Source organism: Lactuca sativa, chromosome 2 (genome assembly GCF_002870075.4).
Source record: "Lactuca sativa cultivar Salinas chromosome 2, Lsat_Salinas_v11, whole genome shotgun sequence".
NCBI classification, from domain to species: Eukaryota; Viridiplantae; Streptophyta; class Magnoliopsida; order Asterales; family Asteraceae; genus Lactuca; species Lactuca sativa.
Window position 1 is genome coordinate 35026659 of NC_056624.2, and position 72089 is coordinate 35098747.

At 38.0% G+C, this 72089-nt stretch overlaps 3 protein-coding genes across 3 annotated transcripts; 1 reads left to right on the forward strand and 2 right to left on the reverse strand.

The window, feature by feature from the left end:
* Positions 1-25421: 25421 nt before the first annotated feature.
* LOC111893794 (uncharacterized) lies at positions 25422-26862 on the reverse strand. The gene is made up of 3 exons (XM_023889877.2): positions 26768-26862; positions 26162-26365; positions 25422-26082 (listed from the first exon to the last, which is right to left on the reverse strand). The coding sequence occupies exons 1-3, from the start codon at positions 26860-26862 to the stop codon at positions 25422-25424; spliced, it is 960 nt and encodes a 319-aa protein (XP_023745645.2).
* LOC111893796 (uncharacterized) lies at positions 26785-36664 on the forward strand. Its single transcript, XM_023889880.3, has 32 exons — positions 26785-26943; positions 27141-27226; positions 27595-27682; positions 28693-28801; positions 29068-29166; positions 29365-29407; positions 29516-29587; positions 29666-29761; positions 30299-30523; positions 31098-31281; positions 31370-31481; positions 31573-31659; positions 31767-31905; positions 32015-32111; positions 32192-32242; positions 32330-32439; positions 32881-32985; positions 33058-33131; positions 33259-33334; positions 33417-33647; positions 33846-33917; positions 34118-34189; positions 34325-34389; positions 34469-34571; positions 34647-34778; positions 34864-35007; positions 35098-35205; positions 35288-35416; positions 35483-35596; positions 35668-35864; positions 35939-36008; positions 36205-36664. Exons 2-32 carry the CDS (start codon positions 27143-27145, stop codon positions 36391-36393), a joined length of 3477 nt encoding a protein of 1158 aa, XP_023745648.1. The 5' UTR covers positions 26785-26943; positions 27141-27142; the 3' UTR covers positions 36394-36664.
* Positions 36665-40526: 3862 nt separating this feature from the next.
* On the reverse strand, positions 40527-42803 carry LOC111893800 (uncharacterized). Its single transcript, XM_023889885.3, has 6 exons — positions 42368-42803; positions 41825-42002; positions 41656-41753; positions 41064-41160; positions 40863-40948; positions 40527-40772 (listed from the first exon to the last, which is right to left on the reverse strand). Exons 1-6 carry the CDS (start codon positions 42635-42637, stop codon positions 40719-40721), a joined length of 783 nt encoding a protein of 260 aa, XP_023745653.1. The 5' UTR covers positions 42638-42803; the 3' UTR covers positions 40527-40718.
* Positions 42804-72089: the final 29286 nt, after the last annotated feature.

Below are 72089 nucleotides of genomic sequence, written 5' to 3' on the forward strand. Positions count from 1 at the left end.
AAGCCCTGCCCGCGAGGAGCCGGTTTTTGTGAAGATCTTCCAGATCTACGGAGAGACGCTACTTCTATAAGCCGTAGTACTGTCGGATCATCTTCTGATCAAGTGAGTGTGTAGTTATTTTCTCTCCAACGCAATATTATGAAGTATTTAATATAAAATACGTGCTACGTGTATATATTTTGTGGTTATATGTGTGAATGTATATTCACTCTCTTCTATCTCATAGATCTGATATATTCTCTATGAAATACGTGTTATGTGTGTATGCCTCATCTGTTATGTGGAATATGTATTGATTAAAGCATGCTATACAGGTTTTTAAACAATGTATAAAAATGTATATTTTTATCTACTAATATGTTGGGTAGAACATGGGTAGATAATTGGTGTGAAATAAACAGATGAGAGGCCTCGGTGTTATTGGTGTTATTCTAGTCATTCAGCAGAGTATGGATGAAGACCACGGACTATTCTAGACTGTCCTGTGGAACACTAGCAGGCTCATTACCTGTAGGTGTTGTGAACGACGTGTTCACCGGTGTACTCTATCCCCCACATGGTTGCCTTTAGGACACTTATTGTTGAGGAAGCCCCTCTGCAGTAATGTCCGTCCCGATGAAAATCCTGAATATAAGTTCCTTATAATAGACGTTATTTTTAGGAACGTAAGGTGAGGATAACGGGAATGGGTAATCGGGTTTATTGTTGATTGACGAAATTAAATATAATTATTGTGGGTTTGAAAACCCTATATGCTCACCAGGCTCCCAAGCCTGACCCACTCAGTTGATTTGTATTACAGGAAGTGGCGCAAGAGCTTAAGATGGGCGAATCATCAAGTTGTTTTTGTTTACAAGTCTGTATATGTATATATTTGTTGAACGACTTGTAATGTTATCGTTTATGCTTTGTGATCTGTATCGGAACATGACATCCCGACTTTTGATTATGAAATGAAATCATATGAAATGTTTTGATAAATATCTATTTTATCATGTTTTGTTTTTGGGAACAAATTCCGCATATCTTTTAAAAAAAATCAAATGGATTTACTCTGAAAATGTTTTAAAAAGCATAAATGAAATCGGCCTTCTCTGGCCGAGATTTTGGGGATGTCACAGTTGGTATCAGAGCATTAGTTTAAGCGAACTAGGAATTTGTAGGATTTCTAGACTTAAACTTAGTATGCTAAGTGGAGATTGTGAGATGTGTGTCTGATAAATTTTAGACACGAGCACTAGTTTATTTTAGGAGAGTTGCCTAAAAGGCTTTGATGTGCTAAATGTTATATGTTGCCATATACGATATTATTTGTTCGGATCTACGGTTTGTTGCCAACCGGATCTGAAGGTTTATGTGTTTAGGATTCTAAGCGTATGTATACGATATTAGAACTAGCATGTAATCGTTTGGAGTAATAAGGTGAAATAATTCGGTGTGTAGATCAAAAAATGGTGAGAACAAGAAGCGGAGTTGGAAATGCTGATGAAAACAGGAATCAACCGCCTGTAATTCAACAAGTACCTGTCGTAGCTGATGCACCTGAGCCGATAACAATGGCTGGTGTACAAATGATGATTCAAATGATGTTGGATCGTCAGATGGAAGAAACAAGACGCCTGCTTAGGCAGAATCGTGAAGAACCGTCAATTCAAGCGGAAGAGCCCGAAGAGAATGGAGGGCAGTCTGAAGGAGAAAACTTTAGTGGAATCATTGGTCAAGACGAACAACCAGTGGTTAGACGCAATAACCAGTATGGAGGAAATGATGGTCGTGGGTGCAAGTATAAGGATTTCATGGCATCCAAACCACCATGTCTATCCGGAAGCCCGACGCCGGTGCAAGTTATGGACTGGGTCTCCGAAATGGAGACTATGTTTGAAAGTTGCGAATGCAGCAACAGGCAGAAGACCGCTCTTGCGATCCCTCTGCTAAAATCTGGCGTGTTGAGTTGGTGGAAGCTGTTAGCTGACTCTATGCCCAAGGGAGAAGCAAGCAAAATGTCTTGGGAAGACTTTGTGGAACAACTAAAAATGCAATACTGCTCCGAGCAGGACCTGCTGGAAATCAGTAATGAATTTCAGAATTTGAAGAAAGGGAAATTGAGCGTTACTGAATACGCTGCAAGTTTCACGGAAAAGATGAAGTTTATCCCATATTTGGTGCCTACAGAACTCTCTAAGGTCAACAAGTTTGCCCTTGGACTACCAGCGGACTATGGTCCAATGGTTAAGCAAGCAACCACATTGAAAGCCGCCATCTGGGCTGCTAGAAATGTTGAGACCCAGATCAGGGAAAAAGGTCTGGAAAGGTCAGAGGTTGGCGAGAAAAGGAAAATTGATGGATTTTCAGGGTCCAGCAAGAAAAGTAAATTCTCGAAGTCTAGTTCGAGGGGAAGTGGAGGAAAGGTAGAAGCGAAATGGTGTGACAAGTGCAAGAAGAAGCATTATGGGAAGTGTGGCGGGGAAACCACATGCTTCAAATGTGGAAAGCTAGGGCATTATGCCAACGACTGCACCTTCACCAAAAATGTTTGTTATGGTTGTGGTGAAGAGGGGCACATCTCAAGGGATTGTCCGAAAAAGAAGGAAGCAGCAAGACCCAACATTCCGCCAAAGCCAAAGGCGAGAGCATTCCAGATGACACTGGAAGCTGCTAAAGATGAAGCTGATGTCGCTTCAGGTACCTTTCTCGTTAACAAATTGCCTGCCCAAATTTTATTTGATTCTGGAGCCAACTACTCCTTTATATCGCATGAATTTGGTAGAAAACTAGCTTTGCCTGTTGATAGACTAGATAATGCTTTATTAGTCGAAGTTGCTAGTGGCAAGTTTGTACCTGTTAGCCATCGTATGAAAAACATCTTAATTGATCTGAATGGAAATAAGTTCCACGAGGAATTATTGCCTATCGAACTTAACGGTTTCGACATCGTTTTGGGAATGGATTGGCTTAGCGCCAATGATGCTGAAATTTTATGCAAGAAGAAAATAGTGAAAGTGAATCCACCTGGGAAGGAATCGTTTATGGTGTACGGAGATAAACGCAGAGTAAACTCTGGAATCATTTCTCTAATGAAAGCCAGAAAATGTTTGACCAAGGGGTGTACATCATACTTAGCATTTGTGATCGATGCTAAGAAGGAAAAGAAGGTGATGCAAAATATTCCTGTTGTGTGTGATTATCCGGAAGTATTTCCCGAAGATCTTCCTGGATTACCGCCCGATCGACAAGTAGAATTTCGTATCGACTTGTTGCCCGAAACAATGCCAATTGCAAAAGCACCTTATCGATTAGCACCGACGGAGATGAAGGAGCTAATGATGCAACTTCAGGAGTTATTGGACAAAGGTTTCATTAGACCTAGTTCATCACCCTGGGGAGCTCCGGTGTTATTCGTAAAGAAGAAAGATGGAAGCATGAGGATGTGCATTGATTACCGAGAGCTGAATAAGGCAACAATAAAGAATAGATATCCGTTGCCAAGGATTGATGACCTATTCGATCAGCTACAAGGTTCCAGTTATTTTTCAAAGATCGACCTGAAGTCAGGATATCATCAGCTGAAAGTAAGGGAGCAAGATATAGAGAAGACCGCATTCAGAACGCGATATGGACACTATGAGTTCTTGGTTATGTCGTTTGGACTAACCAATGCTCCAGCAGCATTCATGGATTTAATGAATAGGGTTTGTAATCCATTCCTTGATAAATCTGTGATAGTGTTCATAGATGACATTCTGATTTATTCGAAAAGCCAGGAGGAGCATGGCAGACACTTGCGAGAAGTGTTGGAAGTTTTGAAGAAGGAGAAGCTGTATGCAAAGTTCTCCAAATGTGATTTCTGGATTCGTGAAGTCCAATTTTTGGGTCACGTGGTCAACCAAGAAGGGATAATGGTTGATCCAGCGAAGATCGAAGCTGTGATGAAGTGGGAACAACCGAAAAGTCCCACGGAGATCCGAAGCTTTTTGGGATTAGCCGGATATTACCGAAGGTTTATCCAAGGCTTTTCTTCGATCGCTAGTCCATTAACAGCTTTGACCCACAAAGGAGCTACTTATGCTTGGAATGATAAGCATAAAGAAGCATTCGAGAAGCTAAAGAAGAAACTATGCGAGGCACCGATACTTTCTCTACCCGATGGGGTTGAAGACTTCGCTGTTTATAGCGATGCGTCTGGGGTTGGATTGGGTTGCGTTTTGACCCAAAGGGATAAGGTGATCGCATATGCGTCTCGACAGCTGAAAGAGCACGAAAAGAACTACCCGACTCATGATTTGGAGTTGGCAGCGGTAGTTTTCGCGCTGAAAATATGGAGGCATTACCTCTATGGCACGAAGTGCAAACTTTTCACTGATCATAAGAGTCTCCAATATCTTTTTGGTCAGAAAGAATTGAATATGAGGCAACGACGTTGGCTGGAATTACTTAAGGACTACGACTGTGAGATACTTTACCACCCCGGTAAAGCCAATATTGTTGCTGATGCTCTCAGTCGGAAGGTCAGTCTTGAAAAGAAAAGGCCAAGAGCGTTGAGAATTGAAGTTGTCTCGACTATTTTGGAAAGTATAAAGAAAGCTCAAAGCGAAGCTTCTGAGAAAAATGACCGAAAGGAGGAACGTTTGGGCAAAACGTTGGTGTTCGGTGTAAACAGTCACGGACTGAAGGTGTTCCAAGATCGGATTTGGATACCTAAGACAGGAGGAGTCAGAGATCTTCTGATGGAAGAAGCTCACAAAACCATGTACTCGATTCATCCCGGTAGCACAAAAATGTATAGGGACCTGAAACCCTATTATTGGTGGCCGACGATGAAGCTTGACATCGCGAAGTATGTGGCCGAGTGTGTGACTTGTGCAAGAGTCAAGGCTCAACATCAGAAACCATACGGGAGTTTAGAACCATTACCTGTGCCTATGGGTAAGTGGGAAGACATTGCTATGGATTTTGTCACTAAACTACCCAGAACAAAAAGTGGTCACGACATGATTTGGGTGGTCGTTGATCGATTCACTAAGAGTGCGCATTTCATAGCAGCCAATGAAAAATGGTCTATGGAAAAGCTTGCAAATTCTTACGTAAAGGAAATTGTGAGGCTTCACGGTGTTCCGTTAACGATTGTGTCGGATCGTGATAGTCGTTTCACCTCACGATTTTGGAAAAGTCTACAAGAGGAATTGGGTACCAAGTTGTGTCTAAGTACAGCTTACCATCCGCAGACTGATGGTCAGAGCGAACGGACGATACAAACACTTGAAGATATGCTGAGAGCGTGTACCTTGGAATTCCTAGGTAATTGGGATGAACATTTACCTTTGATAGAATTTTCCTATAATAATAGTTTTCACTCGAGCATAAAGATGGCACCTTATCAAGCATTGTATGGACAGAAGTGTCGTACGCCGTCTTGTTGGCTTGAGGCTGGGGAAAAGCAGTTTATGGGACCGGAGTTGGTTCATCAAACTGCTGAAAAGTTGAAAATAATTAGGGAAAGAATGTTAGCAGCTCAGGATCGTCAAAAGAGTTATGCTGACAAAAAGCGAAGACCGATGACTTTTGAAGTTGGAGATTCGGTTTTGCTTAAAGTCTCGCCGTGGAAGGGACTTATAAGATTTGGTAAAAGGGGAAAGTTAAGTCCAAGGTTTATTGGACCGTTTAAAGTTCTTCAGAGAATTGGGAACCAAGCTTACAAACTCGAACTACCAGAAGAACTGAATGGAATTCATAACACTTTTCATGTATGTTACTTGAGGAAGTTCATGGGAGAAGTTCCCGACATAATTCCACTTTCGGAGTTGAGGATCGACGAGAACAAAAGGTTGATTGAGGAACCGGAGGCAATCGTTGACCGAAAGACTAAGAAATTGCGACGTAAGATGGTTGAGTTAGTGCTTGTCCGGTGGAAACACACGAATGGGCCGAATCTCACCTGGGAGACGGAGAGTGACATGATGAGTCGCTATCCACATTTGTTTGCTGGTGTGTGATTCCGGGGACGGAATCATTCTAAGGTGGAGAGAATTGTAACGCCCGTGTTTCTGGGATTGCCATTTTTAGCAATGTAATAGTCTAGGTTAACCTTTGTAACCCCAATTTGAAATAATAAAAATGAATTATTTGTGAATTATGTGAATTATGTGATTTATGTGTTTATTTTCTTAATTATTATAATTTAATGAATTAAGAATAAAATAAGCGTCAAAATTAAAGTGCGAGATAAGCCCGATATCTTTGCATAAAGTTGTAGTGGTTGAAACAAGGATTCCGGAGATATAAGGAATGCCAAAATCCGAGTTATAACGAAGAAGTTATGACCTGTCGAAGTTTCGCGACAGAACCGGCACGACGTCGAGTGACGTAAAATATGAATTTAAGATAGAGCGATATTTAGCCTTAGCGATCTAAACGAAAGTCGTAGATTTCGTTAAACCGAGAGCGTGCATAAAAGGAACGCCCAAATCTGACTTCGTATGAGGAAGTTATGATTTTTCTAAGTTTCGACTTAGCAGTATGCAGCCCAAATACTCGATTTGAGATCGAGCAGTTTTTTAGCCGAAACAATCTAAATGAGAATCGAAGATCTCATTGTTAGTAGCGAAACGATGAAAAGTTAGGCGAGAACGGACGTCAGACGAAGAAGTTATGAATTTATAACGAAGTTTTTCTGTCCCGGCCTTCTAAAAATAAATAATAAAAATAAAAGTCAAAATTAGCCGACGGAGTCTAAATGAAAGTTGTAGAGTATGGTCTGACCTTCGCGTGGATATAAAGAACGTCGAAAACGGAGCTCGTATGCGAAAATTACGCAATTTAGAAGTTCGACGAGTCAATTACGCCCCGCGTAATTGAGTACGCCTCGCGTACTCAGTCGGATGCAACTTGTCTGACCAATACTCGAGTGCCACCAGTCGACGCACACAGTGACGTCAAAGTACGCCCCGCGTAACCGAGTACGCCCCGCGTACTGAGTACGCCCTGCGTAATTTAAGATTACGCCCCGCGTAATCCCAGACCCAGCAGCCTATAAATAGAACTCGAGATCAGCCATTTCCTTGCGATTTTTCTTACTTTCTCTCTAAGTTTTGCCTCAAATTGCGTGCCAATCATATCCCGAAGCCCCGGTATTATTCCCGAGCCCCGAAGCGAGATCCGAAGCCCCGAGAATCCCGAAGAGCGTTATTCCCGAGCCGAAGCCCTGCCCGCGAGGAGCCGGTTTTTGTGAAGATCTTCCAGATCTACGGAGAGACGCTACTTCTATAAGCCGTAGTACTGTCGGATCATCTTCTGATCAAGTGAGTGTGTAGTTATTTTCTCTCCAACGCAATATTATGAAGTATTTAATATAAAATACGTGCTACGTGTATATATTTTGTGGTTATATGTGTGAATGTATATTCACTCTCTTCTATCTCATAGATCTGATATATTCTCTATGAAATACGTGTTATGTGTGTATGCCTCATCTGTTATGTGGAATATGTATTGATTAAAGCATGCTATACAGGTTTTTAAACAATGTATAAAAATGTATATTTTTATCTACTAATATGTTGGGTAGAACATGGGTAGATAATTGGTGTGAAATAAACAGATGAGAGGCCTCGGTGTTATTGGTGTTATTCTAGTCATTCAGCAGAGTATGGATGACGACCACGGACTATTCTAGACTGTCCTGTGGAACACTAGCAGGCTCATTACCTGTAGGTGTTGTGAACGACGTGTTCACCGGTGTACTCTATCCCCCACATGGTTGCCTTTAGGACACTTATTGTTGAGGAAGCCCCTCTGCAGTAATGTCCGTCCCGATGAAAATCCTGAATATAAGTTCCTTATAATAGACGTTATTTTTAGGAACGTAAGGTGAGGATAACGGGAATGGGTAATCGGGTTTATTGTTGATTGACGAAATTAAATATAATTATTGTGGGTTTGAAAACCCTATATGCTCACCAGGCTCCCAAGCCTGACCCACTCAGTTGATTTGTATTACAGGAAGTGGCGCAAGAGCTTAAGATGGGCGAATCATCAAGTTGTTTTTGTTTACAAGTCTGTATATGTATATATTTGTTGAACGACTTGTAATGTTATCGTTTATGCTTTGTGATCTGTATCGGAACATGACATCCCGACTTTTGATTATGAAATGAAATCATATGAAATGTTTTGATAAATATCTATTTTATCATGTTTTGTTTTTGGGAACAAATTCCGCATATCTTTTAAAAAAAATCAAATGGATTTACTCTGAAAATGTTTTAAAAAGCATAAATGAAATCGGCCTTCTCTGGCCGAGATTTTGGGGATGTCACAGTTGGTATCAGAGCATTAGTTTAAGCGAACTAGGAATTTGTAGGATTTCTAGACTTAAACTTAGTATGCTAAGTGGAGATTGTGAGATGTGTGTCTGATAAATTTTAGACACGAGCACTAGTTTATTTTAGGAGAGTTGCCTAAAAGGCTTTGATGTGCTAAATGTTATATGTTGCCATATACGATATTATTTGTTCGGATCTACGGTTTGTTGCCAACCGGATCTGAAGGTTTATGTGTTTAGGATTCTAAGCGTATGTATACGATATTAGAACTAGCATGTAATCGTTTGGAGTAATAAGGTGAAATAATTCGGTGTGTAGATCAAAAAATGGTGAGAACAAGAAGCGGAGTTGGAAATGCTGATGAAAACAGGAATCAACCGCCTGTAATTCAACAAGTACCTGTCGTAGCTGATGCACCTGAGCCGATAACAATGGCTGGTGTACAAATGATGATTCAAATGATGTTGGATCGTCAGATGGAAGAAACAAGACGCCTGCTTAGGCAGAATCGTGAAGAACCGTCAATTCAAGCGGAAGAGCCCGAAGAGAATGGAGGGCAGTCTGAAGGAGAAAACTTTAGTGGAATCATTGGTCAAGACGAACAACCAGTGGTTAGACGCAATAACCAGTATGGAGGAAATGATGGTCGTGGGTGCAAGTATAAGGATTTCATGGCATCCAAACCACCATGTCTATCCGGAAGCCCGACGCCGGTGCAAGTTATGGACTGGGTCTCCGAAATGGAGACTATGTTTGAAAGTTGCGAATGCAGCAACAGGCAGAAGACCGCTCTTGCGATCCCTCTGCTAAAATCTGGCGTGTTGAGTTGGTGGAAGCTGTTAGCTGACTCTATGCCCAAGGGAGAAGCAAGCAAAATGTCTTGGGAAGACTTTGTGGAACAACTAAAAATGCAATACTGCTCCGAGCAGGACCTGCTGGAAATCAGTAATGAATTTCAGAATTTGAAGAAAGGGAAATTGAGCGTTACTGAATACGCTGCAAGTTTCACGGAAAAGATGAAGTTTATCCCATATTTGGTGCCTACAGAACTCTCTAAGGTCAACAAGTTTGCCCTTGGACTACCAGCGGACTATGGTCCAATGGTTAAGCAAGCAACCACATTGAAAGCCGCCATCTGGGCTGCTAGAAATGTTGAGACCCAGATCAGGGAAAAAGGTCTGGAAAGGTCAGAGGTTGGCGAGAAAAGGAAAATTGATGGATTTTCAGGGTCCAGCAAGAAAAGTAAATTCTCGAAGTCTAGTTCGAGGGGAAGTGGAGGAAAGGTAGAAGCGAAATGGTGTGACAAGTGCAAGAAGAAGCATTATGGGAAGTGTGGCGGGGAAACCACATGCTTCAAATGTGGAAAGCTAGGGCATTATGCCAACGACTGCACCTTCACCAAAAATGTTTGTTATGGTTGTGGTGAAGAGGGGCACATCTCAAGGGATTGTCCGAAAAAGAAGGAAGCAGCAAGACCCAACATTCCGCCAAAGCCAAAGGCGAGAGCATTCCAGATGACACTGGAAGCTGCTAAAGATGAAGCTGATGTCGCTTCAGGTACCTTTCTCGTTAACAAATTGCCTGCCCAAATTTTATTTGATTCTGGAGCCAACTACTCCTTTATATCGCATGAATTTGGTAGAAAACTAGCTTTGCCTGTTGATAGACTAGATAATGCTTTATTAGTCGAAGTTGCTAGTGGCAAGTTTGTACCTGTTAGCCATCGTATGAAAAACATCTTAATTGATCTGAATGGAAATAAGTTCCACGAGGAATTATTGCCTATCGAACTTAACGGTTTCGACATCGTTTTGGGAATGGATTGGCTTAGCGCCAATGATGCTGAAATTTTATGCAAGAAGAAAATAGTGAAAGTGAATCCACCTGGGAAGGAATCGTTTATGGTGTACGGAGATAAACGCAGAGTAAACTCTGGAATCATTTCTCTAATGAAAGCCAGAAAATGTTTGACCAAGGGGTGTACATCATACTTAGCATTTGTGATCGATGCTAAGAAGGAAAAGAAGGTGATGCAAAATATTCCTGTTGTGTGTGATTATCCGGAAGTATTTCCCGAAGATCTTCCTGGATTACCGCCCGATCGACAAGTAGAATTTCGTATCGACTTGTTGCCCGAAACAATGCCAATTGCAAAAGCACCTTATCGATTAGCACCGACGGAGATGAAGGAGCTAATGATGCAACTTCAGGAGTTATTGGACAAAGGTTTCATTAGACCTAGTTCATCACCCTGGGGAGCTCCGGTGTTATTCGTAAAGAAGAAAGATGGAAGCATGAGGATGTGCATTGATTACCGAGAGCTGAATAAGGCAACAATAAAGAATAGATATCCGTTGCCAAGGATTGATGACCTATTCGATCAGCTACAAGGTTCCAGTTATTTTTCAAAGATCGACCTGAAGTCAGGATATCATCAGCTGAAAGTAAGGGAGCAAGATATAGAGAAGACCGCATTCAGAACGCGATATGGACACTATGAGTTCTTGGTTATGTCGTTTGGACTAACCAATGCTCCAGCAGCATTCATGGATTTAATGAATAGGGTTTGTAATCCATTCCTTGATAAATCTGTGATAGTGTTCATAGATGACATTCTGATTTATTCGAAAAGCCAGGAGGAGCATGGCAGACACTTGCGAGAAGTGTTGGAAGTTTTGAAGAAGGAGAAGCTGTATGCAAAGTTCTCCAAATGTGATTTCTGGATTCGTGAAGTCCAATTTTTGGGTCACGTGGTCAACCAAGAAGGGATAATGGTTGATCCAGCGAAGATCGAAGCTGTGATGAAGTGGGAACAACCGAAAAGTCCCACGGAGATCCGAAGCTTTTTGGGATTAGCCGGATATTACCGAAGGTTTATCCAAGGCTTTTCTTCGATCGCTAGTCCATTAACAGCTTTGACCCACAAAGGAGCTACTTATGCTTGGAATGATAAGCATAAAGAAGCATTCGAGAAGCTAAAGAAGAAACTATGCGAGGCACCGATACTTTCTCTACCCGATGGGGTTGAAGACTTCGCTGTTTATAGCGATGCGTCTGGGGTTGGATTGGGTTGCGTTTTGACCCAAAGGGATAAGGTGATCGCATATGCGTCTCGACAGCTGAAAGAGCACGAAAAGAACTACCCGACTCATGATTTGGAGTTGGCAGCGGTAGTTTTCGCGCTGAAAATATGGAGGCATTACCTCTATGGCACGAAGTGCAAACTTTTCACTGATCATAAGAGTCTCCAATATCTTTTTGGTCAGAAAGAATTGAATATGAGGCAACGACGTTGGCTGGAATTACTTAAGGACTACGACTGTGAGATACTTTACCACCCCGGTAAAGCCAATATTGTTGCTGATGCTCTCAGTCGGAAGGTCAGTCTTGAAAAGAAAAGGCCAAGAGCGTTGAGAATTGAAGTTGTCTCGACTATTTTGGAAAGTATAAAGAAAGCTCAAAGCGAAGCTTCTGAGAAAAATGACCGAAAGGAGGAACGTTTGGGCAAAACGTTGGTGTTCGGTGTAAACAGTCACGGACTGAAGGTGTTCCAAGATCGGATTTGGATACCTAAGACAGGAGGAGTCAGAGATCTTCTGATGGAAGAAGCTCACAAAACCATGTACTCGATTCATCCCGGTAGCACAAAAATGTATAGGGACCTGAAACCCTATTATTGGTGGCCGACGATGAAGCTTGACATCGCGAAGTATGTGGCCGAGTGTGTGACTTGTGCAAGAGTCAAGGCTCAACATCAGAAACCATACGGGAGTTTAGAACCATTACCTGTGCCTATGGGTAAGTGGGAAGACATTGCTATGGATTTTGTCACTAAACTACCCAGAACAAAAAGTGGTCACGACATGATTTGGGTGGTCGTTGATCGATTCACTAAGAGTGCGCATTTCATAGCAGCCAATGAAAAATGGTCTATGGAAAAGCTTGCAAATTCTTACGTAAAGGAAATTGTGAGGCTTCACGGTGTTCCGTTAACGATTGTGTCGGATCGTGATAGTCGTTTCACCTCACGATTTTGGAAAAGTCTACAAGAGGAATTAGGTACCAAGTTGTGTCTAAGTACAGCTTACCATCCGCAGACTGATGGTCAGAGCGAACGGACGATACAAACACTTGAAGATATGCTGAGAGCGTGTACCTTGGAATTCCTAGGTAATTGGGATGAACATTTACCTTTGATAGAATTTTCCTATAATAATAGTTTTCACTCGAGCATAAAGATGGCACCTTATCAAGCATTGTATGGACAGAAGTGTCGTACGCCGTCTTGTTGGCTTGAGGCTGGGGAAAAGCAGTTTATGGGACCGGAGTTGGTTCATCAAACTGCTGAAAAGTTGAAAATAATTAGGGAAAGAATGTTAGCAGCTCAGGATCGTCAAAAGAGCTATGCTGACAAAAAGCGAAGACCGATGACTTTTGAAGTTGGAGATTCGGTTTTGCTTAAAGTCTCGCCGTGGAAGGGACTTATAAGATTTGGTAAAAGGGGAAAGTTAAGTCCAAGGTTTATTGGACCGTTTAAAGTTCTTCAGAGAATTGGGAACCAAGCTTACAAACTCGAACTACCAGAAGAACTGAATGGAATTCATAACACTTTTCATGTATGTTACTTGAGGAAGTTCATGGGAGAAGTTCCCGACATAATTCCACTTTCGGAGTTGAGGATCGACGAGAACAAAAGGTTGATTGAGGAACCGGAGGCAATCGTTGACCGAAAGACTAAGAAATTGCGACGTAAGATGGTTGAGTTAGTGCTTGTCCGGTGGAAACACACGAATGGGCCGAATCTCACCTGGGAGACGGAGAGTGACATGATGAGTCGCTATCCACATTTGTTTGCTGGTGTGTGATTCCGGGGACGGAATCATTCTAAGGTGGAGAGAATTGTAACGCCCGTGTTTCTGGGATTGCCATTTTTAGCAATGTAATAGTCTAGGTTAACCTTTGTAACCCCAATTTGAAATAATAAAAATGAATTATTTGTGAATTATGTGAATTATGTGATTTATGTGTTTATTTTCTTAATTATTATAATTTAATGAATTAAGAATAAAATAAGCGTCAAAATTAAAGTGCGAGATAAGCCCGATATCTTTGCATAAAGTTGTAGTGGTTGAAACAAGGATTCCGGAGATATAAGGAATGCCAAAATCCGAGTTATAACGAAGAAGTTATGACCTGTCGAAGTTTCGCGACAGAACCGGCACGACGTCGAGTGACGTAAAATATGAATTTAAGATAGAGCGATATTTAGCCTTAGCGATCTAAACGAAAGTCGTAGATTTCGTTAAACCGAGAGCGTGCATAAAAGGAACGCCCAAATCTGACTTCGTATGAGGAAGTTATGATTTTTCTAAGTTTCGACTTAGCAGTATGCAGCCCAAATACTCGATTTGAGATCGAGCAGTTTTTTAGCCGAAACAATCTAAATGAGAATCGAAGATCTCATTGTTAGTAGCGAAACGATGAAAAGTTAGGCGAGAACGGACGTCAGACGAAGAAGTTATGAATTTATAACGAAGTTTTTCTGTCCCGGCCTTCTAAAAATAAATAATAAAAATAAAAGTCAAAATTAGCCGACGGAGTCTAAATGAAAGTTGTAGAGTATGGTCTGACCTTCGCGTGGATATAAAGAACGTCGAAAACGGAGCTCGTATGCGAAAATTACGCAATTTAGAAGTTCGACGAGTCAATTACGCCCCGCGTAATTGAGTACGCCTCGCGTACTCAGTCGGATGCAACTTGTCTGACCAATACTCGAGTGCCACCAGTCGACGCACGCAGTGACGTCAAAGTACGCCCCGCGTAACCGAGTACGCCCCGCGTACTGAGTACGCCCTGCGTAATTTAAGATTACGCCCCGCGTAATCCCAGACCCAGCAGCCTATAAATAGAACTCGAGATCAGCCATTTCCTTGCGATTTTTCTTACTTTCTCTCTAAGTTTTGCCTCAAATTGCGTGCCAATCATATCCCGAAGCCCCGGTATTATTCCCGAGCCCCGAAGCGAGATCCGAAGCCCCGAGAATCCCGAAGAGCGTTATTCCCGAGCCGAAGCCCTGCCCGCGAGGAGCCGGTTTTTGTGAAGATCTTCCAGATCTACGGAGAGACGCTACTTCTATAAGCTGTAGTACTGTCGGATCATCTTCTGATCAAGTGAGTGTGTAGTTATTTTCTCTCCAACGCAATATTATGAAGTATTTAATATAAAATACGTGCTACGTGTATATATTTTGTGGTTATATGTGTGAATGTATATTCACTCTCTTCTATCTCATAGATCTGATATATTCTCTATGAAATACGTGTTATGTGTGTATGCCTCATCTGTTATGTGGAATATGTATTGATTAAAGCATGCTATACAGGTTTTTAAACAATGTATAAAAATGTATATTTTTATCTACTAATATGTTGGGTAGAACATGGGTAGATAATTGGTGTGAAATAAACAGATGAGAGGCCTCGGTGTTATTGGTGTTATTCTAGTCATTCAGCAGAGTATGGATGACGACCACGGACTATTCTAGACTGTCCTGTGGAACACTAGCAGGCTCATTACCTGTAGGTGTTGTGAACGACGTGTTCACCGGTGTACTCTATCCCCCACATGGTTGCCTTTAGGACACTTATTGTTGAGGAAGCCCCTCTGCAGTAATGTCCGTCCCGATGAAAATCCTGAATATAAGTTCCTTATAATAGACGTTATTTTTAGGAACGTAAGGTGAGGATAACGGGAATGGGTAATCGGGTTTATTGTTGATTGACGAAATTAAATATAATTATTGTGGGTTTGAAAACCCTATATGCTCACCAGGCTCCCAAGCCTGACCCACTCAGTTGATTTGTATTACAGGAAGTGGCGCAAGAGCTTAAGATGGGCGAATCATCAAGTTGTTTTTGTTTACAAGTCTGTATATGTATATATTTGTTGAACGACTTGTAATGTTATCGTTTATGCTTTGTGATCTGTATCGGAACATGACATCCCGACTTTTGATTATGAAATGAAATCATATGAAATGTTTTGATAAATATCTATTTTATCATGTTTTGTTTTTGGGAACAAATTCCGCATATCTTTTAAAAAAAATCAAATGGATTTACTCTGAAAATGTTTTAAAAAGCATAAATGAAATCGGCCTTCTCTGGCCGAGATTTTGGGGATGTCACACAACACATGTTGGAACCAATGAAAACATGACAACACATCACTTTGGAATAACTACATAAATAACTTCCATAGTATATTGCTTATGAATAAAGAAATGGACACGTGTCACTTGATCATTGGTTCCAGCATATGTTGTCCTAATTGTTCATTTTCCATTGAACCTACTTCTTTCTCTCTCTCTCTCTCTCTCTCTCTCTCTATATATATATATATATATATATATATATATATATATATATATATATATATATATATAGGTTATATGGAAAACAAAAAAACCCTAAAAATCAAAAAAATGCATAAAAAAATACTTAGAGATCACAAAACTTTTTTTTGAATTTTTTAATGAAAAAATCGCAGCTTTTATTATAAAACCGCTGAAAATTAAAAAAAAACCAATTTAAAAAAAATGAAAATAAAAATAAAATTAATTTTTTTAGCGATTTTATTAAAAAAGCTGCGATTTTTCTATAAAAAGTTTTTAAAAAAGTTTTGTGATCTCTAAGTATTTTTTTTATATATTTTTATGATTTTTAGGGTTTTTTTGTTTTCCAAATAACCTTTCCATATATATATATATATATATATATATATATATATATATATATATATATATATATATATATATATATATATACGGGTGAGATCAGTTGAGAGCTCATATTTTCCCGAGAACCCGAGAACTAAAAGTAGAGTGTTAGATCAAAACGAATTCATTAAGTGCATGATCGTAATCTTACTGATCTCATTTAATGTTTATTTTTTGTGTTATTTGACACAATTAACATAATAAATCAAATTTTGGATTTTTTTAAAACAATTTTTATTTTTTTTAATTGGAGATTTTTTAATATTTTTCAGAAAACATGAATTAAAAAAAAAAATTTAAATTTTTTTAAAAAAAAAAACTGCTTTCTTTAAAAAAAAACTGCAATTTTTTTTTTTTATAAAAAACTACATTTTTTTTTCAAAAAAAACGCAACTTTAAAAAAAAAAAGAAAGAAACTGCATTTTTTGAAAAAGTAAATTTTAAAAAATCAATAAACTTTTAAAAAAAACCTAGATAAAAAAAAACTTATTTCTTTTAACCAAAAAAATCAACGTTTTAGGTGCGGTGCATATATGCATCTTTTTTCAAATGCATATACGCATATTTCTTATACTATGTTGTTTTTGTTTATGCTTTTGATCTGTATTGACAATGACATCCAGAAGTTCTTAACATAATGAAAATACATTTTTTTGGAAATGCTTTGATAAATTCTTTATCATATTTTTGGGAACAAATTCCGCAATATATTTCTTCAAAAGTATACTCTAATTTTCAAATAAAGCATAAACAAATCGGTTTCTTCTGACCGTGAAATTAGGGATGTCACAGTTTTGGCCCGAACGAGCAGGGTTGCTTATCGCTTTGATCCACCTAAGGAGCTTAGTCAGATCCATAGCATGTTTCACGTCTCTCAGTTGCAAAAATGTTTGATTGATGATTTCGTGGTTGTTCCATTGAAGGATATACAAATGGATGATCACCTGAATTACATTGAGAGACCGATGGTGATCCTTGACCAGAAGACAAAAACCTTAAGGAACAAGGTTATAGGGTTGGTGAAGGTGCAATGGCAGCACCGCAAGCGTTCAGAATGGACATGGGAGCCTGAGGCCGAGATGAAAGAGCATTATCCAGAGTTTTTTTTGCAGCGAAGGACTTCGGGGATGAAGTCTGATTCAAGTGGGGGAGAAATGAGAATTACAACATTTTCATTTCAGGTATTTTCCATTTTTGCCCTTAACTTAAAAATTCTTGCATTTTGGTCCTTAGCCAGTACGTTGGCCATACACTAGGAGTACGTTGGGTGTATTAGGTCGAAAGCTTGGTCGTAGAGGCAACCCGCGTATGTTGGCCATACGGTTACCTGGGGCAAACCCTAATTTTAGGGTTTGTACCCTATTTAAACACCTTAAGTGGCTCTTGGACCTTCTTATGAACAACTTCACCTCTTTAAACCCTGATAAAGAAAACCTAATTTTCATTTGAGTGTTTGGGCTTGGTAGTGATCTTTGAGAGTGTTTTTGGTAAAGAGCTCTTGGAAGTTGCATTGGTGTGGTTGGAGCTTGTGGGTCCAGAATCATCACCAACTTGGAAAGCTTTTGGAGGTATAAAGTTCTTAACTTGATGGTTCATTATGATAGATCTAGTTAGGGCTTGTTTTTTGCATTTTATGGTATCTTAAGTCATGCTTGAGAGTATGAGCTACTCCATAAGCTAAGGATGATAAATCTTAGCATTTTTGAGGTTCCTTGTGCATAAAAATGCAATATTGATGTGTTATATTGGACCATGCATGAGTTAGGGTTCTTATTATAGGGTTTTATTTGATTTATTAGCACAGGGATTTCCCGGATCAGCAGTCCGAGCATTTATCCGATTTCTCAGTAGTTTGAGGTGAGTTTCCTCCCAGTTTTTGGCGGGTCGAAGACACCAATGCCGACCCTTAGATTATGTGTATATGTATGCTAGTTGTCTGTGTGACCTTGCATGTGTGTATGTATTGAATGTATGTCGGGCGGGGCCTGATGGGTGTGTTGGGTGGGGTCCATCACAAGATACATACATATTTGTTCCGAGCAGGGCTCGATGTCGGGCGGGCCCCAATGGTTGTCGGGCATGGCCTATTGTATGTTGATATGCATGGTATGAGGTGTTTGGGGGAAATCATTAAACTTCGTGCTTACAGTTTTCAGTTTTATGTTTTAGGTACTTGCGGATCAAAAGGGAAGAGCTCGGGATTATCACATCGCACACACCACGATTTCCATTTTATTTGACTATGATGTATTGGGATGATTGATTAACATACTCTGATTTTCTTTTATGGTTTTATGAACATGTTTTTATTGATGGTTTTATTATTACGAAAATAAAATTTTTTGTTTTAAATTTTTGGACGTTACACAACATTTTACTCTTTCCTTGTTTGCCTCATTTACATGTGTTCACTTTTACATGTCAAATGTTTGTTTTGTGTGAAATAGTTACCTTATTCCATGTGGAGTCATGACCATCGATATCTACCTTCCCTATCTGATTCATTTCCAACGAGATTCTCGGGGTCTAACGTTGTTGTTGTTGCTTTTTGTTGTATCCAATTTTGCTCATATTTTTAGCAGGAATGAAATAGAGAAAGAAAGAGATTGTAATGATCTGTATTCATTGATTGTCAAAGAAAGATACATATACAAGAATAAATAAGAACTTCAACTACTTAACTGATATAGACTAACCAACTAACAAACTAACTAACAATGAACAGTTAAATTACTAAATTGCCCTTGATTAGTTCTAACACCCCCTCAATCTGGAGGGTGCAAAGGAAAACTCAGATTGTGAATAGCTTCTTGATGTTTTGTCCCTGATAAAGGTTTAGTAAAAACATCAGCAAGTTGATTGTTAGTTGATACATGAGATAGCTGAATGAGTCCTTATAGTTTTTCACGAACATAGTGACAATCAATATCGACATGTTTGGTTCTCTCATGGTAAACCAGATTCTTTGCAATATGAATAACTGCTAGACTATCACATTTCAAAGGAATAGGTTGAAGATTCGAAACTTGAAGATCATGAAATATCCTTGTTATCCATGCTAACTCAACACAAATGCGTCTCATTGATCTATATTCGGCCTCTGCTGAAGATAAAGAAATGGTAATTTGTTTCTTTGATTTCCAAGAGATGGGAGTGCCACCAAATAGAATGAAATAGCCACTAACAGATCTACGAGTAACTGGACAAGATGCCCAATCTGAGTCACAATATGCTTCTAGATTGAAAGTGGATTTTTTATTGAAGTGTAAGCCTTGATTGATTATACCTTTAAGGTATTTCAAAACATGTCAAGCAGCTACAAAATGACTTTTGGTAGGCCTTTGATTAAATTGGCTTAGATATTAAACAGTGAAGGACAAATCTAACCTTGTATGAAGAAGATAGTTGAGTTTGCCAACTAGTTGTCTATATTGAGTAACATCTTCTAACAATCCTTCTTCAGTAGAATAACCATTAAACTTTGATGGAAGTGGTGTAATTAGGGGTGTCGAATGGGTAAATTTTTCAGGTTTTGGGTAGAACGGGTCGGGTAGAACGGGTATTTCCTTAAGAAAATAATACCCGATACCCGACCTATATTGTAATTCGGGTTTTCGGGTTTTGGGTATTCGGGTTTGAGGTTGGGTCGGATAATTATCGGGTATACCCAAAAATTTCTTAAATGACACTTATTGATATTTTTTTTCTTTATTTTTTTATTTTTACATGTTGGTTGGTTTAATAAAGAATCGGGTAGGAAAATACTCCATACAATTAACAAGTATATATATAATAACAATACAATCATTATAATATGTTATGTACTTTTTTAATTCCATTCCGTGTGATAGTGAGAAACTGAGAATTATGATGACGGTTCAGGACTTCAGCTTCAACTTCGTATTCCCTTTACAAGTTTGCGTCGACTGTAGGGTTGTCGTTCATAAGAAGGAAAATGAAGGGTTTTGTTTTATTTGAAGTGTGCGTACGTGACTGCATTATATATTTGGTATTATTTAAAAAATGAATTCGGGTATTCGGGTATACCCGAAAATAAATATTCATACCTAAAACCCGACCTATATTATTATCGGGTTAACCTATTACCCGAATGTTCATACCTGTTACCCGTTCTACCAGACCCATTCTACCCGAATTCGGAACGGGTTGGGTGGGTAGAACGGGTTTCAGGTTTTTTCGACAGGCCTAGGTGTAATGGTTGGATCACAATCACTCATGGAGTATAAATTGAGAAGTTCCTTGATAAACTTTTGTTGATGAACAACCATACCAGAAGGAACATGAGCAAATTCTAAGCCAAGAAAGTAACAAATCTCACCAAGATCCTTGATCTTAAAAGAATCATCTAAAAACTTCTTGAGAGCTGCAATGCCTTCTAAATCATTTCTAGTAACCAAAAGATCATCCACACAAACAGCAACAATGATTATAAGGTCATTGTATTCTTGATAAAAAAAAAAAAGAATGATCATTTTGAGAATGTTTATACCCTTTTGTGTACAAAGTTGAGGAATCTTCATATAAACTTCCTCATGAAGCTCTCCATGAAGGAAAGCATTATTAACATCAAATTATTGTATTAACCACCCCTTTTAACAATAACAGAAATAAGACATCTGATGGTAGCAAGCTTCACAACAGAAGAAAAAGTCTCATGATAGTCTATACCCTATTTCTGAGTGAAACCCTTTGCCACCAGCCTTGCTTTATATCGTTCAATAGTACCATCAGCTTTGCGTTTGATCTTGTACAACCACCTACATGATATGGGTTTTTTACCCTTTGGAAGTTTGACAATATTCCAAGTATTGTTGGCATATAATGCTGTTAACTCCTTTTGTATAGCATCTTCCCAGTTTGGATTTCCCTTTGCTTGATTATAGAAAATAGGTTCAAGCTCACGAGTGATAGCATTGAAAGAAAGGGTAAAATTGTCATTTGATGAAATTGAAAGATTTGAAGTGCCCAAAGTACAAAGATTAGTGAGAGTATGAAAACAATCACTATTAGTTGAGGATGCTAAATTGCAAACATAATCTCTAAGGTGAATAGGTGGTTGTCTTGTTCTAGTAGGTCTGATCCTTTGGGATAAGTTTTGTGGTTGTTCTTCACGATGGGATCCTTCTGGAGGTTCATGTGTTTCAGTATCATGTTGTTCTTCAAAACAAGTATTGGGCATATATGGAGGTGGTGATGTTTGGGGGAGTTAAGAATGGAGTGAATGCAAAGGGAAAATATGCTCAAAGAATTTAATGTCCCTTGTAACAAAAATTCTTTTTGTTTCAATATTCATCACCTTATATGCCTTCTGATTATAAGGATACCCAATAAAGACACAAGCTTGTGATCTAGACATAAACTTATCCCTTCCCACTACAGAAGTAGCAACAAAACACAAACAACCAAAAGATCTTAAATGACTAAGATTTGGTTTCATTTCATGTAACATTTCAAATAGAGATTTCAATTTAAGCACTTTAGTTGGCATTCTGTGTTATAAAATAAACAACTATTTTGACACATTCTCCCCAATAAACTGTGCTTAATCCTGCTTGAAAATATAAAGCTCTTGCAACCTCAAGAATATGCTTATGCTTTCGTTCTACTATTCCATTATGTTATGGGGTATAAGTTGTTGATTTTTGATGAATTATGCCTTGAGAAGAATAATATTCCATATCCTCATTGCTACTTCTGTGACATCCCCATTTTCACGGCCAGAAAAGACCGATTTTGTTTATGCTTTATAAAAATCAGAGTACTTCTTTTAATAAAAATGTTGCGAAATTTGTTCCCAGAAAAACATGATAAATACTTTATTAAATTTTTTTTGAAGAAACGTATTTATTTCATTTTAAAACGTTTGGGATGTCATCGTTAATACATAAACATAAGCATAAACAGAACTTACATTTATTTACACTACTGATCTACATCTCTTTTAATCTCTTAGTGTAATGTGACTTCGTATCAACACCTGTGACATAAATAAACTGAGTGGGTCATGTTGGGAAACCTGGTGAGTACATAGGGTTTTCAACCCACAATAATATAATTATTATGTTTAAACAATCAAATAATCAACCCAATTACCCATCCCCATTATCTTCTTTATCCTTAGGGTCTACCCTAAGAATCAGCTATTTCTTGTTCATTTATTCCTAAGGAGTATCTTAAGGAATAGGTACGAATTCCATCGTTGTAAATGACCCATATGTCAAACACAACTACTAATTCTATCACTAGGGCGCAGTTGCCAAAATTGTGACATTCTCTATGGGGCGCATCTGCCGGAATAGTCCTTAAGGCGCATCTGCCGGGATTATGAGGTTCTCTATTAGGCGCTTCTGCCGGTAGAGTCCTTTAGGCGCTTCTGCCGGGTTTTATTGACAGTATCGTTTTCGAGAGTCCACTCGCAATACATATCAATGGGTTTTTAGAGTACACCAGTGAACACGTCGTTCACAACACCTACAGGTTGCGAGCCTGCTAGTGTTCCACTGGACTATCTAGAATAGTCCGTGGTTGTCATCCATACTCTGTTGAATGACGGGGCCATCATTTGGGAAAAAGGCTTCTCACATCGTCCACCTCTCACCCTCACCTTATGGTCTATTTCACCTCTCAACTCATCATCCAACTCATATTTCATCTATTACATCTACCCATGTCTTACCCCAACATTTACGTAGATATAAAATACATATACAGTTTAAATCATTTAAAACATGTATAGAATCATTCACCGAGCATATACAGCAAGTAAACAAACAATACGCACACATAGCATGTAGTAAATACTTCATATCTATGTGTAAGTTGAAGGGGACCATGCACTCACCTAAAAGGTGATGACTCGGCACTCAGACAACGCTTCGATACTCTCAAAACGATTTTCCTTCGATAAAACCTAGTACCAATACCACTAGGGTTTAGTTTAACGATAACCGCGACAAATTAATTAGTCTGACTATTATTAAGCGTTAATAACACTCAATATAACTCATAATAATAGCCCAAATAATTATTTTAAGGACCTAATAACATTCCTATAATTATTTGAAAGCTATATTAAAAATTGCGTAAGCGTAGCACACTTACAGCGAATTTTATCGAAAACCGGAACTTAATTGGAGCAACGTTTCGAAACTGAAAGACTCTTTTCTCGGGACTCCGGGAGCCTCGAGGCTTCCCTTGGGTGCTAGGGGATTTACCTAGGGTTTTGGGTGGTTTGGGGTCTTAGAGAGAGAAAGAAACTAGAGATAGAAAGAGTATTGGTGTGAAAATGTGTGAAAAATCCGGAGACCCTCGCCCCCTTTTTATAGCTGCGAGGCCTCGGACTACGCTGGGCGTAATCCTTGGCTACGCGGCGTACTCCTCGGATAAGGATGCCAGATGGCGAGCTTCGGATAGGGCGACGTGGCTACTCTTCGGACCAAGTAGATCGACTACGCGGGGCGTTCCTTCTTCGCACGCAGGGCGTACCTCGTACGCGAGGCATTCCTCGGTTACGCTGGGCGTAACCCTCGCACCAGGTGTCATCATCCGAAGCGAGGCCTTAGGCAGCAAGCAACGGTTGAGATCGTGCCACGTCAGCAATCTCGCAACAGGTCTAGCAAATTCACCTTCCGACTTCTAAAAATCATAACTTTGGCATACGAGCTCCGTTTTCGACGTTCTTTATATCCACGCGAAGGTGGGAATGTACTCTATAACTTTCGTTTAGACTTCGTCGGCTAATTTTGACTCGATTTTAAATTTTATATTATTAACAGGCCGGGATAGGATTGGTCCGTTAAATTCTCATAACTTCTTCATCCGACGTCCGTTTTCGCCCATCTTTTTCTCGTTACGCTACTCTTAACGAGATCTTCGATTTCTGTTTAGGTCGTGTTGGCCAAAAACCGCTCGATTTGATATTCGAATTTCGGGCTGTACAATGCTAGTCCGAAACTTCGAAAAATCATAACTTCTTCATACGCAGTCAGATTTGGGCGTTCTTTTTATCGATGTTCTTAGTTTAACATATTCTACGACTTTCATTTAGATTGATAAGGATAAATCTCGCTCTATCGTAAATTCACTATTTACGCTTCCCGGTGCCGTGCCGGTTCCGTTGCGAAACTTCGACGGGTCATAACTTCTTCGTTTTAACTCGGATTTCGGCGTTCTTTATATGTAAAGAAACCTTGTGACATATCCTACAACTTGGTTAAGATTATTTATTCTAAATAATCTTTTGTCGAAAAGTCTTTTTCGACCCCTATTGCCTCTAAATTGACTAGCCCGGATCTACGGGCGTTACAACTTCCCAATTCATAAGCATTATCAGACCTTATGACTTTGATTTTCTTTGAAAATTGAGTTTGGACAAACTTAACAAAATCTTTAATAAGAGTTAAAGCATAACTCTTATTATTCAGAAGACGTATCCATGTGTTTCTGCTGTAATCATCCACAATTGTTAAAAACAATTTGTGGCCATCATGGGAAGTACGTTTATAGGGACCCCATATGTCAATATGAATTAAGTCAAAAATGCCCTTAGACTGAGATTGACTTGAAGGAAAAGGCAAACGACATTGTTTAGACTTAGAACAAATCAAACAAAGAGAATCATTATGATAATCAGAAGGAAAAAGTGAAATGTTCTTTATAGTTTCAATTGATGTATGTCCAAAACGATTATGCCAAACCATTACATCAGAAATGGATTTACATTTATTCGAAGAATCAAATTGTTTCAATACAGAAAAACCGAAAGCCAAACTAGACTTGATGGAATGATGATGAAAAACGTATATATCATTGATGTGATTCCCTAAGATTCCAAGTGCAATTTTACTCTTCATCAAAGGGTCCTGCATTAAACAATGTCTATCAGTGAAGGGAAAAAATGTCTGAAGTTGAGATGCGATCTTAGAAACAGATACAAGATTGTATTTGAATCTTGGAACATACAACACTTGGTGAAGAACAATAGAATCATGTATTTGGAAATCTCCATAGAATTCAACTGAAGTATCATGTCCATCAGGCAGTCCAATCATGTGAGGCTGATGTAATTTGTGAAATGTAGAAAAGAGTTCTTTATTAGAACACATATGATCAGTTGCACCAGTATCAACAATCCATGACAAATGAGATTGTAACATACTGGATGATTTGTAAACATTTGATGCAAAATGTTTTAAAGGAAAACTTCTTACCTTCTTTCTCCATAACATCAATTTTCACTGAATTATTCACTTGACTTGTAGAAGAGGAAACGATTTTGCTAGCATTAAGCAAATGAAGAAGATGATTTATTGATCTTCAATGATTCCAATATCAGGCTTGACAGTAACATTTTGAGCCATGGATTTAGATTCTTCCTTCTTTGCCTTTGTGAACTTCAAATTAGAAGGAAATCCAATTAATCTGTAACACTGAGACTTCGTATGACCATTCTTCTTACAGTGATTACAAACTAGTTGTTTCTTGTTATGTTGAACATCTAATGAAACATGCATAACTATGGATTCAAGATGAATCTGAGAATTATTGGTGATACCTCTTTGCTGTTCTTTTTGAATGATTAAAGAATATGCAGTTGAAACATTAGGGAGAGGTTTCATCATTAAAATCTGTCCACGATGAATCTTGTAGCTATCATTTAAACCCATCAAAAGTTGAATTAGGCATTGTTCTTCAAGGAATTTATGAATAGCAACAGCAGATTCACATGAGCATGGAGGAAAATTTTGAACAAGTCGCAGTTCATCCCAGACTTTTGTCAATTTAGTAAAATACGATGAAATTTTTTCAGATCCTTGAGATATAGAGAAGATTTGTTGTTGAATTTGATAAAGAAGAGCTCCATTGGACTGCTCATATCGTTGATTTAGCTCATTCCAAATTTCAGAGGCAATTTGTAAGAACAAAACACTTTCAGTGATGTTCTTCGACAACGAATTAAGAAGCCAACTAATCACCATAGAATCTGTACCAATTTGGATAATTGGTTGAAGTAGTGAGAGGCTTCGAAATGGTTCCATCAACGAACCCCAACTTGTTCTTCGCTGATAGAGAGATGATTACAGATCGCTTCCATGAATTGAATCCATTTCCATCAAATGGAGTGTTAATAAGCAAAAAATTCGGATGATCAGTTGAACCTATGAATTCATAGGGACTTGAATGATCAATAGCTGAATTGAATCCTGGTTCAACCATTGAAGATGAAAAATACGAAAAACAGAGAGCAAATCTGAACAAAAAAAATCAAGAACAAAAGAATGAATCACTCATGCTCTGATACCATGTTATCATGAATGAAATAGAGAAAGAAAGAGATTGTAATGATCTGTATTCATTGATTGTCAAAGAAAGATACAAATACAATATATATATATATATATATATATATATATAAATATATATATATATATATATATATATATATATATATATATATATATATATATATATATATATATAAAAGAAGAAATAAGAACTTCAACTACTTAACTGATATAGACTAACCAACTAACAAACTAACTAACAATGAACAATTAAATTACTAAATTGTCCTTGATTAGTTCTAAAACATATAGAGGACTTAATTGGTCACTTATTAAAATGTAGGGGGTGTTTATGAGAGAATATATACACTCTCATAGTTTCTGTCAAGTGCCAAAACTGAACCATCTTTTTCCCCTCTTCTCGGTAAATTGCAAAACCCCGGCGCTCTCTTAATCCCTTCATACGGTTTCTGGTTGGAGTCTAATCTCCATTCGTTCGTAGCTGTCGAACTTCTGCCATTTGATCCAATCATAATCGCGATCGGTATGTTCTGTTGTACTCTTTGTTTTTGCTCAGTTATAATACGATTTTCTTCTACTCAATCAGTGAACTGCATTTCCGCTACAATTCTTGTATTCACTTGGACAATTCTGCCAAATAACTTTCATCTGTGTGCTTATAGATGTCTGTTTGTTTGTATGTGTATATACTTATGTGAGTTTAATTTTAATCTTGAACAGAGATGAATGGAGGGTATGTTAACGGCGAATTAGGTCAGCTTCGAGCCACTATGCAAACAATCGAAATTGCGTGCAGCTCTATTCAGGTCTTCTTCTTTTACTGTTGATTGAAACTTGATTTGTTACCCCAATCGGTTGCGAATTATCAGAGCATTTGGTAAGAGGTGAATCATTAAGTGTGGGTTTTATGATCATGATTGATAAACTACTAAGCATCAATGTAAATTTGTCAATCTATAACTACATTCCTGCAAGTAGAAAACAAGTAAGATGTAATTCACATTTTCTCTCCTAATAATTGCATCATCTCCCCTGAAAAAAAAGGAAAAGATGCATTGTTGGTGGTAGCATTGCTAGATGTAAACTTTTTCTCTCTCAGTTTCCCCTCTCTGCAATTTGTAAACATCCCTGTACTGAGAATATTAATGCCCTTTCATTTGTTTAAAATATGCAGATAAATGTAAATCCAACGGCTGCTGAGGCCACTATATTGTCTCTATGCCAGTCTGCTCGACCATACCAGGCATGCCAGTTTATTATTGGTAAGTCAAGACTCAAGAGAGTCACCTCATACTATGCTTAGATATAAGGTTTATAATGTGGTATTTATTTTTAAAACTTTACATCTTACTATGAGTAGAGCAAAGGCAAATGGGCATTCATATCAAACAACATATCTTTGCAGAGTACTATATATCATACCTATGCATCATAAACGGATATATACTTAACCTAAATCATATATATGTCATGAAGAGTATAACTCTTATTGCTATCTTTATGTTGGTCTATTAGATCATGTCAAATTACTCACAGTTTGGAATATTTCTTTCTTTTGGTGATTCTTTACTTTCTAAAAATTCTTACGTGTAAATAAAGTTCATGAAATTCAAGCCTTGTATCTAATCAGCTTCCTACATCTACATCTATGTCTGCGACCGTGTGATACCACATAGGACAATCATTCATATAAATATAACCATGATGCCACTTAGGCAGCAAATCGTATACTTTTTTCATCTTCTTCATCATGCATTCATCAAAGATAGAGTGGATCATGCAACAACTTTCTTATGTGCCTTTCATTTTGTATTGCTAATCTTTCTTAAGTTGCTCCAAATGGCATGTTGATTTTCAGACATTTTCTTTCATTTTGGAGTTATCCTTTTGACTGTTTATTAGACCACATCAGCTATAATGGGTAGATTTTTAAAAGTACAATGCCTTATTAAGAAAAAATAATACTGTACAATAAATGAAAGTAAGATGCTACAATAAGAAAAAATGGATGTAGATTGCTATTTTTTGCATTCAACCCTTTAACCAATTGATTGACTCTTGATGATCTAGGTAGATCCTTAATTGTTTCAACAGCCCACCTTCAAGAAATGATGTCTGTACTTAAACACACTTAGATCTAAGCATCTCATTTTTGTGATCAATGTTTTTTTGTTTGTAAAAAATATGTCAAATGTTACAGGTTGGAAAAGAAATATTATTTTTGTTGTGATATCAACATTTGAAATGTTAGTGATCTCTTTACTATGACCAGAAAATTCTCAAATGGCAAATGCAAGATTCCAAGCAGCCACAGCAATTCGAGATGCAGCTATACGAGAATGGTCATTTCTTTCATCCGAAGAAAAAAAAAGCTTAATTAGGTATTTTTACAACTTGATAGTGATTATCTGTATTCAATATCAGTGAGACTTATCTTTAGAATGTCACCATTAGTGTTAATAGTTACATGTTACTTTATTAGTTCTTTGCACTTTGATCTTTATTTCTTTTCTAACAAAGTCATGTGTTACCGTGGTAGTACTTAGAATGATAAGAAAGACTTACTGTATGTAGGCATAATGATATAGTGAATATGTGAACTATTTAGCCATGTGTTACTTGGTAATTGATGTTATACTTTTTGCAGTTTTTGTTTGTCCTATGTAATGAAACATGCAAGCTCACCAGAGGGCTATGTTCTAACAAAAATTTCATCCGTTGCAGCTCAACTGATGAAAAGGGGCTGGTAAGTTTCATATAAAAATTCAATCACTTGGTATAATCTTTTTGTGTCTTCTTGCTTCACATATTTTTATATTATGAGTTTTTTTTTTTTTTTTTTTTTTTTTTTTTTTTTTTTTTTTTTTCTGTAACTTAACTTTTAATCCATTAAAATAAATAAAAAATCTTGCTAACTGCTTCAGATTGTCTGGCCCTAGTGTAGGCTGGAACTTACTGCTGCAGAAAAGGATGGATTTTTCTATGAGGTAAGTTTCTCAAGTAACTTGTTAAAACTAATTATTATAATTTGTAATTCATAGATGGAAACTTCATTTTTTTAGTGGCTGAAACTAATTATAATTTGTTGGCTTCAGATAAATATGGCTATTGCTGGAAACCATGGACTAGAAGTGCAGTTCATTGGACTCAATTTCCTTGAGTCACTGGTATATGTTGCATAATGTTATTGAGTACACCAATTTTCTTTTATACAAAATTCTCATGCTAAAAAAATAATTTTGCAGGTGTCTGAATTTTCTCCATCTACTTCTACTGCTATGAGCCTTCCTAGGGAGTTCCATGAGCAATGCCGAAAATCTCTAGACCATGATTATCTTAAGGTTTGTCATTTTGTTTCTCATCATCATTAAACCATTTCCTATAACGACTTATTCTTAAGGTCTGTATCTTTTCTAGAATGAATGAACCATCTGAATGAGACTAAATGACCATTTTACCCTTACATTTCGAAAAACAAATGTCACTATATTCTTCAATTTTAAGGCGAGAGGAAAAAAGAAAAAGGGCAAATAGGTAATGGATTTTGTGTTAATACATTAAGCCAAATTTTTTTGCTTGACCCATTAAATCATTCTGTCCAGATTAAGTGCTTAACCCATTAAGCCCATTAAGTAAAAAAGAAACACCCCTTAGATTTTTTTTTTTGAATGAGGTTTTCTGCTTATATAAAGCAGTGGACTGCATGGCATTTCACTAAAATGATTATATATCCCACCTACTTCATACAAGTGTATAAATAACAGAAGAAACTTAAATTCAAATTGTACATGATTGAACTCAAGAAAATTTATCTTTGTGATACTCACTTTCTCATTTCTTCTTCTTCTTCTTCTTCTTTTTCTCTGTTTATTCCGCAGAATTTTTATTGTTGGGCATTGGGGGCTGCACAAAGTGTTACTACTGAAATTACAAATTCTGATGCTTCTGTCTCAGAAGCAAGAGTTTGTACAACTGCACTTCGTTTCATGCTTCAAGTCCTTAATTGGGACTTTAGTAGCAGTGGTAGAGTTGCAAAAAACAGCATAGATGTTTATTCCTTTGTTGCTAAAGAAGATAGTAACTCCACTTATACGCTAGTCCAGGTAATACTTTATTTATTTATTTTGGTTGTCTTACATTTGAAAGCAACATGTGCATTTTAGACAAGACTTAATTGCATAACAAATCACCTTATGTTTGTTCTATCACCAGTTTAGTTGCTGAAGTTTCAAATGACAGTTCTTCATGATCATATGTTTTTATGAAATTATATTTCAACAATATCATTAACAAAGTTAAATGTTTATATTAATTGAAATCCATTTTGAAAAGGGCTCATTTTAAAACATTTTCTTAATATAGTTGTGTGTGTATAGCTGTACTTTCCATAGTCATTAAGTATGGAAATAGTAGTAAGTGACAAAAAGGAATAAGAAGCACATACTATACTCTCATTTCACATATTCTGAAAAAGCAAACAGTCCTATTTATCAATGAATTAGTCGAACCAAAACATAGGTGTACTTTTGTGTAACACCTATTTCAGTCGATGAGCTTTCAAGATCCACATAAAAAGCATTGAACTTTCAAAAACCATAGTCATATTTAGCATGTTTGTTGCATCATTCAGCTGACATATTACCATGAGTATAACTAATTTTTATACATTTCTTGAAGCCTGGCATTTCATGGCGTGATATATTGGTGACAAGTGGTCACACAGGGTGGCTTTTGGGGTTGTATAGTGTCCTCAGAGAGAAATTCTCAAGTAAAGCTTACTGGATTGATTGTCCTCTTGCTGTTTCTGCTCGAAAGCTCATAGTACAGCTTTGCTCTCTTACAGGAACTGTATTTCCATCTGGTAATCATTTCTTCTTTCAAACCATGTCAAATCTTTCTCCCTGTTGCCTTTTATCTATATATCTTTTTCGTATTTTCTTCGATCATAGATGCTGGTGTTACACAAGGGAAGCATCTTCTGCAACTGGTATCTGGAATCATTCTATGGATTCATCCTCCTGATGTTATTGCAAAAGCAATCGAATGTGGAAGAAGTGAAAGGTAGTAAGTCTATCTTAGAGACTTAAACATGTCGAATATACTTAATTACTTATATACCCTCATTGATGTTTTGTTTTTACTTTTTATTCAGTGAATTGCTTGATGGTTGTCGTGGACTGTTATCCATAGCTGCTGTTACCAATCCTGTTAGTTTTGACAACCTCTTGAAACAAATAAGGTAGATAAATCATTGACTTCATGTTTTAAATGTGTATATATATATATATATATATATATATCATATATGTATTCATTTATTTTGTTTTTGATCTGTTTGATGTTCAGGCCTTTTGGCACACTCAGTCTGTTGTCTGGCTTAATGTGTGAAGTTGTTAAAGACCTTATGACCAAAGATTTAGAAGATGAGCCATGGAGTTGGGTTGCACGTGATATCTTACTAGACACATGGACAACACTTCTAACAGTAATTATTTAAATAGTTTTATAAGAGTATTCATGTATAAGTTACATGTTTCCTTTAATATAGTAATGTATGGATTGCTTTGTTTAAATCTTTTTCCAATGTTTTACAGGATACAAACAATTCTGGAGTGAAATCATTGCTTCCACCTGAAGGAATAAATGCTGCTGCCAATCTTTTTGCCCTAATTGTAGAATCAGAACTAAAGGGTATGTTTGGATTCTGCAAGTCTGCATTACTTTCTTTTAAAAAATCTTCTAATTTTGTTTTTTTTGTGAATTATACACAGCTGCATCAGCCAGTGAAGAGAAAGAAGACTACTTTCAACCCTCTGTAGTTGGTAACCTATATCTCAACTTGTCTTATATTTTGACTTATTTTATGGTTCTCTTTGAGGCATTATCTGTATCATGTCTTCTTTTTGTAGCCATGGATGAGAGATTGAGCTCTTATGCCCTTATTGCACGAGCTGCTATTGATGTTACAATCCCTTTTCTTACTCAACTTTTTTCTGAGCGATTTGCAAGGCTTCATCAGGTATACATAACTTAATAGGTTTCCTGTTATTCAATCATGTATATCCAGAAATAATGAGCATAATAGCACCATGAATTTTCTTTTTTGCAATTTTGTCACCTACAAATGATCGAATTTCGTTTCACAGACACCAATTGGAAGTTAAGATATGTGATAGAGTCATCAATAGAGAGTTTAAAGCCTCAGTTTATATACACACTATTACCTAAATAGGAAACAAGAAGAACTAAAGTAACCCTATACTACAAAAATATTATCTAACAAGATATTATGTCAACTATTAGAAAGAAGAATAGGTGGTGTATAGCATGTCAACTATTGGAAATTTTGAAAAAAGGTTTCATCTCTTATTTTGTCTGTTCATCTGTCTTATTTCTTTTAATAACCATAAATCCTATCTGGTTATACTGTTTTTCCATGACAATCTTTGCACCTTCACAGGGAAGTGGAATAAATGATCCAACTACAACAATGGAGGAGCTGTATTCACTTTTGTTGATAACTGGTCATGTATTGGCAGATGAAGGAGAAGGAGAAACACCCTTGGTATGATTCTGTTAGTAGTTCATTTTATCTTCTAAAAGACATTTCTTTAATTATATAATTTACTTCTTTCAGATACCAATGGCTATAGAAACACGTTTTCCAGAGTACGTAGAAACAGACAAACATCCAGTAGTTGTACTTTCATGGTAACTAAGCATCACACTTTCCTTTCCTTTTTGTATCACATGCAGTATGTGATTGTAAATTTGTAATAGAAGTATTTATAACAACTTCCTTCTCATTTCTCTTGCATAAATTTGTTATGTTTTTCAGGTCTATCATAAAGTTTGCTGAGCAGAGTTTAGATCCAAACATAAGAGCAGCTTTCTTTAGCCCTAGGCTTATGGAGGTACTACTTGAAAAAAAAACTACTAATCTTTCTTATTATTATTATTTTTTGCTACAATCTTTATTTTGACTTGATTGTATAGGCAATTATATGGTTCCTTTCACGATGGTCTTCTACATATTTGATGACAACTGGAGAAATGCAAAGTTATAGAAACTCCATTGATGAAGTTACACTGCTTCTGATGCAACGTTCCAGAGAAGCATTGCTTAGTTTTTCTGCTGAACATACTCAGGGAAAACCCTTACTCAACATTATTGTGCGAATATCACTTACAACACTCATTTCATATCCTGGAGAAACTGATTTACAGGTATCCTATACCTATACATATTCTTCAGTATGCTCTTACTCTTTAATGCAAGTTTCCCTTATATTCAACCACATGATATCAATTTCTATACTATACATCCACACATACACATAATTACATAAATATCTACATTATGCAATTTTTATCTATATATGTATAAATGTATTCATATATTTATTTCATATGTGTGTGTTACAGGCTCTCACATGTAATCAGTTGCTTGGTGGACTTGTTCGCCGGAAAAATATCTGTGCACACCTTGTCACATTGGTTAGTGTTTTCTCTTTGGTAACATCTCTAGTCTAATTTTTCATCAGTAGTCTGTGTCATCATAATAACTCTTTAACCTTATAATAATTTGAATATCCGAATTCTTGGCATAGTAGATAACACCCTATGTAAACTAATATACATAACATATTGACTTGTGAAAATGGTTAATGAATATTAATATTTTGCTTTTAATGCAGGAAGCATGGCGTGATTTATCTCATTGCTTTGCCAATGATAGAGTCATATTCTCACTAAATGCCACTCACCAGGTACAGTTTCATAATCCTTTTCCATTTTTTTTTTAAAATTTCTCACAACAATCTATGTATATGGAAAAGTTAAGAGGTGTTATAATTCTTACTCAACTCCTTGACCCTTGTATCATTTTACCTATATAATTGCAGCGTTCCCTGGCTCAGACCCTTGTTCTTTCAGCTTCTGGAATAAAAAGCTCAGTGGAAGCAAATCAGTAAGATATTTTCATTTTGTTGTTATTATTATTTTTTTAAAAATATTATCTTCTAATATTTGGTTGTAATTTATGAAAGGTACATAAGGGATCTCACAAATCATATGACAGCTTATCTTAGTGATATATCTGGCAAGAAAGATATCAAGACTATTTCTCAGCAGCCAGATGTTATTCTCGCTGTAAGAGAAAAAAAAAATCAATCTTTAATAAAAATTCAAAAACTATTTAAAACAAAATCATGAATTTTTTCATAGGTGACTTGCTTATTGGAGCGACTTCGAGGAGCTTCAAGTGCTTCAGAACCACGTACACAAAAGGCACTTTATGAGATGGGATTTTCAGTGATGCAATCAATTCTTAAATTTATTGAGGTTTACAAGGATGAGGTATTACTATTACCCATATTATCAAATTCATTATTGAGTCTATCTTATTTCCATATGCTGATTTTATGATTTTTTTTTTTTCTAGTCTGCAGTTGTGTATCTGTTGCTTAAGCTTGTTGTTGATTGGGTGGAGGGGCAAATCATCTACTTGGAACCTCATGAGACTGCAGTGGTTATTGACTTTTGTATGCATCTTCTTCAGCTTTACTCTTCTCACAACATTGGCAAGGTATCAAATTTGTTATCTTGTAGGAATATGAATGAATCTCATGATTTTTTTTTCTTCTCTTTAACTTTGAATTGCTTCTAATCTTTCCAGATATCCGTAAGCGTTTCAAGCAGTTTATTAAATGAAGCAAATGCTGAAAAATACAGGGATTTACGTGCTTTACTACAACTGCTTCAAAAACTATGCACAAAGGATATGGTATGTTATTAGAATTAGACATTGCCTTTTTGTCAATCCTAACTTCTGGTTGATAAGATTAAAATAATATTCAAAATTTCAGGTTGATTTTTCATCTGCTGCCAATGAGGAACAACAGACAAGCATTTCTCAAGTTATATATGTTGGTGTTCACATTGTTAGCCCTTTGATTACAACAGAATTGCTCAAGTATCCTAAGCTTTGTTATGATGTAAGCTTTCAATTTTTTCTTTTTAATTTTTTATTTCAAAATCTAATGTCTTCTTTTGGAGTATAGCATTTTGCCCTGCTGTCACATATGTTGGAAGTTTATCCCGAAATGATTCCCAAATTGAACCATGAAGCCTTCAGTCATATTTCAGGAACCCTTATTTATGGCCTCCATCAACAGGTAAGTAAATAATTTCTCATGGAAACTCTGGCAAAAAGAATAAAAAAAAATCAAAATTGATTTTGTTATAGGATGAAGAAGTTGTTGGGATGTGCTTGAGATCTCTGAGAGCCCTTGCAGTCTACCACTACAAAGAGAGAGGTGTTGGTAGAGATGGTTTAGGTCCACATGCCACAACCTATAAGGACAATGATGGAAATTTTCAGGATGGCATTCTTAGTAAATTTTTACGTTCTCTACTTCAACTAATCCTCTTTGAGGATTACAGGTAACAAGAAAAAACTTTTCCTACTTAAAAAATTATAAATATAATCTTAATTTCCTCCTGTGGTTTGGTTGTAGCACGGATCTTGTAGGAGCAGCAGCTGATGCTCTTTTTCCATTAATTCTCTGTGACCATGATCTTTACCAGGTATATATATTTCTGTAAATTACACTTTTCATCCCTGTGCTATATCAAAACTTTTCTATATGGTCCAAAATAGAATCTCTTTTCATTTGACTGTTTCTTAAGGTTACTCCCTGAGTAGTCCAAGTCAACAACAGTCCAGGTGTTAAATTCATGGAAATGACGATTTTGCCCTTTTGTTTTTTTCTGATTACTTCAGAGATTATGTAACGAATTGATTGAAAGGCAACCGAATCCAATATTCAAAACAAGGATGGCGAGTGCATTGCACTCGCTAACAACCTCGGACGATCTGTCTCCATCGGCCGACCGCTCAAACATGAGAAAGTTCCGGAAGAATCTAAACCGTTTCCTTATTGATGTTCGTGGGTTTTTGCGGGTAATTTGATTATATAATATAAACAACCTTAAACTTTTCAACGGCGGCTGACAAGTTCTTCCGGAACAATGTATTCTGTTGGGATACTCGTGATGATTAGACGAACGTGTAGCCGATCCGATTAGTCATATTCATACACAAGATTGTTTGTTGTTTTTTTTATTTGTTTTGTTTGTACAGTGTTTTTTCTAGTCTCTACTAGAAAATAGTGGATTTATTTGTTTGATATTTGGGTGTATTTTCATTGAAATGTCAAAAAAGGAAGAGTATTGGACTCTAACTTTAGGTTCATGACAAATTCAGGTAGATCTTGAAGCATTTAAGTATTAGACAAAAGAAATTAAAAGATTTAATCGGAGAACATAGACAAATTTGGTATGCAATAATGGAATTAATCATTTTAATCTAATGGCATTAATATGTTTGTTTATGTTTTTTTTGAGTTCGGGGGTTATCATTTGCATATTATTTAACTTTTGATCTTCATATATAGAGCAAGACATGTATATATATCAATGTTATGATTTTTGAATTATTAATCTAACGTGCTTCATGTGTGCCTACGTCTAGAGTCTATTAAGATGATTTGATTGTAAAATATGTTTATATGAATTAGCTAATTATACGGATGGTTAAAAATACCAGTAAATTACATGAATGGTACCTATGGTTTGGGGTAACATTTTTTTTTGTTTTTGTTACGTGTTTGGTCCTACTGTTTGTTTTTGTTATGCATTTGGTCTCTATCTTACCTAAAAAGACTATTATTTAAATATAGAAAAAATGGTGGGGTAGGTAAGGTAAGGTGAGGGGGTTTGTTTATTTAAATAAATTAAAAAATAAGGACAAAATAGTTTTTTTACGTAAGATGGGGACTAAACGCATTACAAAAACAAATAATAGGGACCTTTTGAGTTAAAAAAAAATAAATTAGGAACCAAACATGTAAATTACACTAAACCATAGGGACCATTTGTGTAATTTACTCTAAAAATAACAATAAAAAGCACGTACAATGAGAACATAGTTGTTGAAAGTAAGAAATTCCATATAGGAGTTTTGGTGTTCAAACTCTAATACATTTAAAATATTTTATAATATTCCATAATTAACCTCTCATATGGGTTATGAGACGGGTTGATTAATTTTAAAAAATTATAATAAATAAAAATTATATGTAACTATTTTTCATACACAACCGCAGTAGCAAAACTATGAATTTTGATATGAGATAAAATATAGTAAAAATTCAAAATATTATTTTCATAAAGTTGCTTTTACGAGTGAATCGACATACTCTTCACTTGTTGAAAAAACGAGCAAAGCTATAATATCATCGCCAAGATTTTTTAAAACATATTCATCTCAATGAAAATGACCAAACAATCCATCATAAGACTGTTTCCCATTGGCTTTTTGATATAGGTATATTACTCATTATTTGAAACAATGTCATATAAAATTATGAAAAATTCATACTCAGTAATACATAATGAATATACAAAATTATCAAACAAATCAAAGACCAACATTATAGTTAAAAGTTTCAGACCATTTATGTTAGGTCAAAAAAAATTATTAAATTTTTTAAAAAGATATCAATGCAGCGGCGAGACTACATTGTTATTAAGGGTGTCCATTGACATCTTTGGTTTTGGAATTTTTTATATGGGTTTTTGATTTATACATATTTGGTCACTGAGTTTTTTATTTTTTATTTTTTTTCGTTCATATTTACCCTTTCAACTTATTAAACTGTACACATTTGGTCCTTATGACCGATTACTCTAGTTTAGACGAGAAAAATGACTTAATAAGGTAATATATTTCTCATTTTGTACACATTTAGTCCTTAATATTTTTGTGCACATTTAGTTCTTAATATTTTTATACACATTTAGTTCTTAATATTTTTTTGTTTCAAAAGAAGTCATTTTTGTTTTTATACTCATTCAGTACTTATGAATGATTTATTTAGTTTTTCTTACGATATCTTATGTAGGACAATCACTGATGGGGTGTTTTGGGCTATTGATGCTTATGTCCATCGCGGTCTTGACTGCTTGGTTGCGTAGGTCTTGTGATTTGGCTTAAGTTTTGTGTTCTGAATGTCGTAACTTCTTCATATGATATCAGATTTTAATGATATTTATATCCATGTGTTTGTTTTTAAGTCTACTACGACTTTCGTTAAGATTACTCTCGTTACAATTTAATATATTTTTGCTTACGGTCTTTATATGCATATGTTTGCATTCATGAAACATATGCATATAAAGACCGTAAGTAAAAATATATTACATTGTAACGAGAGTAATCTAAACTAAATTCGTAGTAGACTAAAATACGAACACATGAATATAAATATCATTAAAATTCGAGATCGTATGAAGAAATTATGATCAGAACACATGACCTAAGCAACCAAGTAGTGGAGATCGCGATGTACATAAGCATCAAAAGCCCAAAACACCTCATTAATGATTGTCTCAAGTAAGATATCATGAGAAAAACCTAAAGAAATAATTCATAAGTACTGAATTAGTACAAAAACAAAAACGACTTATTTTGAAACAAAAAAAGATTTAGGACTAAATCTATACAAATTAAGGACTAAATGAGTATAAAGTGAAAAATATATTACCTATTAAGTCATTTTTACCGGCTAACCTGGAGTAGCCGGTCATAAGGACTGAATGTGTATAATTTAACAAGTTGAAGGGGTAAATATGAACGAAAAAACTTAGTGACCAAATGTATACAAATCAAAAAATATATTACCCTTTTAAGTCATTATCCTTTTTTATATAGATTATATAAGAAGTTTTATGTGGACATTCATGGAGAAAAAAGGCGGACACATGTGGTTAACCAAAAATAGAAATAAATTCTTTGTCAACGGTTTCTATTTTTTTTTTTATTTTTTATGCTGTAATATTACCGATGTTTTAGAAGGTAGGGTTATCAAATAAAATACTTTCTAATGATTTAAATTATCAAATTAATAAAACACAACATGAATAACAAATCAGATGGTAAATGAATAAAAGAAGATTGAGAAGAAAAAGAAACCCTAAAATAACAACTTTCAAGAAATGCTTATCGACTATAATGCTCTTTGTTGAATGACTACACACGTTGATTTTTTGAATTCCAGCCCATCTAGAAGGTCATCATTTTTTATGAAACAAAATTTCTTTCTACCCTCTGATGAACACATTAAATGGAGAAGATGAAATGGTCGGTGTATTTAATATAAAAATAACTTCTTGTATTAGTTGTAAGACATCATAAACACAAAGAGTTAGAAAAAGCCAAACAAATCAAGCATGGAAAGTCAATATTCTATGAGAAATTTGTTAATCCATGAAGATAATTCTGCTAAAGAAGAAGATTGCTTTTCTTTTCCTAACCATTTGCTTCCACTTGAGTTCAGGTAGTAATGACATAAATTCTTACAAAGAACATTAATCTTAATTTTTGTTTTTCTTTTGTTCTTTACTTTTAGTTAATCGGTAAAATATATGAAGTAGGTTTCCGAAGGCAGGATACAATGTAACTTACGATTTGATCCCAATGCCGCTAGAGCAACATCAGAATGGATTTGATGTGTGGCCATGGATGGACATCATCTAAGGGATTTATTGTATTCATCTTTAGATATCGTACCCAATGACAACTAATGTCTTCTCCCAGGTTGTATCATTGATAAGCTTGCATACATAACACATTATACTATATTTGACATGCCTATGACTAAGACTAATCAAATTGATACCAATAAAACAAAAACTACAACTTTTATCCCTTCACCACTCCATCATCAAGAATAGTTCTAGAAAGATTTATTCAATCCCATAAACCGAAATCCAAAATTACAAGTTCTAACATAACAAGATACTAAACATCCACAATTTTGCCTTCAAAGTTTGAAAGAAGTTAATTTTTCATTCATAATGAAAGGCTTTAAATATTTGGAGACGCTATTAATTTCTTTTTGCTTTTTCAAATTTTTATTCTCATAATTGTTTTAACATGTATAATATAGAAAGCTAGAAATGTTATAACTAGATACAAAAAGTTTTTTTCCCCTAATTTATATAAAATAAAAAAACAAACATGCTTGCAAAAAGACGAGAATCTAGCATCAATAAATATACAATATGCATTAATATCAATTTAATCTCAAATATACCGATCTATTAAAAATATATAAATAACTAAAATTAGTGGGACCCATAAATATCTTGCCATGTTTTTATTACATCACTGATATGATAATATTTTAGATTGTAATAATCTTTCAAAGCTTTCACACATACGCAAATCCGGTGTTACTTATGAAGGACACTCTTCTTTGGGAGCTTCGATTTCTTTTGTGCCCGTTGCTGTGTAAAAAAAAATAAAAATAAAAATAAAATGAAAATGGCTGAATTGTTAAGACATGTTATTTAATTGTTAAATGAATGAAAATTTACCTTTTGCTTTTCTAAGGCCTCGAAATCTGTTCTCTCTTTCCATTTGCTCTTACGCAGTTTTATTGGACGATTTCCAACATACTTCCCTAAAATTAAAACCCTTTTAATAATTAAATGCTAAAAAAAATGTGGTGCAAAATACAGAAAATAATAAGTATGCAAAAAAAAAGGAATTAAAATAAAAGAGATTAAAGAGCATACCATTCATTTCTTTAAGAGCAGCTGCAAGATCAGTGGGATTAGCAAAACTCACAAATCCATATCCCTTTGTCTTTCCTGTGCGTTTATCTCTCACAACCTAAAACCATTTCATAAAAAATTATGTTCAAAAAGACAAGATTGCCCTCCTCCTCATTTCATCATCAAAAATACCCCTAGGATGCATGTGTCTGTGTGTTTTACGTGTATATATATATAAAAAACAAGTAAAGTATGTTCTTTATGATTCAATCAGCATAAAAACTGGATCATAAAATCCAAATAAAGATATGATGCTACTTTTCAGAACATACATAAACATAAATTCAATTTTTTGTCACACCCACATGGTAAAAAGACATGAATGCCCTCTCCATGAAATACAACACCTGAAGAATAGTGGAATGTGATAACCTGTTGACAAACCATGTAAGAAAAACCCTACCTTACTTAAAGGTGATATGGCAGTGCTCCATGACTTCAAAGTTCAAACGAACATCTGAAGATGAGGACATGCAAATGGCTCATACACATGTACACCAAATAACAATTTTTGAGCATTATAAAGAGTTTAAAGTTGAATAAAGAGACTTACCCTAGCCATGTTAAAGGAAGGAAACCTTGAAAATGTTTTTGAAAGAACATCATCATTCACCTCATTCCCAAGATCACCACAAAATAAACGAAAATCATCTGTAAAAAAACCATAAGCTTCATAAGAATTATGGTTTTTGATTAATGATAAAAGGGTAAAGTGGTCATACTTTCAGGCCACTCAGCCAAAGTAGGATCCTCCCAAGCTTGACCTGCTGCTTTTCGAGGTATGGCTTTCTTCTTTGTTTCTGCTTTGTGTTCTATTTCACTGTTTGCAAGTGCAGCTTTGACACTTTTTAAAGCTTCAGGGGTAATTGTCTGGGCATCTCTTTGAAACAGTTGTTGTGCCTGATAAGAAAACACCACATCCTCACTCATTACAATCACACAAGAAGAAGAATATATAACAAAAACAAATAAGATTGGCTTCTCTTTGGTTTTCTCAACAATTAGTTGCACACCCCATGTTTTGCTATTGAGAATTAGGTAAAATTTTGCTAGTTTCAATTAGCATCACCACTACAATAAGAGCAGAAATTCTATGTGGAAACGTATACATATCCTTTTGAAATGAGCATTTGAGATCTAACATCAAGAACACTCACGGATGAGATTATGAGAGGTTACAGAAACGTTCTAATTTAACGCTGAAAGGAAATAACAAAACAGAATCGACATTAATGCGAATTAGAGAGTGATCGATGATGGTTTACCTGTTGGTATTGAGGCAGGTACACGCCTGTAACGGAAGAAGAGGTAGTATAAACGGAAGGAACAACTGGCACATTGACAGGAGGAGGAGGAGCATGGAATTGAACATGCGGCGCTACAGGCGGTGGTGGTAGTGGGGTTGCAGAGGGAAATGTCATAGGGATCGGTTGTTGAAGGTGAAAGGGCAAAGGAAAATATGAAGGAGCGTTAGAGTAGGTGATTTGCGATGAAGATACCATCGATGAAGATTGTTTTGTGTTCGTCGCCGACATAGACTTCTGTTTTCTACGGAATTCCGGTCACCGGAGAATTTCCACCCGAGAATTTCTAGGACCTCCTGTTTGTTTCTCGAGAAGAATCGAGAGAATGGAAAGATGATCAATGCCAGAAGCGGATACCATGTCAAATCATGCTCAAAGTTCCATCCTTACTGATGCGTCGTCGTATTGAGTTTAACTACCATGTCGCCGTTTCGTTAAAATGTGAAATTAAATATCAAAGAAAATGACACCAACGAAATTTTAAAAGAAAATGATAATTTTAAAATCATTTAAAATATATCAATAATGTTTTGCCTATTCAAAAAACTCAATGAACTTAACATTTTATCTCATTAGAACCCAATAAACTTATGTTTTTATTCAATTCTCATTAGAAACAACTAAATTCATTAGGTATAAAATTAATTGGCAAATGACATGACGTTATATTTAATGATATGAAATAAACAGATTAGAATTGTCCTTTATATATCGATTTTGGGCTTGAAGAAGAAAAAAAATGTAACAACTAAAAAATCACAACAAATTAAAACTTTTAAAAACAACACACAGTCTTAAAATATTTACAAAATCATTGTTTCCAAATTGTTTATCCATACGAGAGTATCCTAAAATCATAAAGTCATAAACAGAGGATGTGTACGGTCATGCCTTCGCATTCCCGTGATCATCAAAAGTACTTGAAACAACAACTAAAAATCGTAAGTCAAAGCTTAGTGAGTTCCCTCAAAATACCAACACACAAACAAATAACACAGACACACACATTGATCACTCTCTAATTCACATTAATCGACATATAATATATATATATATATATATATATATATATATATATATATATATATATATATATATATATATATATATGTGTGTGTGTGTCGATTAATGCGAATTAGAGAGTGACCAATGTGTGTGTGTGTGTGTGTATATATATATATATATATATATATATATATATATATAACAACATGTCGGGTCGAATTAACCATCAGGTTGGAATACCCCATGCCTAATCAACCTCCGAGTCCAATCATCCTCGGGATGGAATACCCTAGGTTGGAATTCCAATGTATAACGGGTCCACTCAGTCATCAAACTTTAATACCCTCAGGTCCTTAGTACAAGTCTGGCACGCCAATCGACCCTCAGCTCGTATCTGGAATGCCCCCGAGCCCTTAGTATGAGTTTGGTGTCACAACTAGCAAATTAGGGTTAAGATGTTGATCATTGTACAAGACAATTTCCTCTATGTAACCTTGAAACATTGCATTTAGTGAAATTCAAACTACAATGCTATTTAAGTTCATACGTTCCTATATTGTGATTCAAGCCAAAACAACCTCATGCAAGTCCAAAACTCGATCCAATAAGCCAAGTCCAATCAATTTTGGGCCTTAGCCCAAGAATTCTCGGCCCAAAACCTTTATTGGACCAAGACCTCTTCATTGGCCCTATTGGGCCGATAACTTCTTCACTTAGTCTTATTGGGCCAAAAACCTCTCTTTGGGCCTTAATAGGCCGAAAACTTCTATTGGACTTTATATTGGGCCGAAAATCCATAATTGGGCCTTAATGGGCCGAAAACTTCTATTGGACTCTATATTAAGCCGAAAACACCTATTGGATCAAACACTTTTCTTTTGGGCCTCCTACTGGACCGAAAACCCTTTTAGGACCCCAAACTAAGCCCAAAAGCCATTCACATTCTCTAAAAACCGCAACCCTTAATGGAGCTAGGGTGTTCTCGGTCACCTTTAGAAACCGAAGCCCTTTTGTTCAGTTGGGGTTTGAACAAAAAAAAAAGACAAGCAAAGAAATGTTGTTACCTCACTTTTGTACATCAAATAACTAGGTAATTAGCCAACATATATCTAAGCACTTGTACAATTATCCAACATATCTCAAGGCCACCAAAAAGTCAATATCTTCCCTCTCTCCTTTATGATCGGCCGATCATCACACCAACACACACACTAGACACATTTCTTCCAACTTCACTCATAATATCCTCTCACCTCTCTCTCATTCGTGAAGTGCCTCAACCAAGGGATTCCTTCCAAACAACTCAAGAACTTGGTAAGCTTCTTGTAACACTTAAGAGATTTTTCACATGGTTATACTAGAATCATCCTATTTACACACTTTTGTTGTGTGTTAGACTCTTAGAGGCAACACCATTTCAAGAACCTCACCAAGAACACAAGCTAGGCTCGAAGTTTCTTCTTTTTCTTCTACATCTCGAAAATCCTCAAGGTGAGCTTCATACCCCACCATTTTCATGTTTTTCATCCTTTTGGGGAGAATACAAGTCAGTTTTGTTTAAATCTTTGGATGTTTGCATGATCTTGTGTGTTTATGTATTACTTGTGTTTAAAATGTTAAATACTTCATGCTAATACTCCATAACTCGAGATTTTTAAGCCTCATGAGGCTAGGGTAAATCTAACCCTTGGAAAGTTTCATCTATCATGGTTATGTGTTGAAGATGAAACAAGTTCACCACTAAAAAGGTTCTTATTATATGTTCAAAATCATAAAATAAATGTTAATAACATTTCGTGCTAGAAAGTTTTGTAGTTACGCTTGTACATTCAAAATGGTGAAAATATGGGTCACACTAAAAAATGGTTAATTTTTGGTCATATGAAAATTTAACATTTATACTTACACAAATAATGGAAGATGATAAATTTCAAGATTTTATAATTAATTTGTAAAAATAATGACATGCTAGGGTCCCACCAAGATAGTATATTTTGTGTTACAAAACTCTTAAATTAAATTTGATGCGTTAAACAAACTACAAAACTTTGGTATTTTACTAAAAACCATTTTTAAAATGGTCGTAATATGTTTCCATATTTTACTAGTTGGAATACTTAAAGGAGTATACTATTTACACAACGTATATTACAACTAGATAAATTCATTAATGATTATTTATAAAAAGCGTTATAAATAATTTAACTAAAACGGTATACAAACCAGAATTTTTATGACGGATAATTTCATGTAAACCTGTTAAGGCACTTGTGAGACTTTCCTTCGCCGTACCTACCTTGCGTACACCATAAGTCTTGTAGTTATAACCAGAGTATCCTAGAGGGAGAGAGAGGTAATTGTGTATAGATCTATACGGGTTTGACACCCCCACACCTGAGTTGTTCGCTATAGCTAGACCAGGGCAGTCTAGGGTGACAACTATCTTACCGAAACCAACGCCTGAAGAACGTCATGACAGACATTTTAGTCGTATCAAGCATGGTTGTAACGAATCACATAGGGATTAACAATAATATTTTGGATTTACGAAATCATACACATCATTGGTTTTATAGAATATAAAACTATGCTTCACTTTTGTACTTTACTATTACCACTCCAGTCTTAGGGTTTTAAGACTACAACTTTTCATAAAACAGGAATATGTGATTTTCTGGGAATACACACTCTTTTTACTTACAAACAAAAGAAAACAAAGGACACGCATGCAATTATTCACAGTTTGAGAACAAGACTACAAACCATTTTTCACAGGAAATATCAGATTTTCGTGAGTTTTACAAATAATTACACTCAAATATGTTACAATGCTTTTTATACAGATATGCTTATGAACTCACCAACTTTTTAGTTGACGCTTTTCAGAACGACTTGTATTCTCAGGGACTCAGTGAGCAGGTATCCGGGCTATGGATTTTGGATATTCACTACATTTTTGGAACATCATATTTATTGTTACTTTTGTCTAAATTTTGAACAAATACAATTTGTAAACAATGTATGTTGATATCTTTAATGTATGATGTTGGTTGCTATGTTTTCAATCATATTCAATTGTGACAATACAATACAATGAAGTCATCTGCCCCCGAACGTTTCCGCCGACCTAGTTCGGGGGTGTGACATTTGGCATGCCAACCAGACCTCAGTTCATATATAGAATACTCGTGGGTTTGTTGGCTACAACACAAAGCATTACAACCTCAATCCAACACAATATGTCGACATATAACCTATAAAAAAATAAGCAACAGACAGATAATCATATAGACATAAATTGCAGGTAGTCCTACAGATCTACTAGTCTAAGCATATCAACAACTAGCATATAATCATGCAGATCTGTCCCATGCTCAACATATCAAGGTATAGCAGGATATCAATCTAAAGGGTCGACCTTGGTGCATTCAACCCGTAAGTACAATGAGGAAAACTCACCTCACAGTCTGAACTTGATGAGGTCTTAACTCCGAATCTCGGCTCTAACCGTCACATATTCATCCAAATAACCAATTCTCAAACACTATTCAAAATACTCAAAATACCCTTTGGTCAAACTTGGTCAAATTCAAACTGGTCAAAATCAACAGGTCAACTGAGTTAACCCAGCCAGGTCAACTCAGCCGAGTCGACACAAAACGCATATGCGGGATGTACTCCAAATGTACGTGGGGCGTACTCGAGCATTAACCACCATCAGGGAGGTTGACCACGTACGTGCGACGTACTTAGGTTAAGCATGATGTATGCCCAGTCTTCCCAAAAACTCATTAAGAGCTTAATGCCTTAAGCTCTTACGTCCAACTTTCAAATCCAAGGCTAAATCATCCTCAGGAATCATAAAGTTTCCGACTTTAGGACTTTCAAGTCCATTAAGTGCTTAACTCAACATCTTAATACATTAAGACACTCTAAAGGATGCATGGAGCAAAACCAACCATTAAGACCCCATTTTTATGACTCAAGACCCTTCCTAAGGTCTGAAAGGGCGGATTAATGGGTTAAGAATAGGCCATGCTCAAAAATCACCATTTTGAGTGTAACACCCATAAAATTCATGCCAAATTTAAATTTTAAAAACAATTCAAATACCAATAGTCATTACAAAAAGGTTTCCAAAATAGTTTCATATCAGAGTATCCCAGAAATCCAAATCAAAATATGAGGAAGTGTACGGTCATGTCTTCGCCTTCCTGCGGTCATCTGTTGATGTACCTGAAACAATAAACTGAAACTATAAGCCCGAGAGCTTAGTGAGTTCCCCCAAAATACCAATCTCATACAACCATAAGCAAATCATATAACAAACATAGAACAACCATGCATCTCGAGTCTACAGTGTGACTGGTCCGCCCTCACCGAGCCTTCAGTCCACTCTCTAAGTCTACAGTATGACTAGACCGCCCGCACCGGGCCTTCAGTCTATCTGGCCCACTCTCCAAGCCTCGGCACGTATGGACCACCCTCTCGGGGCCTTCAGCCAATCTGGACTGCTCGTCGGGCCTTTGGCCTGACTATGTGCCCTCCTGGGCCTGTAGTCTATCCGGTCTTCCCAGGGTATGTTGGCCTACAGCACGAAGTAGGAACCGCCTCAACCCAACCCCCATACCAATCAAACAATCATGTGCACATAAATATCATACGCTAGCATGTATATAACAGATAATCATACCGATCTAACAGATCACTAACACAGCAACCATCCTATATCCAGGATACCGACCTATCCGGTCACTAACATAGCATCATCCTATATACCAGGATATCGACCTAAATCAGGTCACTAACATAATATCATCCTAACTACCAGGATGTAGATCTAGCAGATCAATAAATATATCAAGCAAATACCCGGATACAACTCTGATAAAGGGCCGACCTTGGTGCCTTAGACCTTCTTGATATAGTGAGGATAACTCACCTTGAAAATGCTGGTCTGAAGTGAAGTATCAACTCCCGAAGTGTTGTCCTGCCGAAAATCCTGAACTATCCAAAATAACGAATGCTGAGTCAACATATGGGCTATCAATCCTGACTAAGGGTCCATATAGTCCATATTGTCTTTTCTCTAATTTGGGCCAAGGCCCTAAACCAAATCCATGATCCAAAAGTCCACATATGCAAAGCCCATTATTGGCCCAATTTACCTAATTGGGCCCAACTCTCTAGTTGGGCCTAAATCCAAGGTCTATTAACAAAACTTGGCCCAAGTCCAAATATTGAGAGAGTCTAGCAAAGGCCCAAGTCACGAAGCCTAAAAGACAAAAGCCCAACAGAGGAAGTACGCGGGGCGTACTCCTTTGGTACGCTGGGCGTATTCTCCTGATGCTGACCACCATCTGGGTGGTTGACCCAATATGGTGGGCGTACTGGATTTACGCGTGGCCTACACGCGTCTGAACCAAAACTCTCCTAAGTGCTTAATGGCTTAAGCACTTAAGCCTATATTTCAGATCCATCGACCAAAAGTGTCTGGGAACCATAAAGTCTCGAACTTTATCACTTGGGACGTCGAGAAAGCTCTTAATCCAAGGTCTTAATCCATTGAGACCTTTCTACTACATGCATGGGACATCTTAAGCCATTAGGACCTCATTTTTACTACTTAAGACCTCTACAAGGGCCTGAGAGGACAAATTATCTTGTCCAAAATGCAACATGCACCAAATTGGGGTTTTGGGACAAGAAATGGTTCCATAAAGCTAGAATGGCTAGATCTAGAAGAAATAGGCACAAAGGTAACAACTTTATACCTTCTGGAGCTCCTAAAGCAGATGATGAACCAAGATCTACAAGCCAATCTTCCCTCTTTGACTCCTTGATGCACAAGCTTCTTCTTAAAGGCACAAGAACACACTTATAAGCTCAAGAATGATCACTAGGAAGCTAGGGTTTTCTAAAGATGGCTAAGGGAGGTGTGGAGGCTGAAAGAGATGAGAGGGAAGGGTCCATAAGGTGCTTAAATACTCCATAAACCCTAAAAGTTAGGGTTCCATCCTAACATACGTACGCCCAACATACACATGCGTAGGCCCAGCGTACTAGGGCGCGCCCCAGTACGCTTATCATACCACATGTACGCCCAACGTACTACTTAAACTTCCAAACTTACCATTTGCCACTAGGGCCTCTTTTCCCACTTCCTTCTAAACCAAGGGCCAAAATGCCCTAATTAAAACCCGAGGGATGAATTTGAAGCTACTAGAAAAATGGGATGTTAGAACTCTCCCCCACTTAAATTCGATTTCGTCCTCGAAATCGCTCCTTTCCATCCCCGGCAACCTGACATCCTGAGGGGCACCTCCATAACCATGACTTCCGACAACTATCGAAGGAGACTAAACCCAATGGGAATCTTGTTCCAGAGAAGACGAATCCATAAAACCTTGCAACACACAACCTCACTCTACCTAGAAACCCGCAATCTAGAAACCTGAATTCGGTCTGACTTCCTAACAGACCACTCCTACTAACCATCTTTAGCTCTCTTCCCAATACTTCTAACATACTATTCAACCCAGGGATCCTGAGGTTCCTACCCAAAAATAGAACCATGGATCATATCCTGCTGAACCCCTGTGCCAACGACTTACCACCGGCCCGCACCAGGTATCTTGGCCTACTGCATAGAGCAGACCGCCCCATCTCAATCAAGCACAACATGCCACCTAATAGACCATCAGGATAAGATGTCTACATAATACCGACGATAATCTACCATGTCGCTCCTTTGCGCCCACCACTTCCATGCAATACCGTCCCACAAGCGATTACCACCAACAATCATACCTACCATTGTCGGCCAACTGGTACGACACTTATATCTTGCCCATGCCACCCTCCAGGTGGGAATACCAATATGCCAAATCCAAATGATCATAGGTTCCAATCATCCTCAGGATGGAACACCCTAGATTGGAATACCAACATGTCGAATCAATTCAACAATCGGGTTGAAATTCTAAGAGTTTGTTGGCCTACCACCTCAACCCTACCGCTCCTTCTGAGCCTCCATGCCTATGAATTTTAGTCGGTCTGCACTGGGTATCTTGGTCTACTTCATAGAGCAGGACCGCCTCAACCCTACCCATATATAATGTGCCACCGTAAACGATCAGGAGAGAGATCCAACCTAGTTACCCAAACCTGAACGGCAAGACATTCTAATCCCAAACCTTCTTAACGCTGATGAATACCCTTTCGGATCTACTCCCAGTCCCCAACTGGAGTATTACCCGATCCAAGAAGCTTAATCCTCTAAGACACTCCGAACTGATGAGATCACCTAGATCCTCTGTACTTTATCTGATCTCCAATAACAACTTCCAATCCAACCAAAAATACACCGGAGTCTTCAGCCTATTGTTGGATATGGTGTCTAAGTCTATAACTATATTTAGTACGTACTTGACCCGACTTGGCATGGTCCATTTGGGTTGCATCGACATCTCAACTATTGGATAGACAAAATGAGAAAAAGGACACTTACGATTTGTTAATATATTATAAGTTCTGATATGTTAATATGAAATCACATTATTTAATTAGTATTGATCAAGAATTAATTTTGTGATAAAAAAGAGACTAATTAAATATATGGGGATTGATTTGTAAATCATTCATTCTTATATAGTGGGCTTATGGTTCATGATTCACTAGATTGAGCTAGGACCCATTAGGTGCTCCATGGATGCTCCATGGAGGTTATAACCCATGGATCATGGGAGAAATGAAAATCCATGCACATTAGGGTTTACATGACGTAACCCTACATGTGGCACACTATATAAGAAACTCCATAGCTAGCAAAATCGGCCACTATTGCAAGATAAGGAGGGATAGCCGATTTTGTAATCAAAGTGTTCTTCTCTCAAGTTATTGTGGTGTTGTGTGAAACATTTGAGGCATCACATTTGAGGTGCTAGGCTCACAAAGTCTTAAGGAATCAAAGCAACTACAAAGGTATGTCATTCTACTAGTTTTTTATATTACTTGTACCCCATGCCATGCTAGTTAGGATGTAAACCTTGGAAAATTCTTATTTGCATGAATATTAGAGAAAACATAGATCCAAGGTTTCTACGGTTGTATGTACACCATATGGGTGTTAGAATGCTCAAAACTCATCAGTGGTATCAGAGACTATGCTTGTTTTCTTTGTATTTGATGCAAACTGCTTGAAAAAGTTGAGAATTCTGCAATCTGGACAGTGAACTCGCCGAGTCCATGGGGGACTCAATGAATCCATGGCAATATACATCCTACTCGTCAAGTAGGTTCTTGCACTCGACGAGTAGGAGCCCCTATGTGCAGAATTTCGAGTTTTGCTACTGGAAATGGACTAGAAGCATTACCCTAAACTGTTTTGGACTTATATAACCTGTTTTTGATGGTGTAATGTCTATGCTAATCCATTTTCAATGGTTATTATCAAAATTTCAAGTTTTTATATGTGTTTATATGATTCTTGAAATTGTTGATATGAATGTTCATACTTATGAGTTTTAGAAGATCGTATGAATTATTTGCAAATTGTTTGTTAGTGTAACTCTTGATCTTAATGTCCATTAATGGAGTCCATAATTTGTCATCAAGTTATGGATTACCAAAAGTCACTTATTTAAAGTGCCATTAAAGAGACATAGGTTACATAAAATGAAGATTCTTCATTTTAATAAACCATTAAACCCATAAGTTATGAATATGAAAGGTTGTGAATAAGTTTCAAAACTTGTCCTCAAGTTTTGGAATTTGTAAAGTCACTTTAGAAAACTTTAATTTCATACCCTAGAGTTTTAAAAGTTAAAATTCAACCCTTATACTTTAAAATATTACAAGTTAATAATATATATATATATATATATATATATATATATATATATATATATATATATATATATATATATATATATAAGAACAAGTTAGTCTTACCATTAGTAGGCCTCATTCACGAAGCCGGTCTCTAAGGGGGGGGTATAAGGTTGTTTCCTATAAAATGACAGCTTAATGGGTGTCCACTCTCACCCACCGCTTCCTTGACTGGTGGAGGGTCGTTAGCCGAACGGGTAGGACAAGGACTGGAATCCTCATTAAAAGTATAATGAAAAACATAAAGTAACTAAACCTTTTATAAATTTAGGAAAATGTGAAATTGGTGCAAACCCATGAAATTACACTTTGTACCTTACCAAGTCGTTGGTGGAGCGTGTGTGGGTAACTGACACACTAACATTGACTAGTAAGAGTGGCGAGGGTGACTTAATATTTATCATAGATCGGTGGAGCGCGTGTGGGTAACCGGCACATTGATTAGGTGATAAACATTAAGGGTACCAAGTAAATTTGCATGGTTATTCACACCTTGTTTGTGATCCTTGGCTTCCCAGTCACAAACTTGAGAGGGCACAATCGAGATTTAAACATGCCATTGAAAAGTTCAATGAATCTCAAAAGAATATAAGAGTTTCAATCCAATTAAAACCTAATAATTCATTTCGTTTTTCATGGTGGAAATTGGTGAATCGTCATTCATCTACCTTCAAATATTTTATAGCTTGGATTACGACATCCCTCTTCCAAGTTATAAAGTATTGTGTTGGGTCCTAGCCTTAATATTACATTTAGGTGTCTTATTAAGGATTCTATATCTAATCTAAACTTTTCCTTCTTCTTTTCAGATGTCTTCCAACAATGTTGCTTCTGGCTCAAACCCTACCGACTCCTTCTCTCCCATGAACCTTTGTGGGAGAGTCGTCTTTGCTGGTTCAAACTTTAATGATTGGATCAGGAACATCAGGATGGTCACTCGTTACGAGGACAAGGAATATGTCCTCGACAAGGAGCTGAAGGAAATTGATGAGTCTACTGCTACTCCAAAGGAGATCACTGACTTTAGGGAACATGAGAGAGATGCTACCAAGGTGGCATGTATCATGTTGGCCACAATGAAAGCTGAACTCCAGAAGTCCTATGGGGACTTTTACTCTTTTGAGATGCGCATAGACTTGATGGACTGCTACCATCAAAGTGCTCGTCAAGAGAGGTATGAAATCATCTCTTCCATGATAACAACCCGAATGAAGGATGGTGAACCCATCACAGGCCACATGCAAAAGATGCAAAGGTATTTGGACTGTTTACTGAAGTTGAATGTGAACTTCGCTGAGGAGTTGGCTATTGATATCATACTGCACTCCTTACCTATGATCAATTCCGAATGACATATCACATGAACAAGGAAGGGACATGCTCAACAAACTTCAAGGGATTTTGAAGACCTCTGAAACTGGTCTTAAGGGCAAATCGGTTGTTACTACTCCTACTCCTACCGCCGCCCCTGTGCTGGCAATCGGGCAAAGCAGAGGGAAGAAGAGGAAGACCCCTTCGAAGGGTACCAAGGGAAAGTCTATTGATGGATCCTCTTCAAGTGGAACCAAAGGTGGTTCTATCACTCCTTCTTCCAACCCAAAAGAAGCTCAATGCTTCTATTGTCAGGAAAAGGGGCACTGGAAACGAAACTGCCCCAAGTACCTGCAAGATGTTAAAGATGGGAAGGTCAAACCTACCCATGCAGGTATTTACACTATGTTGTCTAATAACTCATCACATTCTACTTCTTGGGTTCTTGATACAGGTTGTGGTATTCATATATGTTCTAATTTGCAGGGCCTAAGAAGAAGTGAGGATGTGGATCATGGAAAGATAAACTTGATCATGGGGAATAGGAAAGCTTCACCTATTACCAAGATTGGAGTTTATTCTTTGTTGCTAGATAATGGGTTAGTGTTAGATTTGAATAAATGTTGTTACTCGTCTGAAATGGTGAGAAATATTATTTCCTTTCATGGTTTGTACAAACAAGGATTTACTTTTTCATTTGATAATGAAGTTGGTGGTATTAATGATTTTTATAATAATGTTCTTTATTTTAAAGCATTACCTTCTAATGGTGTATATGAAACTGTGTCGGTTGTAGACAGCTTAGGAAATAATGTATTACTTATCGATTCTTCCACTAGTTTGGACAAAGCATCCTTGTGGCATTGTCGTCTTGGACATGTCAACAAGAAGCACATAGGCCAACTCTAGAAGGATAGAGTTTTGGAGTCGTTTGACTTAAAGTCGGATGATAGTTATGAGTCTTGTTTACTTGGAAAAATGACAAAGTCACCCTTCACTGGTTCTTGCGCTACGGGTGAAGGTTTGTTGGACCTCATACATAGATATGTGTGGACCTTTCAGAACCACCACAAGGGATGCTAACCATTTCTATGTGACATTTACAGATGATTATAGCAGATATGGTTATGTCTACTTAATCAAGCATAAGTTAGAAACTTTTAAAAAGTTCAAAGAGTTTAAACAGGAATTGGAGAATCAGTTGGGCAGAAACATTAAGATGCTCTGATCCAATCGAGGAGGAGAGTATCTTAGTACAAAATTCCTTGACTATATTAAGGAATGTGGAATTGTTTCACAATTGACACCTCCTAGGATACCACAACTAAATGGTGTGGCTGAGAGGCGCAATCGAACCTTGTTGGACATGGTTCGTTCCATGATGAGTCGAGCTTCATTACCAATCTCATTATGGGGGTATGCCTTAGAGACTGCCGCCCATATCCTTAATCTAGTCCCTACCAAGAAGGTTGCCAAAACACCTCACGAGATGTGGACTGGGAAAGTTCCCAATTTAGACCACATCAAGATTTGGGGTTGCGAAGCTTTTGTGAGACGTGAGACTCAGGACATGCTCGAGCCTCGAAGTGAGCGATGTATTTGCATCGGCCACCCACATAACTCCTTTGGTTATCTCTTATACAAACCCAGTGAGAATGTGGTCTTTATGGCAAGAAGAGGGGTCTTTCATGAGAGAGAATTCATAAGCCAAGGAAACAGTGGGAAGCAAATTGATATTGAAGAAATTCAAGAGTCAAGCGGTGAAGGAACCTCAAACCCTAACAATCAACCTGAGGATGGAACTCCTGTTGATGAGTCCGTACCTTTGAGGCGTTTCACAAGAGTTAGGAATCCGCCTGAGCATTACTATGGTTTTCATATTACTGCGGAAGGTGATAAATTTATCAGTGATAGGACACTGGCAAATCTGGATGAGCCTAACAACTTTAAGGAAGCCATGGCAGGCCCTGAGTCTGCCAAATGGAAAGAGGCCATGGATAGCGAGATTCAGTCCATGTATGACAATTAAGTTTGGAACTTGGTTGATAATGTACCGGGTCGTAAGACGGTCGGGGGCAAATGGATCTTCAAGAAGAAGACCGACATGGATGGAAATGTACACACTTATAAAGCGCGACTGGTTGTGAAGGGCTTTACTCAAACTCTGGGAGTTGACTATGATGAGACCTTTTCACTAGTAGCAAAGATTAAGTCTATTAGGGTTTTGCTAGCCATAGCTGCATTTTATGATTATAAAATATGGCAAATGGATGTCAAAATTGTTTTCCTTAATGGAAAGTTGGCCGAGGATGTTTATATGAGCCAACTAGAGGGTTTTGTTGATGCAAAGCACCCTAATAAAGTATGTAAGCTTGAGAAATCCATATATGGGTTGAAACAAGCATCTCGCAGATGGAATCTTTGTTTCGATGAGAAAGTCAAAGAGTTTGGTTTTTCGAGGAGCGAAGATGAGTCCTATGTATATGTTAAGGCTAATGGGAGTATAGTTAGCTTTTTGGTACTGTATGTGGATGACATACTACTCATAGGATATGACATCCCAACCTTGCTGGAAGTTAAATCCTAGTTTGGGAAGTGTTTCGCTATGAAGGACCCTGGAGAAGCTACCTATATCCTAGGGATAAGGATATTGAGAGAAAGGAGTAAAAGAGTAATTGGACTTAGTCAAAGTACTTACTTGGATAAGGTGTTGAAAAGGTTCAGCATGCAGAATTCCAACAAAGGTGACTTACCGATCCAGACTAATGCCAAACTGAGTAAGACTTAGAGCCTGAGTACAAAGGATGAGATAGCTGAGATGAGTCAGTGTCGTATGCTTCCGCTGTAGGATCGATCATGTATGTTATGACTTGTACTCGTCCTGATGTGGTCTTTGCTTTGAGCATGGTCAGCAGATATCAAGGGAATACGAGCAAGTCTCATTGGACTGCGATGAAGAATATTCTCAAGTACCTATGAAGGACTAGGGACTGGGTCCTTACCCTTGGTGGGGGTGATGACTTGAGAGTAGTGGCGTATAGTGATGTTGGCTTCCAGACTGATAGGGATAATTTTCGCTCTCAGTAGGGTTGGGTCTTTACCCTAAATAGAGGAGTAATTACTTGGAAGAGTTCCAAGCAAGAAATAGTAGTTGATTCAACTTGTGAATCAGAGTACATAGCAGCAAGCGAGGCGGCAAAGGAGGCTATATGGCTAAATAACTTCATTGGAGACCTTGGAGTTGTACCGAATATTAAGGAGCCTATGGAGATTTTCTATGACAACGAGGGTGTTGTTGCTTTAGCGTGGGAGCTAAGGGATCACGGGAGATCCAGGCACATCGATAGAAAATACCATTTCATTAGACATCAGATAAAAGTAGGAAACCTCATGGTGAAGAGGGTATCATCAGATGAGAACCCAACAAATCCCCTCACAAAGGGACTGTGTAGGGTTAAGCATTTACAACATGAGAGGCACATCTGACTAAAGGATGATATTAGTTTTATAGATTAGATAGTTATTTCTGAAACTTGTAAAATGTAAATTGACATTTGATGATTGAATAAAAGTTGTTGTTTATTTATAAGTAAGGTGTTGCTATCTTGTGTCAATTATTTACTATTGTTTCAATTTTGCATGTTTTGACTTCCAGAATAATTTCTTTATTCAAACTCTCCACGGTCAGTCATATGTTAGAAGTAGATATGAATCAAGACTATCATGAATTGGGTTTGTAGATGTCTAAGGTGCTAGACATAGCAAATGGTTGCTACAACATTCATAAGTACTCATAAGTTCTGAGTATTGGATTCAAGCCACGCTCACTTGTATCGCTTCATGGAATTTATCTCGAGTGATCGTGAGACGGTAACATCATATAAGTCTTCAAACCTACAGATATGAGTTGTTAACTATGAGTGGGTTATACATTGATTGTACGAAAACGCATTGGTAACTCGATGTTATAAAACGTGACTTTGTGTATAATTCAACAAGTAGTAGAACAAGCATATGAGTCAAAATTTATCTGTTCCTTCTAGTCCTTGTAGAATTAGAAGCAATATCTGGGCCCCTCGATGATTTTGTTTTGACCTATGTACCAGGCCCAGTCAAAACCAAATTGATATGTTCAGTTTAGTTCTATGTCAAACAAATCGGAAATCAGGAAACAAACTGCTAGACAATAAGTACGACATTGTTCCATGTATTTATCCGCCTGATATCTAGAACAGAGGATTATGTGATCACTTATCTTAAATGCTGCATCATCATCTCAGTTCCGTGAGACTTTGAAAGAGCTATGATTGTTGGTCGGTTCCTGAAGTCATACCTATAACTATAGTTATTAGACTTATCCAAGTGGGAGACTGTTGGATAAGGTGTCTAAGTCTATAACTATATGTAGTATGTACTTGACCCGACATGGCATGGTCCATTTGGGTTGCATCGACATCTCAACTGTTGGATAGACAAAATGAGAAAAAGGACACTTACGATTTGTTAATATATTATAAGTTCTAACATGTTAATATTAAATCACATTATTTAATTAGTATTGATCAAGAATTAATTTTGTGATAAAAAAGAGACTAATTAAATATATGGGGATTGATTTGTAAATCATTCATTCTTATATAGTGGGCTTATGGTTCATGATTCACTAGATTGGGCTAGGACCCATTAGGTGCTCCATGGATGCTCCATGGAGGTTATAACCCATGGATAATGGGGGAAATGAAAAGCCATGCACATTAGGGTTTACATGATGTAACCCTACATGTAGAACACTATATAAGAAGCTCCATAGCTAGCAAAATCGGCCACTATTGCAAAGTAAGGAGGGATAGCCGATTTTGTGATCACAGTGTTCTTCTCTCAAGTTATTGTGGTGTTGTGTGAAACATTTGAGGCATCACATTTGAGGTGCTACGCTCAAAAAGTCTTAAGGAATCCAAGCAACTACAAAGGTATGTCATTCTACTAGTTTTTTATGTTACTTGTACCCCATGCCATGCTAGTTAGGATGTAAACCTTGGAAAATTCCTATTTGCATGAATATTAGAGAAAACATAGATCCAAGGTTTCTAGGGTTGTATGTACACCATAGGGGTGTTAGAATGCTAAAAACCCATCACCTATTTCATTAGCATGCTCAATACTTGGGGACAGACCTACTGATTTCTATAGCATAACAGCATACTCAATACCCGATAATAGATCTACAAACACATACAAAGTCTTCAGCATGACTGGACAACCCTACCAGGCCTTCAGCCTATCTGGACCACTCTTAGAACCTTCAGCATGTCTGGACCGCCTCTCTGGGTCTTCAGCCTATCTGGACCATTCTCTGAGCCTTCGGTTTGACTGATACGCCCCACAGGCCTTCAGTCTATCCGGACCGCTCACAACTGTTGTGCATCACCCTGGACCATCCCTCCTGGAGATCTCTCCCATGCAGACTGTTCTCACCCACTTAGGGTTCCGAGCTCCTGATCCATTTCGTGGACTCTAACCCTGGCCTAAACCTAGACCTCAAGTCGATCGTCCACCCTCTCGGAAAACCATGGTCTATTCCGTGAACTGCATGTCTACCACATGCACTAAATAGCCTGTGCACTCGTGCCGGATGCACTACCGAACCCTAGCAACTAACGAAATGCTCAATAGATGTTGCTCCATCTGAGAATTTCCAATTCTCCCCCACTTGGGACACTCACTACCACCCACTGGTGGCAAAACCAAAACACAACTCAACTGTCCCAATTAGGTATTATCACCCTTATCTATGGAACGATTAACCATGGAGTGAACAATCTCCTCAGAACAACCCTCCCGGCATGGATCAACCGAACTTCAAAAGAAACCGAATCCCAGCTAATCACTTTTGCATCTTCGATTCACAACTACTAGTCTTGAAATGGTGATCCTATATCCTAACTTCCCATTCTCCAACACCCCTGGATACTAAACTCCTCTGACCCTCCTATGTTCTAATGTCTCATGCAGAAAAAGGAGGAAAAATTCACAATATAATCATAATAGTAAGATAAGAGATGGAAACGTACCCGCAGCCGCATCTGGCGCTGTCCTGACCTCCTCTGCCGTAAGCTGGAAGGCACGTCCCAGAGCCCTCGGAGGCTCTGCTCTACCCTGACCTGCGACAGTAGTCCTCAATGTAACAAGCTGTGGAGAATTGGCCTTCATGTGACTAACCTGATGACAATGATAACAAATCCTCACGTCCTGAACTGGGGCCAACTAGCGAAAATCCCTCGCATAGTGCCCCTCCTTTCCGTACTTGCGAAACGCACCACCAGACTTACAAACTCCGGTATGGCCCTTCCCACACTTTTCACAAGTGCGGCCACTCTGACCTCCAACCCTATAATCAGCGGTCTTGGACCGCTTTGGCGCCGGTTGCGACTGCACCGGGGCTACCTCTTCTCTCGCAACTATAACTCGATCTCCAGCTCCTGCCGCCTAGCGGCCTCCTGTAAATCCAATAATATATTACATCGTTGGGTAGCAACGAACTGTCTAATGTCAGTCTTGAGCATGCTCAGATATCACGTCATCTGAGCTTGCTCGGAAGCAAACTCCGGGAAAAACATCTCCCTTTTAGTGAACATACGAGTGACCTCTGTCACCGACTCCGTGTCTTGTTTCAGCTCCAAGAACTCCTGAGCTAGCCGCTCACGCTCGACCCGTGGAATGTAGCGGGAGTGGAACATCTCCCTAAACCGATCCCAATAAACTATAACTCTCCGCTCATCCGAATAAGACACTGTCATCAACCTCCACCAGTCCTTCGCCCCAGACCTGAACATGTTCAGGGCACACCTGACCTTATGGTCAGTCGGGCAGGAACATGTGAAAAAGCATCCCTCAATGTCCGATAGCCACCTCATGGCTATGATAGGGTCCTGGATCCCATCAAAAGTCGGGGGCTTCGTGTTGTCGAAGTCCCGGTATTGGAAGCCCCGACTGGCTCCTCCCCGTACCGTTGTTACAACCGTTGTAGTTGCCGCGACAGCCGTCTCAACTAGGGCTGCGTATCTATCATCAAAATACTCCATCATAGCGGTCTTGATAGACACAAATAGCTCCGGAATCTGACTACGGACAATCTCAACTACCTCCTCGCGGATTATCTCCCTGACTTGATCCTCTGTCAATGCTGGTCCATCCTGACTGATGACCTCGGGTGCTGCCGAGGCACCCTGATCGTCCTTCCCTGATCCTGATCTGGATCCCACCATGAAACGCCTCGTAACCACCATGCTAAAATATAACAGGAAGATATCAAACAATCCGCACAAACGACGGGGAACCTAACCCCAACCACACCATAGGGATTGTGACTTCCTTGCTACGCGTATGGGTCCTGTGATTTCAGTAGTACGGGCTCATACTACCTTCCACACTGATGTGTGTGAAACAAACTAGTTTTAATCCTACTAACTTAGACACAAAATAAACACACGAAAGGCAGTGTACCTATCGATTAGTAATATAGTTCAAGCAAGTAGGGTATCGAACACAAGGAACGGTAAACAATTAAAATAAATGCTAATATTATCTAAATAAAACAAATAACAAAAAGGGGGTTTTCTCTAGTTTTACAAGACTAGAAACTTAATTAGAATAACCAACACACAAATTAACTAACTAGCAACTAAAACAATTAATTACCAACTAAATTCAATAGTAAAGAGGACTTCTGTTTAGGTATGACTCATTTGTTCCCATGGATGATTTTAATGTATCAGATTAATTCTTCATTGGCTACCGATTAAGATAATTAGGTTCACGTTCGCTATTCCTAATTCTTAGAAAACAAATTAACTCAAGCAATGGCCAGTTGTCTAAATTAACGGGTTTCCTAGATTATTGATTCGGGTTAAGTAAGACTTGTAGTGGTTAACTAAATTGGCCCTTCAATTAACCTCTTGTCGATGTTCATCCAACAAGCTTACACATTAACTTACCTATCTTCTAGTTAATTCTAGTTTCACGTTCGTTATTCCTAGACATACAACTATGTGGTCACAATAAATCATATGAAATTAATAACTAAAAGATGTTCATACAACTTAATTACTGATTTATTAACAGAAGAATAGTTATTGTCAACACATAAGGTTCTTTAACAAGCTTAACTAAACATAATTACCAATTAAAATTAATCCTACTCAAATAATCAATCCATGTTCACAAAATTGTCTACCCTCACAGAAGTTATGAGTTTTTAGCTCATGATTGCAGTAAACATAAACTCAAAAACGAAATCAAAGTATGTAAACATGATTCAAATCAAAAAGTTACTAAGAATAAACCAAAATTGTCTTGATTCTCTTCACAATTGAATGTAGGGTTGATTCTTCAGTTCCTCACGACCTAGCAGCACTTCCAATCGTTTCTCAGCCTCCTAGGGTTTCTCTCCATCCTATGATATCGATCTGAAAGTCCCTTTATATAGATTTTCACAAAACAGAGGCTACTCGGCGAGTCCAATGACCTACTCGGCGAGTCCGTCACTTAAAACCCGTGCAAGGCAAGTCAACGCGTCCAGAATCGCGAAACTTCTGACCAACTCGGCGAGTAATCGACCCTACTCGCCGAGTACGTTTCGAATCAGCATTTTCTCAAAACACGAAAGTCGCTCGAAATTGTGTCTACTTTTCAGAACATTTTGAATCTCGTCAATCGGAGTTACGGTTCATGAGATATGGCCAAAACACTGACGAGGGGTCAAGCTGTCCAGCAACATCCTTCTTTCTTCAAAATCCAAGATCCAAGCCTCCAATTGCTAGTTCCGCTTCATTTTCCACCCGAGCATGTAATTGTTGCTGAAAAATGAAATTATAAACTAATTAAGCACCTTTTGTTCATTAAATGAGACAAAAACAACATAAAGTATTAAGATAATGCATGAATTATATGACTAAATATGCTCATATCACACACCTACCCATATTTGTCTCAAGTATCATCACAACACCCTAAAAAATACATAAACATAGTGAGCGCTCAATCCTCACTCCTAGAGGAATGCTAAATACCTCCTGACTGGCCTACCGACCTCGCACAACCTACCCATGAAACTTCCACCAACCCTGCAGCACTAGTGTATGCTAGCCATACATAATGTTGGACCCTATAGACTTTCGAATATATGATCCTACCCTAAGCTCCTAATCAGAGAAGAATAGAACATAAGGCCAAACAAAACATTCTCAGGCTATAAGATCTTAATTATGTATAACCGTGATGTATACACTAAGCAACTACAGTAATGATGTCAATCTCATATAAGGAAAACCATAGGCTAGCAGGCATCATGTAATCAGACAATTCTATCATGAAATTCCTGGAGATCCCTAGCCTAGTACTAGCATGCTATTCTAACATATCACAATATCAAATAACTGTATGGTATTTTGGGGTCTACTTACTGGCTCCGACTGATCGTACACTCTGCATCCTCCTTTACTTATTTTTAAAACCATTTAAAAATCTTTTCCTTGATTTGAGACTGGATTAACACGAGTGTTCCACCAATTCACTCAAAACAAGGCTCTGATACTAACTTGTAACACCCATAAAATTCATGCCAAATTTAAACTTTTAAAAACAATTCAAATACCAATAGTCATTACAAAAAGGTTTCCAAAATAGTTTCATATCAGAGTATCCCAAAATATGAGGAAGTGTACGGTCATGTCTTTGCCTTCCCGCGGTCATCCGCTAATGTACCTGAAACAATAAACTGAAACTGTAAGCCCGAGAGCTTAGTGAGTTCCCCCAAAATACCAGTCTCATACAACCATAAACATATCATATAACAAGCACAGAACAACCATGCATCTCGAGTCTATAGTGTGACCGGTCCGCCCGCACTGGGCCTTCAGTCCACCTGGTCCACTCTCTGAGTCTACAATATGACTGGACCGCCCGTACAAGGCCTTCAGTCTATCTGGCCCACTCTCTGAGCCTCGGCACATCTGGACCGCCCTTTCGAGGCCTTCAGCCTATCTGGACCGCTCGCCGGGCCTTTGGCCTGACTATGTGCCCTCCTGGGCCTGTAGTTTATCCGGTCCGCCCTGGGTATGTTGGCCTACAGCACGAAGCAGGACCCGCCTCAACCCAACCCCCATACCAATCAAACAATCATGTGTACATAAATATCATACGCTAGCATGTATATAACAGATAATTATACCGATCTAACAGATCACTAACACAGCAACCATCCTATATCCAGGATACCGACCTATCCGGTCGCTAACATAGCATCATCCTATATACCAGGATATCGACCTAAACCAGGTCACTAACATAATATCATCCTAACTACCAGGATGTAGATCTAGCAGATCAATAAATATATCAAGCAAATACCCAGATACAACTCTGATAAAGGGTCGACCTTGGTGCCTTAGACCCTTTTGATATAGTGAGGATAACTTACCTTGAAAATGTTGGTCTGAAGTGAAGTATCAACTCCCGAAGTGTTGTCCTGCCGAAAATCCTGAACTATCCAAAATAACAAATGCTGAGTCAACATATGGGCTATCAATCCTGACTAAGGGTCCATATAGTCCATATTGTCTTTTCTCTAATTTGGGCCAAGGCCCTAAACCAAATCCATGATCCAAAAGTCCACATATACAAAGCCCATTATTGGCCCCAACTCTCTAATTGGGCCTAAATCCAAGGTCCATTAACAAAACTTGGCCCAAGTCCAAATATTCAGAGAGTCCAGCAAAGGCCCAAGTCACGAAGCCTAAAAGAGAAAAGCCCAACAGAGGAAGTACGGGGGGCCAGTGTTGCAAAACTCGGCCTACTCGACCGATTACTCGGAATCAGCCCTCCACCGAGGCTATTAATGTGAACTCGGCAAAAAAACTCGGATTAAGTCAAACTCGGTTAAAAATCGGTCGAAATTGGTCAAAAATCGGTCAACATCTCTCTAACTCGGGCCTACTCGGTATTACTCGGGCCTACTTGGTCAAACTTGGCCAACTCAGTCAAAATCGGCCAAACTCGGTCAGAGGGTCAAATTGTCATAAAAAGAGAAAAAAAATTAAGAATTTCAAGATTCATATGTATAATACACTTAATGATTTATTATTTAACACACACATGTGATTATTACTACATATATATCTTAAATTTTCAGTAATTATTTATGAAGTGAGACATTTGTGTGTATTTCAGTTTTTATGTATTCACATGTATCTAATTTTGTGATATATTTCAATCAAATTATGATTTTAACTTATGATTTTGACATATATAATTTTCCTAAAAATATTTCTACATGAATTACCAAATCCGAGTACTCCCCGAGTACTCGCTACTCCCCAATCGGCCGAGCAGCTACCGAGTAGCGAGTTTTACAACCTTGCGCGGGGGCGTACTCCTCTGGTATGGTGGGCGTACTCTCCTGATGTTGACCACCATCGTAGTGGTTGAACCAGATGCTGGGCGTACTGGATTTACACGGGGCATAAGTGCGACTGAACCAAAACTCTCCTAAGTGCTGAATGGCTTAAGCACTTAAGCGCATATTTCAGATCCATCGACCAAAAGTGTCTGGGAACCATAAAGTATCAAACTTTATCACTTGGGACGTCGAGAAAGCTCTTAATCCAAGGTCTTAATCCATTGAGACCTTTCTACTACATGCATGGGACATCTTAAGCCATTAGGACCTCATTTTTACTACTTAAGACCTCTACAAGGGCCTGAGAGGACAAATTATCTTGTCCAAAATGCAACATGCACCAAATTGGGGTTTTGGGACAAGAAATGGTTCCATAAAGCTAGAATGGCTAGATCTAGAAGAAATAGGCACAAAGGTAACAACTTTATAACTTCTGGAGCTCCTAAGCAGATGATGAACCAAGATCTACAAGCCAATCTTCCATCTTTGACTCCTTGATGCACAAGCTTCTTCTTAAAGGCACAAGAACACACTTATAAGCTCAAGAATGATCACTAGGAAGCTAGGGTTTTCTAAAGATGGCTAAGGGAGGTGTGGAGGCTGAAAGAGATGAGAGGGAAGGGTCCATAAGGTGCTTAAATACTCCATAAACCCTAAAAGTTAGGGTTCCATCCTGACATACGTATGCCCAATGTACACATGCGTAGGCCCAGCGTACTAGGGCGCACCCTAGTACGCTTAGCGTACCACATGTACGCCCAACGTACTACTTAAACTTCCAAACTTACCATTTGCCACTAGGGCCTCTTTTGCCATTTCCTTCTAAACCAAGGGTTTAAATGCCTTAATTAAAACCCGAGGGATGAATTTGAAGCTACTAGAAAAATGGGATGTTACATTGGGACCAAAAAGTGTCTCAAAAGAGCAAAAGTCTAGATCTAAAAGTTGGAGTGGTAAAGATGCAAGATTTTTACTTTCTGGAGCTTGCTAACAAGGAAGAAACTTTAGATCCAAGGTGCTTTCCAAGCTTCAAGCTCTCCACACCACTCTCTTCTTCTTCAAGAATACTTCCAAACACTCTAAAGGCTCCTAAATGCTCTCTTTTTCTTTTAGTTTGCTTGGGGGTCGATTTTACAGAAGGAGGCTAAGTAAGAAGGAGATGTGAGGCTATAATTGTAATTCATGGTTCCTGGTATGCATTTAACTCATTTATTTATTTATGCTGAAAGAGAGACTCGACGAGCTGGTGGCCCTAACTTGTCGAGTAGAAGGCAGATTATGCGCGGTGTTTGATCTATCTACTCAACGAGTCAAGAGCCCTCGACTCGACGAGTAGCTCGGCTAGAGTGAAACCCTAATTTTGGGGTTTTGCACCCTATTTAAGCTCCTTAACCCCCACCCCTTGGCCTCATTTCCAGCCTCCTTGTCCCAAACCCTAATCCATGTAACCCTAGAGTTTTCTTGAGAGTGTGAGCCATTTTGGGTGATCTTGGTGTGCTTTTGAAGCTTGTAGAAGAAAAAGAAGATAGAGGGCTCAAGAAGGGAAGAGTAGATCCAGGAACTATACTCCATTTGCTACATTTTCTGGTAATCAAGCTTATATCTTGGCTATTAGTTCATTAGATCTCTTTATGTCCTCTTTATGTGGGTTTTTGGTTAAAGAATGATAGCTTTTGGAGAATGATCAACACAAGAGGGTAATCTTCCAGATCCAAGACCATAAAGGGGCTGGTATGGCATAAAGGTGCAAACTTTATATCATTTGAGCCCCCATGCAATCCCTAAGGACGTTATTATGGCATTTTGAGCCCAAAAGGCCATGCATGGAAGCAAGCTCGAGACTTTACATGTTCAACTAGTATCTAGGTCCTAGATCTAGGTTTGCATGCTTTGGTTTGGAATATTAAGGCTTTTTGGACAAGATCTATGTCCTATTAGTTAAACCCTTTAAGAAGGGTTATCAACGGGTAAAGTTGGAAACTTTACCCTTAAAAAGATTATTTCCAATGATAAAACGAAGTGTGGACTTTGGATAGAGAATAGAGGCTTAATCTGTTAAGATGGCGAGGGACTCGTCGAGTCCATAAGGGAACTCGGTGAGTCGGGTCGTGTTGTCCCGTCCTTATTTAAGGTAGAACTCGACGAGTTGATTCGCTAAGTCGCGACTATGAGCAGCTCGATAGGACTCGACTAGTTAGAAGAACGACTCGGCGAGTTGGGCCGTAATTCCAGGATTTCTGAGTTAAAGAACTCGGCAAGTCGATAGGTTGACTCGGTGAGTTAGTCAACCCAGAATTTTGACTTTGTCTAGAGCTTTGACTTTGACCAGGGATAAAATGATCATTTTACCCTTAGGATGATTTTCAGTTTTTGACTAAACGTTTTTGTGCATTTATAACCGGGGAATCGTTGGAGCAACCATTAGAGATTCCTCACTCGAGTTATCAGCATCCAGTTTGAGAGGTGAGTTTTCCTCCAATAGGAACGGGTCGAAGGCACCAATGTCGGACCGTTTATGTATGTTAGCGTATACCAGACTTCGATCTGATTCCAGGGTTAGCCCGATGCAGATCATGTGGTTCCAAACTTCGGTCCGATGCCGGGGCGGTCCCGAGAAGTGTTTATGTATGCTTGATGTCTTCTTGCATGTTATGTGTTATGTGTTCCGGGCTTCGGTCCAATGCTGGGGAAAGCCAGATGCATGTTAGCTTATATGTTATGTGTCATGCGTTTCAGGCTTCAGTCTGATGCCAGGGCAAGCCCGATGTATGTTATTATGATTATGTTATATGATATGTTGTGTGTATGCCGAGGCAATGCCTGATGTCGGGCGAGGCCCGATGCCAGACGCGGTCTGATGCCTGGCAGGAGCCTGATGCCAGGTAAGCCGATGTCTGGTTCGTACTGATGCAGCTAGGCAGAGTCCTAAAGTTATGATATATGTTATGTGTATGGTATGTGGTAGTTTGGGGAGCTCACTAAGCTTCATGCTTGCAGTTTTCAGTTTTGGTTTCAGGTACTTCCACTAGTAAAGGGAAGGGCTCGGGTTGATCGCATGACACACACCATACTTTTGGCCTGGGATGATTCACTTTGATATTTGATTTATGATTTGATACATTACAGATGTGTAACACCGTAAATTTTCAAACAAAATTTTCATTTTAAAATCACATAGTTCTCATTAACACATATCACAAAAACCCCAAAGTGTCAAATTATAAAAAGCACATATCCATAATTATTTGAATAAAAATCCAGGATCCTCAAAAACATAATTCCATCTCGTGTGTACAATCAAGCCGGCGCCTTCCTGCGATCCTGAGAAGTACCTGAAACACATATCACATCACACGATAAGCACGAAGCTTAATGAGTTCCCCAAAATACCACACACATCCCATTAGCCTCTCATGGCTATATCTCGATAGAGACACTCCGGTCAACATGTCTCAATGGGAACCCTCTGGTCCCACAACTCGGCTTGGACCCTCCGGTCCTAACTCAGTAAAGCTCGGGATAATATACAACATAAATCACCAAGACATAATGCATTGTATCACAATACTCAATATAAGCATACAAGACCCTTAGGTCACACAATGATACCACTCATGGTAAGTATAGTGAGAAGACTCACCTCGTAAGCAAGCAAATAAACCTCGTACTCGAATCACCGATGTAGCCTCCGCCTAACACATACCATAATTATATCTAATTAATAAACGACCCTCAAAGAAGCTAGGCTAAACCAACTACAAATTCATAGAAGGATAAAAGACCATTTCACCCTTCCCTGGCCTCTATAGTCCATAATTTGACCAAACCCTAAAAGTCAACAATAGTCAACCGCAACGCGTACGCTGGGCGTACAACCCCTTTACATTGGGCGTACTACCTCGCCATGCATGCATCGGGGATCCTCGACGCTACGCTATGTGTACCTAGGAGTACGCTCGACGTACGTCCCAAACTTGCTTTTCCTACTCTCTCGGTCTTAATCCGTTAAGACCATAGCAATACTCTCAGATCTTGACTCCCTAAAGGCTTATACTCTATAAAGTTTGTGACTTTAAGCCTTTGCATGGCTGAGAAAGTCCCAAACCTAAAAAATCTCACTCTTTACTCCCAAAAATGCTCATATCTCATGCATGGGGTGGTTTTGACGTCCAAGACCCCATTTTTATGAGTCCACTCCACTAGAGACACTTAAAGGGACATATATTAGGCTCTGGAGTTCAACAACTCATAAAGCTTCAAGATTTGGGACAAAAACCCTAAAATGAACCATAATATGCCAAAATACAAAAGAATGAGAAATCTTTGAGCTTTATACCTTCAAATGATGCTCCAACCATAGAAAAGCTCAGATCTAAAGCCTGGACTCCAACTCTATTTTCTTCAATGCTCATTCTTCACTCAAAGAATCCCACAAGAACACTAAGAAGCTCACAAATGGTCACTTAAGCTAAAGGAACGGAAACTATGGTTTTGAGAGGGTTGAAGGCTGGAAATGGTGGCCAGAAATGAGGCCGTCATGTTCCTTAAATAGGGACACCCCATAATTAGGGTTTTCACTCTGAGCCTAGTACGCCCAACGTACTAGGTGGCCTCCGCGTCCAAATTACGTACATGAGTACGCTGAGCGTAGACGCACATAAGCCCTGCGTACTCAAATACCACCTTTTCTCAATTAAAGGGCCAAACTTGACATCTATAATAAAACAAGAGTTTATGAGATATACCTGGTCTTGGGATGTTACAATTCTCCTCCACTAAAATCAGACTTTGCCCTCGAAGTCATCTTCTGGAAATAACTCTGGGTACTGCTCGCGCATCTCGGACTCCGGCTCCCAAGTTCGCTTGGATCCCTTCCGATGTTGCCACTGGACCTCTACATGGTCCAAAAGTCAAGTAATGGGCTAAAGCCAACATATGGCCCAATTTTCTAAATTGGGCCCAGACCTCCACATGGTCTTTCCTTAAGGCCCATCCATTTATTCTAGTCCAAACTCTTGGTATTCTAATGGCCCAATATCTCATAGTCATCAAGGCCCAGTTATGGCCCACCTATGGCCCAATTTTCCAAATTGGGCCCAAATCATTCACATGGGCCTTATCCTAAAGCCCATCCAATTATTTTGGTCTAATTACTTTTTCTTGGATAGCCCATCAATAGTCCAATCACCAAAGCCCAATAGGAAGGCCCAAGTAAAATTAGGGTTTTCACATGAAATGACGATTAGGGTTAAGTGTTCCTACTTAACCCATTAAGGACATAATCCATTAAGTCCAATATTGCCTTAAGTTAATTGCAAATGATTATTAATTAATATTTTAAGTCTAATAAATAATTCCAGTACGGGTTCCGATCAAATCCCTAAAATTAGGGTTTCATGACATTAGGGTTTTCCAAACCCTAATTAGGGTTTCCGACCCAAATACTAACCCATTAGTCACATGGTTGGGCTTTTAGGTCAATTAGGGCTTTATTGGGCCCATTAGGGTTAAACAAGTCGGGCACCACCCACTACCACCTTGGGTAGTGGTGGTCAATGGTGGCTCACGGTGGTGGCCACCGCCTCGCGGTGGTGGTCATGATTTTTAGCTAAAAATATTCAAGCATCCCAAAATAACAATCACACACATAAAAGCACACAACCACCCAAGGTGGCGGCTGGTGGCGACAGAATGACGGCGTGAGGTGGCAACCACCACCTCACGGTAGTGACGGGTTGTTTCCTTTGATTATTCCGGTCGTACAATACAATTTTACAACAGCATCCAAATACACACACATAAAATAACACACACAACTGCTCTGTGGCGGCAAGCGGTGGTCGGAGGTGCTAGCCACCACCTCACGGTGGTGGTGGTAGCCCTCTTGTGATTTCTGGCCAACTAGCCACACACACCCAGACACGTCTTATGTTCATAAAAGGAGTCCAGCCACCCACCTGGTGGCATAAGGTGGTGGTGATGGCACGAAAAGGCGGCATCAGCGGCGGTCGGTCGGCAACAACAACATTATCGGCGACAGCCACCATGGCCGATAGCCATGGTGGTTTTTCTCGGGTTTTTTCTGGCCAAACGAGCACCCATAATCACATCACGGTGAAGCAGTAGCACTGACAACACAAGTTCATTCGCAAAGCATGCACCCACCTCAACCACTTCGGGTGGTAAACGATGATTGGAGCAACGACGGTGGCAAGGGCACGATAACAGAACGAGATAGAGAAAAGACATGGTGCTACGGTTCCTTTCGAGTGTAGCAGTAGCGGCGACATAAAGAATGTCTTCCCACTTGCGGTCCTAGTCGTCGCTGGCAACGAGAAGGCGATGTGCAAGATGACAACTCAACATGGTGGCGAGGTGTCGACTGATACCGGTGCTCAATGGAACAGTGACACTCGTAGCCTACCTTTTCACAACGATCTTGATCTATCCCGAAATGAGGAAGAATGGAGGTTGACGGCGGTTCCCCTGGTGGCCTTGGCTGATCAGAAAGATGAGAAGGGAGGTGGCGGTCGGAAGCTCACATGTGGGAGGTGGCAGCTGCAAGAGAAGTTAGGTTTAGGGTTAGGGTTTGAGTGGGTGACGGGATTATATACCCCCGTCCAAAGATAGAACTTCCTCCATAATAACGTTTTCAGTCCCTCCTCCTCTCATTCTTCTTAAATAAGGTCCATAAATTACCATTTAGTCCCTTAGCCCCCAAAATCTATTCAATATAAGTCACGAAATTACAATTTAACCCCCGAAACTCTAAACCATGTCATTTGGCTTCCCGAAACCAACACCCCGCTACTTATTATTTGATTTTGGGCTATAATAATATAAAATAACAATAATAATCACTTCTCGGGGTACCGAGTTTATTATTTAATTATTCTATTTTAAGCGGAATGTTACATTCATCTTGTAGAAGGTCTTAATAGATTAAGACCTTGTGTTAAGCACTTTTTGGACTTGTAAAGTCATAAAATTGGAACTTTATGACTTTAGAGTGTATTTTGACCT

What these genes read in the sequence shown, in the direction of transcription:
- LOC111893794 (XM_023889877.2), bottom strand. Translation starts at nt 26,862, where the DNA reads ATGAAGGGATTAAGAGAGCGCCGGGGTTTTGCAATTTACCGAGAAGAG. An exon ending in TTGACAGAAACTATGAGAGT is followed by an intron (nt 26,366 to 26,767) that starts GTATATATTCTC and finishes TTTTTTGTTCAG; the next exon opens with ATTTGCTCTCTGTTTTTCGT. An exon ending in TCAGCGAAGAACAAGTTGGG is followed by an intron (nt 26,083 to 26,161) that starts GTTCGTTGATGG and finishes TATGGTGATTAG; the next exon opens with TTGGCTTCTTAATTCGTTGT.
- LOC111893796 (XM_023889880.3), top strand. Translation starts at nt 27,143, where the DNA reads ATGAATGGAGGGTATGTTAACGGCGAATTAGGTCAGCTTCGAGCCACT. An exon ending in AACCTCTTGAAACAAATAAG is followed by an intron (nt 31,660 to 31,766) that starts GTAGATAAATCA and finishes TTTGATGTTCAG; the next exon opens with GCCTTTTGGCACACTCAGTC. An exon ending in CTTCTCACAACATTGGCAAG is followed by an intron (nt 35,008 to 35,097) that starts GTATCAAATTTG and finishes TAATCTTTCCAG; the next exon opens with ATATCCGTAAGCGTTTCAAG.
- LOC111893800 (XM_023889885.3), bottom strand. Translation starts at nt 42,637, where the DNA reads ATGTCGGCGACGAACACAAAACAATCTTCATCGATGGTATCTTCATCG. An exon ending in ACCTGCCTCAATACCAACAG is followed by an intron (nt 42,003 to 42,367) that starts GTAAACCATCAT and finishes TTTTCTTATCAG; the next exon opens with GCACAACAACTGTTTCAAAG. An exon ending in CTTCCTTTAACATGGCTAGG is followed by an intron (nt 41,161 to 41,655) that starts GTAAGTCTCTTT and finishes AAATGGTTTTAG; the next exon opens with GTTGTGAGAGATAAACGCAC.